The sequence below is a fragment of the Zingiber officinale genome, chromosome 5B (genome assembly GCF_018446385.1).
Source record: "Zingiber officinale cultivar Zhangliang chromosome 5B, Zo_v1.1, whole genome shotgun sequence".
NCBI classification, from domain to species: Eukaryota; Viridiplantae; Streptophyta; class Magnoliopsida; order Zingiberales; family Zingiberaceae; genus Zingiber; species Zingiber officinale.
Window position 1 is genome coordinate 47,373,211 of NC_055995.1, and position 72,089 is coordinate 47,445,299.

A 72,089-nucleotide genomic window follows, 5' to 3' on the forward strand; every position below is an offset into this window, starting at 1 on the left:
TGTACTGGATCAGATATCCATTGGGTTGGACTCCCACAGTCGTCCCTAGGTTTAGATAACCTAGTTAACCCTACTAGATTCGGGACATGCAAACCCGGGTCTAGTTAGGGATGCGCGCACGCCGGGCCCAAACAACATGATTATGTATTTTCACTTATTATGTATTAGATTTCGAAACTCAAAATCAATTATGCTAGTTGAGTTTGTTTCCAGTTACAGATTTAGTTTCAGTTAGTTTAGCCTATATTCAGTTCAGTGTTTATTTGGTTGCTTTGCCATGATTCAGTGCTTATGCCATGCTTATATGTTATGCCTTACGAGTTCAGTATACCATGTCTTAGCAAGTTCAGCGCATATTTTCAAATAGCATGATTTAAAAGCATATTGCATCGAATGCATGATTTTGTGAGGTAGATGGTTTCTTACTAAGCTTTAAGCTTACAGATTCTACTTTTCCTTATACTGCAGATAAAGGTAAAGGAAAGATGGACTAATAGAGGAAGTTGGAGGGCAATGCAAAGATGGTGTGTGTGGCAGGAACCGGAATCAAAGGTCCTTAGGGGACTTAGCAAGTTTAACCAATTAGAACTCTAGCAATTTTTACTTTCATACACTTTCAATTGTTAAATGTGTTTAGTGACTTAAAATGTCATGAACCAGTGAACCTTACTCTAGCTTAAGTCTAAAATTGTTATTACATGTTGTTAGAATAGTTATCATGCATGGGATAGTTGATAGGTGGAGTCTTGGCACAACCCAGGGGCTGAAATCAGAGTTCAGATTCGAAAACAGAACTCTGATCGGTCTCCAGACCGATCAGGGCCTGGCTGTGTCACTGGATCGATCAGCCGACCGATCCAGACAGATACAGTATGCTACTGTATCCTCATGGATCGGTCAGCCGACCGATCCAGAGGCGAACAGAGACATGGGAGGTGAACTGATCGGTCTACCGACCGATCAGGGTGCTCCTGGGTAGACCGATCCAGCTGCGCCCAACGCAGCAGACGCACGGAGGCTCACCGATCGGTCAGTCCGACCGATCGGTGATCCGATCCAGGTGAGTACAGAAGCGAAAGAAGAAGAGAAAGCTTTTGGATCGGTCTGCCGACCGATCCAGAGACTTCTACCATGCCAGTATCAAGCTGGATCGATCCCGTGATCGATCCGACAGCCCAATCGATCTGTGGATCGATTGAAATGCCTGATTACAGCTAGCAGGTCATCCGGGAGGCATAGGTTGTCTCCCCTAGCAAGTGTACAACTCCTAGGTACACCCAGAGCATTAAGTTTTGATCAGTTTAGTAGAAAAATTTTAATTAGCCTAGCTTTCCGCACAGTATAGTTTAGCAATAACTGTAGCGATTCGCCTTACAGCCTAGTACCCAGAAGACGGGTCGTTACATAGTGGTATCAGAGCAATGTTCCATACTTTCTACACACACATCAGCATTGTACCTGCAGCTTCCAAGTAAGAACACCTCTACTTTATTTATGCTTCTTGTTTATTATTACAGTTCATGTTTATATACCTACTGCTTGTTAGTATGTGATAGTTTAAACATGATATCAGTAGTTAGATAACTGTGATAGTGTTAGTTATACCTATGTTCTCTATGTCTTTAGAAATGGCACGAGGGCGCCCAGCTAGAAGGGCACTAGCTACTGAGCCCTAGCAAGAGGCAGGCAGTTCAGTGCCTCCTCCAGACCTTACAACACTAGTGGCTCAGTTACAGCAGCAGCTCGCTGAACAGCAACAGGAGATAGCCACCTTAAAGGCTAATCAGCAGAACACCCCCACAGTCACCCCGGAGCGCCAAGACCAGCACCAGCACCAGCACCAGTAGCCCCAGCAGCTGAGCCAAGAAAGGAAGCCTATCTGATCCAGTGGCAGCGAGTCAAGCCAGAGAACTTCTCAGGCGCTAGTGAACCATGGGATGCACAAGCATGGTTCAAAACACTGGAGAGCACGATGGAGCTTCTGGACTGGCCGGAACACGAGAAGGTGAAGTGTGCCTCCTTCTGCCTGACAGGAGACGCACGCATGTGGTGGGAAAGAATCAGAACGAAGCGCCCAGTAAACCAGATGTTATGGGCTGACTTCGAGAAGGAGTTCTTCGAGGAGTTCTTTCACATACGGGTCACAAACTGCCACTATGACGAGTTCACTGAGTTTCGTCAGGGCAACCTTTCAGTTGAGGAAGCCGTGAAGAAATTCAACAGGTTGGCTCGTCTATGCCCAGAGCTAGTCAGCACAGAGAAGGAATGAATCCGGTTGATGCTCAAGATGTTGAGGCCAGAGATAGCAGTGAACGTGGCTGGTGGCATACATAGGCCACAAACCACAGAGGAGTTAGTGAGCAGTGCCTTGACCACAGAGCATTACCAGAACAGCATGAAGCAGCAGAAGCAAGTCTCCTCAGAGTCCAAGGGCCAAGGAAACTCTCACACTCAAAAACAGCAAGGCCACAGCTCTAACTGGAAAGGGAACTCCAACAGCAAGCGCAAATCAGGGAGTGACTCAAAAGGAGGACCATCTAGCAAGCGACCCAGTTATCCAAAGTGTGCCACTTGTGGGAAATTCCACCCAGGAGTCTGTCGCAAGGGCACACGAGGATGCTTTGAATGTGGACAAGAAGGGCACATGGCCAAGCAGTGCCCGAACAAGACCGGTCTTCCTCAGCCACAGCAGATCCAGTATGCAGGCCAGCCAGCTCAGTTACATCAGATGCAGGCCGCTCTAGAAGGTCCACTTATCAGCCAGGGCCGATTAGAAGCCCCTCCAGCTATGGCGAACGCGAGGATCTACTCACTCACCAGAGAGGACGTAGCAAATGCCTCGACAGTCGTCACAGGTCAGATTAGTATTTTTCAGTATAGTGCTACTGTTCTATTTGATACTGGGGCAACCCATTCATATATAGCCAGGGTGTTCTCCGAGAAATTAGAAATACCCCCAGAGGTACTCAGTGGTCAGTTTCTGACGGCACTACCTTCAGGAGAGGTCATGGCATCCACGCACTGGCTCAGAGCAGTGCCAGTCATTATAGCAGACAGGGAACTCTTCTGTGATCTGATCCTGCTGGAAATGACTGACTACGACGTCATCCTTGGGATGGACTTTCTGATCAAATACGGTGCTTCCATAGAGTGCCGTAAACAGAAAGTCGTATTCCAACCCGAAGCAGAAGCACAGTTCGAGTACATCGGAGAACCAAGGAGAAAAGCCAGAAAATTTCTCTCAGCTATGAAGGCACAGAAGTTGATGGATTCGGGATGTACGGGGTACCTAGCACATGTAGTCAATACCAGCCATGACGAGGACCAACAGCTAGCAGAGGTCCGAGTTGTATGTGACTACCCAGCAGTCTTCCCTGAAGAGTTACCAGGCCTAGCACCAGTCAGGGAGATTGAATTTGAGATAGAGCTCTTCCCCGCCACCAATCCTATTTCCAAAGTGCCCTACCGCATGGCTCCAGCAGAACTAAAGGAACTTCATGAGCAGCTACAGGAGCTACTTGACAAGGGCTTCATACGCCCTAGTCACTCACCATGGGGAGTGCCTGTGCTATTCGTAAAGAAGAAGGATGGAAGCATGCGGCTATGTATAGACTACAGAGCACTGAATCAGGTCACGATCAAGAACAGGTATCCTCTTCCCAGAATAGATGACCTGTTCGACCAGTTAAAGGGAGCAGCAGTGTTCTCAAAAATTGACCTCAGATCAGGATATCACCAAGTCAGAGTCAAGGAGGGTGATATACCGAAGACAGCATTCAGGACCAGATACGGACATTACAAGTTCGTAGTCATGCCTTTTGGCGTGACAAATGCTCCAGCTACATTCATGGATCTCATGAACAGGGTATTCAGGGAGTATTTAGATAAGTTTGTTATTGTGTTTATCGATGACATTCTTATCTACTCAGGAACTCAGGAAGAACACTCAGAGCACCTGAAACTAGTATTGCAGACCCTTCAGCAGAACCAGCTATACACCAAGTTCACGAAATGTGAGTTTTGGCTAAATCAGGTGTCCTTCCTGGGTCACGTCATCTCAAAGGATGGTATTATGGTAGATCCCAGCAAGATAGAAGTAGTAAGTAACTGGAACGCCAGCAAGATCAGGAGCTTTCTGGGATTAACAGGATATTACAGAAAGTTTGTAGAGGACTTCTCCAGGATAGCCTCCCCACTGACAACTCTCACCAGGAAGAACAAGAAATTTCAGTGGACAAAGGACTGCGAGAACAGCTTCAGCGAACTCAAGAGGAGATTGACTAGTGCACCTATTCTGACACTGCCAGAAAATACAGACAGCTTCGATATATATAGTGACGCCTCTAAATTGGGATTAGGAGCAGTGCTGATACAAGATGGCAAGGTAATCGCCTATGCCTCCAGACAACTCAAGGATTATGAGAAGAACTACCCTACTCATGATCTTGAGCTTGCAGCAGTAGTGTTCGCTCTCAAAATTTGGAGACATTACTTGTATGGAGCTCAGTGCAGAGTGTATATAGATCATCAGAGTCTGAAGTACTTCTTCACTCAGAAGGATCTGAATATGCGACAGCGCAGGTGGCTAGAGCTAGTCAAAGATTATGACATAGACATCCTCTACCACCCAGGGAAAGCCAATAGGGTAGCAGATGCACTTAGCAGAAAATCCAGCGCTACCTTATTATCTCTAGCATCCATGTCACCACCCCTACAGAAGGAGATCGCGGATTTTGGTCTCGAACTCTTCGTCGGACAGCTCTCTACTATGACCTTAGAGTCTACCTTGCTTGGTGATATTCAGTCAGCTCACGATCAGGACCCTGAAATTCAGAAAATCAAGCAAGGGCTAACAGAATTAGAAAGTAGAGAATTCAGAGTGTCCGATAGCGGGGTGTTGTATTTTGGTGATAGACTCTGTGTTCCAGATCAGGAGGAGCTACGGAGACAGATTTTAGATGAAGCTCACAGGACTCCCTATGCGATGCATCCAGGCTCCACTAAAATGTATCAAGACCTGAAGAAACGTTTTTGGTGGCCCGGGATGAAGCAAGACATCGCCAGATATGTTAGCATCTGCCTCACCTGTCAGAGGGTCAAGGCAGAACATCAGCCACCAGGAAGAGTTCTGCAGCCTATACAGATTCCAGAATGGAAGTGGGAGGATATCTCGATGGACTTCATAGTGGGGCTACCCAGAACCACGAATGGTTTTGATGCCATCTGGGTAATAGTCGACAGGTTGACTAAATCAGCCCACTTTTTAGCTATCAAGATATCCTACTCCATGGAGAAGCTAGCTCAGTTGTATCTCCAGGAGATCGTCAGACTACATGGAGTCCCACGAACCATCATTTCAGACAGAGACAGCAGATTCACATCACACTTCTGGGAGTGTGTACAGTCAGCATTGGGCACCAAATTGAAATTCAGCACAACCTTCCATCCTTAGACAGATGGTCAGACGGAGCGAGTAAATCAGGTACTCGAGGATATGCTCCGAGCGTGTGCCCTAGACTTCAAGGGAAGTTGGTGCAAATATCTGAGTTTAGCAGAATTTGCATACAACAACAGTTATCAGGCCACTATCGACATGGCGCCTTATGAGGCACTCTATGGGCGGAGGTGCAGATCACCAATCTGTTGGTATGAGAGTGGTGAACAGAAGGAACTAGAGCTTCAGACAGATCTAGTGGCAGATACCACAGCAGCCATACAGCAGATTCGCCAGAGGATAGAGACAGCACAGAGCCGCCAGAAAAGCTATGCTGATACACGACGCAGACCCCTAGAGTTTTCAGTTGGGGATACAGTTTTCCTCAGAGTAGCTCCCATGAAGGGAGTCATGCGTTTTGGGAAGAAGGGCAAGCTAGCTCCCAGATATGTGGGACCATACCTTATCACGAAGAGAATGGGCAAGGTAGCATATGAGCTAGAGCTACCTCAGGAGATGTCAGCCGTCCACAACGTATTTCATGTCTCCATGCTGAAGAAGCATATTCCAGACACCACCCAGGTGATTGAGCCCCAGTTGGTACAGGTCCGTGATGATCTCAGCTATGACAGTCGGCCTATTCAGATAATAGACCGAGCAGTAAAGAAATTACGGAACAAGGAAGTACCATTAGTCAAAGTCACCGGCAAAATCACACAGCAGAGAGGCGACTTGGGAGACAGAGGCCAGCATGAGACAGAATTGTTTTAAGTTCGGGGACGAACTTTTTATAAGGTATGGGGGATTGTAAAGCCCGAAAATTCTCAAAACTGTTTTAGAAATATAGTATGATTTTTCTGGAATTTTTAGATATTTTTCCGGAATTTTCCGAGTAGCGGAAGTAGCAAAAATAATTAAAACCGTAAAATAGCTTAGGCGGGAATCGAACCCGAGACCTATGGTTTACGGGTAAGTTTAGTAACCGGTGAACCCAGCAGGGCCGTGCTGAAAGAAAGAGGCATCAATTATATTTATATTAGAGTTGGGCCTAGTTACCCACTTAATATAAATAAGAACTTAAGTTGGGGTTTGGTTTATTTTCAAGTTGGTTCGGCAATTCCTCCTCACGAAAGCCTCACGCCACTTTCCCTCTCCAAACCCTCAACGCCGAACACCCCTTCTCCTTTTCCTCTCTCGGCGCCCAAGTCCCAAGGGCTCTCGGATCACTTTCCGGCGATGACTCCAACACGAAAGAGGTTCTTCTCCGCGAGAGGAACGCGAAGACGTGATCGGATCGTCGAGAGGATCATCTCCACCGGAACTCTAGCGAATAGAATAGTAAGAAATTACGATCAAGAGGTAAGAAACCCCTCACCTGCAGTATAATAGCTCCGTTTGGATTTTCTATGCATTAGATTAGTAATATGCAGATTTTGTTGACATGTAGGGTGTTTTAACCCTCCTCTCAGATTTAGGGATTTAGTTGAGCACCTTTAGATGGGCCGGACACGCTTACCCTTCAGTTGGGGTTGTAGACGTTGTCGGGTGCCTAAAGGTGACCTCCCTAATAAAGAGGAGAGTTGGGGCACACTAAGTGTTCGACAAAATAACTAGATCAGTAAAAATGCAACTTAGGCATTTTAATAGTACAGTTAAATGCATTAGAAGCGTTTAAAATAGTAAATCAGTTTATTTTAGCTATATGGGACTACGGTCCAATGGGTGGGCTCCCACAGTCGCCTCTAGGTTCAGATAACCTAGCTCTAGGTTCAGATAACCTAGAAACAGCAAGTTAAAACAGTTAGCTATATTCAGTATTTTATTTTCAATGGCACTGTACTGGATCAGATATCCATTGGGTTGGACTCCCACAGTCGTCCCTAGGTTTAGATAACCTAGTTAACCCTACTAGATTCGGGACTTGCAAACCCGGGTCTAGTTAGGGATGCGCGCACAGCAAGTACAGTTGCCGGGCCCAAACAGCATGATTATGTATTTTCACTTATTATGTATTAGATTTCGAAACTCAAAATCAATTATGCTAGTTGAGTTTGTTTCCAGTTACAGATTTAGTTTCAGTTAGTTTAGCCTATATTCAGTTCAGTGTTTATTTGGTTGCTTTGCCATGATTCAGTGCTTATGCCATGCTTATATGTTATGCCTTACGAGTTCAGTATACCATGTCTTAGCAAGTTCAGCGCATATTTTCAAATAGCATGATTTAAAAGCATATTGCATCGAATGCATGATTTTGTGAGGTAGATGGTTTCTTACTAAGCTTTAAGCTTACAGATTCTACTTTTCCTTATACTGCAGATAAAGGTAAAGGAAAGATGGACTAACAGAGGAAGCTGGAGGGCAATGCAAAGATGGTGTGTGTGGCAGGAACCGGAATCAAAGGTCCTTAGGGGACTTAGCAAGTTTAACCAATTAGAACTCTAGCAATTTTTACTTTCATACACTTTCAATTGTTAAATGTGTTTAGTGACTTAAAATGCCATGAACCAGTGAACCTTACTCTAGCTTAAGTCTAAAATTGTTATTACATGTTGTTAGAATAGTTATCATGCATGGGATAGTTGATAGGTGGAGTCTTGGCACAACCCAGGGGCTGAAATCAGAGTTCAGATTCGAAATCAGAACTCTGATCGGTCTCCAGACCGATCAGGGCCTGGCTGTGTCACTGGATCGGTCAGGAACTGATCGGTCTACCGACCGATCAGGGTGCTCCTGGATCGGTCGGTAGACCGATCCAGCTGCGCCCAACGCAGCAGACGCACGGAGGCTCACTGATCGGTCAGTCCGTGTTGGTTGCTACTCAGAAAACCTATAGGTTCCACTGTACAAAAATTTTGTACAAAGGTCTGAACCTTTTCCTAGCTACCATGTGTTCTTTTAAATTAAATTTTGGATCGCCTGCGGAACTTAACACGTTTGATCCAAAACTTAATCTATTTGTTCTTTTAGGTTTTGACTTGGATCTCCTGCGGAACTTAACACGTTCAACCCAAGTCTCCTTAAGTTATTAATTCCATTAAATATTAATTTCCATAAAAGGTTCCCAGTACTGACGTGGCGAGGCACATGGCCTTCTTGGATATGGGAGCAACCACCACCGACTAGACAAAACCTTTAATAGAAAGCTAATATTTAATTTCCTAAAATAACTTTAGGTTAACCAAAGAGAACAATCAAATCACAAGGAAAAGAAAGAAACAAAAGAACACAACTTCGAAAAAACATATTCGAAATTCTAGAACGTAAGCCTCTTGTATTTGATATTATTTCCATAAATAACTAGCATGATGCGGAAATAAAATTTACTAGTTATACCTTGTAGAAAAACCTCTTGATCTTCTACCGTATTCCTCTTCTAACCTCGGACGTTGTGTGGGCAACGATCTTCCGAGACGAGAAACCACCAATCACCTTCTTCTCCTCCTAGCTAGGTTCGGCCAACAAAGAGGAAGCTTCACCAAGGAAGAAAAACAAAATACTAACCAAGCTCCAAGAGATGCTAGCTTTCTCTCCTTCTTCTTCTTCTTCTCCGAGTAGTATCCGGCCACCACAAGAGCTCCAATAGAAGGGTAGGGTTCGGCCACCACAAGAGGAAGAGAGGGAGAGGTTGGCCGGCCACACCAAGGAACAAAAGAGGGAGAGGAATAATAGATGTTGTGTCTTGTGAAGGCACCCTTACCCCTTCTTTTATATTCCTTGGCCTAGGCAAATTAGGAAATTTAATTACAATAAAATTTCCTTAATTTCCTTGACTTGATTTAATTGAGAAAAATTAAATAAAATTTCCCAATTTAATCTCTAATGGCCGGCCACTTCTAGAGAAAATAAATTAGACAAGTTTTAATCAACAAATTAAAACTTCCTAATTTGTTTCCGGAAATTTTAAAATAAAATTTCTCTTTAAAATCTCTTCATGGTTGATAAAGAAATTTCTATAATTTTAATTTTATCAACATGTGGATAATTTTTAAAGAGAAAATAAAATAACTCATCAATCTACAAATAAGGAAAGAGATCTAATCTCTTTCTTTAATCTTTGTAGATCTTTTACAAGAGAGATATTTTAATTTTAATTCTCTTTAAAAATTATTTCCACATAATAAAACTAAAATTAAAATCCTTTTAATTTAATTTGGCCCCACTAGCTTGGGTTCAAGCTAGGGCCACCAATAATATACCTAGGCGGCCTAGCTTGGTTCCCAAGCTAGCTTGGCACCCTTATTAGTGGGTATAGAAGGTGGGTATAGGTGGGTATAAAACTTCTACAAATAAGAGGCTACGATAGGGACCGAGAGGAGGAATTGGTTTTGGTCTCCGATAAAATTAAGCATCCGTGTTCGCCGAACACACAACTAATTTTATCAATGATAATTCATTCCACTAGAGAATTATCATTGAACTACCGCACCAATCCCAAATTACATTTTGGGCTCCTTCTTATTATGAGTGTGTTAGTCTCCGTGTTTAAGATATCAAATGTCCACTAATTAAGTGAGTTACTGACAACTCATTTAATTAATATCTAAGTCCAAGAGTAGTACCACTCAACCTTATTATCATGTCGGACTAAGTCCACCTGCAGGGTTTAACATGATAATCTTTATGAGCTCCTCTTAAGGACATTATCAACCTAGTATCTCTAGGACACAGTTTCCTTCTATAATCAACAACACACACTATAAGTGATACCATTTCCCAACTTATCGGGTTTATTGATTCAACGAACTAAATCTCACCCATTGATAAATTAAAGAAATAAATATCAAATATATGTGCTTGTTATTACATTAGGATTAAGAGCACACACTTCCATAATAATCGAGGTCTTTGTTTCTTTATAAAGTCAGTATAAAAGAAACGACCTCAAATGGTCCTACTCAATACACTCTGAGTGTACTAGTGTAATTATATAGTCAAGATAAACTAATACCTAATTACACTACGACCTTCCAATGGTTTGTTTCTTTCCATCATGGTCGTGAGCTACTGTTTATAATTTATAAGCTACTGATAACATGATCTTCTGTGTGTGACACCACACACCATGTCATCTACAATATAAATTAATTGAACAACTACATGTAGACATTCGACCAATGTGATTCTTATTTCTAGATAAATGTTTATACCAAAAGCTAGGCTTTTAGTATACACTCCAACAGTCCGACCGATCAGTGAGGTCCTGGATCGGTCGGCAGATCGATCCAGGTGCGTACAGAAGCAAAAGAAGAAGAGAAAGCTTTTGGATTGGTCTGCCGACTGATCCAGAGACTTCTACCGTGCCAGTATCAAGCTGGATCGATCCCGTGATCGATCCGACAGCCCAATCGATCTGTGGATTGATTGAAATGCCTGATTACAGCTAGCAGGTCATCCGGGAGGCATAGGTTGTCTCCCCTAGCAAGTGTACAACTCCTAGGTACACCCAGAGCATTAAGTTTTGATCAGTTTAGTAGAAAAATTTTAATTAGCCTAGCTTTCCGCACAGTATAGTTTAGCAATAACTGTAGCGATTCGCCTTACAGCCTAGTACCTAGAAGGCGGGTCGTTACAGGAACCACCCAAATTTCTCATACCAGAATAATCAGGACCAAGGACCAGCAAAACAAAGCTATCAACCTTGGCAACAGAGCTACTCATCTGGACAACAGACTAATCAACAACAGCTGTAACACCCTAAAGTCTCAAGTAATTTTATATAAATTTTTGCATGATTAGAATGGGCTTTATGTGGACTCTTTCAAAAAAAAAATTAATAAGAGAAAATAGAACCAAAAAGAAGCATGGTCAAGGTTTGAACCTTGAACCTTTTAGTAAGTGACAAAGCTTTATGTGCTATGGGAGAACCATTAGCTCCAGAGGTAATGTTGTTAGGAAGGAAAAGGAAATTGTAGTTAAGGGTAGGGAGAGTGAAGGGACACCTTTCTCCCTTCACTTAGAAGGAAAAGTTTATCTTTTCTTTCTCCTTTCACTTAGAATGAAAAGTTCATTTTCCTTTCTCCCTTCATTTAGGGAAAATAAAGTAAGGGAATGAAAAGGTGGTTTTCCCTTTCTCCCTTCATTTAGAATAAATAGAAGTAAGAGAAAGAAAAGTTATTCTTTTTCTTCTTCCTCCTTCTTCCTCCCTCCATCGAAACCTAAGCCTCTTCTCTCCCATTACCGAATTCAAGCTAAAGGTTTCTTCCTAGGAAAACTTCACAAAGAGAAGTCCTTAAAACATACTTCTTCTTACAAGCAAAATAAGGAAAAGGGAGTTCTAGAAGCGAAAAGTCTTCTTCTTCTTCTCCACCAAAGGGTATTTTCTTAGTAAACCAAGCAAGAGGATGTAAGTATTCCCCTCACCTGCAGTACAAGTAGTTTTCTTTGTTGTTGTTTTTTTTATGTTGCTTAAAAACCTAGGAACATACTCTTGAAGTTTCGGCCAAGAAGAAATAAAAGAACTAAGGAAGTTTTAACTCCAATTAGACTTGCTTATGTTTTCTATCATGATACCTAATATGTTATGTGAGGTTATTAAGATGCTATTCATGGTTGATGTTGCTTAAAAACCTAGGATCATGCTCATGAAGTTTCGGCCAAGAAGAAATAAAAGGCTTAGGGAAGTTTTAACTCCAATTAGACTTGCTTATGCTTTCTCTCATGATACCTAATATGTTATGTGATGTTATTAAGATGCTATTCATGGTTGATGTTGCTTAAAAACCTAGGAACTTACTCTTAAAGTTTCGGCCAAGAAGAAATAAAAGGCTTAAGGAAGTTTAAACTCTAATTAGACTTGCTTATGTTTTCTCTCATGATACCTAATATGTTATGTGAGGTTATTAAGATGCTATTCATGATTGATGTTGCTTAAAAACCTACGATCATGCTCATGAAGTTTCGGTCAAGAAGAAATAAAAGGCTTAGGGAAGTTTTGACTCCAATTAGACTTGCTTATGCTTTCTCTCATGATACCTAATATGTTATGTGATGTTATTAAGATGCTATTCATGGTTGATGTTGCTTAAAAACCTAGGATCATGCTCATGAAGTTTCGGCCAAGAAGAAATAAAAGGCTTAGGGAAGTTCAAACTCCAATTAGACTTGCTTATGCTTTCTCTCATGATACCTAATATGTTACGTGATGTTACTAAGATGCTATTCATGGTTAATGTTTCTTAAAAACCTAGGATCATGCTAATGAAGTTTCGGCCAAGAAGAATTAAAAGGCTTAGGGAAGTTCAAACTCCAATTAGACTTGCTTATGCTTTCTCTTCTGATACCTAATATGTTATGTGATGTTATTATGATGCTATTCATGGTTAATGTTGCTCAAAACCGAGGATTAGGTTTTTATAAGTTTCGGCCAGGACTTGAAATTTGGGTTAGAAACTCATTTATGCTTGCTAAAAGTCTCACTTGCTATGCCATGTATTATGTGATATTAGTTTAAAGTTTCATGCTTAAAGTTGTTTAAAAGAAACCTAGATTCATGCTTTATAGGTTTCGGCCAAGACTTGAAATTAGGGTTAGAAACTCATTTATGATTGCTAAAAGTCTCACTTGCTATGCCATGTATTATGTGATATTAGTTTAAAGTTTCATGCTTAAAGTTGATTAAAAGAAACCTAGATTCATGCTTTATAGGTTTCGGCCAAGACTTGGAATTAGGGTTAGAAACTCATTTATGCTTGCTAAAAGTGTCACTTGCTATGCCATGTATTATGTGATATTAGTTTAAAGTTTCATGCTTAAAAGAAACCTAGATTCATGCTTTATAGGTTTCGGCCAGGACTTGAAATTAGGGTTAGAAACTCATTTATGCTTGCTAAAAGTCTCACTTGCTATGCCATGTATTATGTGATATTAGTTTAAAGTTTCATGCTTAAAGTTACTTAAAAGAATCCTAGATTCATGCTTTATAGGTTTCGGCCAAGACTTGAAATTAGGGTTAGAAACTCATTTATGCTTGCTAAAAGTCTCACTTTCTATGCCATGTATTATGTGATATTAGTTTAAAGTTTCATGCTTAAAGTTGATTAAAAGAAACCTAGATTCATGCTTTATAGGTTTCGACCAAGACTTGAAATTAGAGTTAGAAACTCATTTATGCTTGCTAAAAGTCTCACTTGCTATGCCATGTATTATGTGATATTAGTTTAAAGTTTCATGCTTAAAGTTGCTTAAAAGAAACCTAGATTCATGCTTTATAGGTTTCGTCCAAGACTTGAAATTAGGGTTAGAAACTCATTTATGCTTGCTAAAAGTCTCACTTTCTATGCCATGTATTATGTGATATTAGTTTAATGTTTCATGCTTAAAGTTTCTTAAAAGAAACCTAGATTCATGCTTTATAGGTTTCAGCCAAGACTTGAAATTAGGGTTAGAAACTCATTTATGCTTTCTAAAAGTCTCACTTGCTATGCCATGTATTATGTGATATTAGTTTAAAGTTTCATGCCTAAAGTTGCTTAAAAGAAACCTAGATTCATGCCTTGTAAGTTTCGGCCAAGACATGGAATTAGGGTTTGTAGAAAGTTCGAAACCCCAACTATGCATGATAATGACTCTCTATGATATGCTATGTGATATGTGAACCTTATGTCACCATGTTATGCTTATGCAAGGCTTATGTATGATGAAATGCCTAAGAGTTGCTTCCCTATAAGTTGGGATTAAGAGCACTCTTTATGATATGACAAGTAACATGATATGTTATTTTACTTTTGTATGGCTTGTACCGGACCCTAGCAAGGTTCAGGGGATGGGCTCCTACGTTGCCCCTAGGTCGAAGCATAGGCCTAGTTCTCTAGTAGGTTCGGGATTAGCTACCTCGAATTTATTTGGGATGTGCGCAATTCATGTATGTGGTATAATGCCGGGCCCTCATGTTGAGATTTATATTTAAGTACCTATATGATATATGTTTTCAAAAGAACATTTTTGCATATACTTATTTCATGCTATTTGATTATTATGCTTCATGAAAAAGCTCTCTTGTGATATGTCTATGGTGCCTAAATGAACATGCTACTACCTTATGATTATGCTCTCGTATGCTATGTTTATGATTTTCCAAATGAGTATGACACTACTTTATGCTATCATGCAAAATGTTAAATCTATGTGTTGATTAGATGAATATGTCATTACTCTATATCAATTTCATTATGTATGTTTTGGTGAGTAAGAAAGGATCTTACTAAGCCTATGTGCTTATAGTTTTACTTTTCCTTGTACTGCAGAAAAGGGTAAAGAATGGCTAAACTAAAGGAAGCAGCAGGAGGGGCAAAGGATGTGTGTGGTAGTGGCATGGTGGAAGAGATTTGTTTTATGTTTCAAGACTTATGCATGTTCTAAGTTTTGTATGTTAACTTGTTTTTCTACTTGATGCTTTTAATGTTTGCTACTTGACTATCTCTTTTTATTATTTCCATGAATCTTGAACTAATAGGCACTTGGTTTAGTTAAAGAATTGCTAAGAACATTTTTTTTATCATGCTTGAATGTTAAGGTAACTAAACTATGCTTGAATTCTATGTTAGGTTCAATGATTAAATATTAAATTAAGTTACGCACATGAATGCTAAGCATGCTCACATGTTTAATATGTTTACATGATTATATAGTTCTCTATGTATGTTTTAAATTTAAATTCTTCCGCTGCAATGAACGCACATGTATGTATGTTCGCGTAGCGCCGCCCTTGCTATCAGTAGGGGAAGGGCGGGCGTTACAATGGAAACCTTCACAACTGTCCAGAATCGAAAAGATGCTTGAAGAAGCTCTCTCAGAGTAAAAAGAGATGAAGAATGAGATCAAGCAATTCACTCAAAGACTGGAAAATTCCGAAAAACATCAGAAGATGCAAGCCAACCAGATAGCCAAGATAGCCTAGTCTTTCTCAAGAGCACAGGGAACATTTCCAGGAAAGCCCGATATAAACCAGGTAGAACACTGTAACTGTATTGAGCTGAGAAGCGGACGAACTTTGGGAGACCCCCAAATCACTACACAGAAAGGACTTGACTCAGAGGAAGAGCCCTCTCCCCTAATGCCCAATCAGATCTAGAGCACGGGTAGAGAGCAGATCACCAAGAAAGTTGAAGGAACTCTTCAAATTCCCCCACAAAGTCAGACAATTCCTTTCCTCAGAAACTAATAACATCCCAAAAGGATGAAGAGTTCAACCGATTTCTGAAGAAGATTAAGGAAATATGCGTAGAAGTACCATTGATATATACACTACACCTAATGCTAAAGTTCACAAAATTTTTAAAGGGTATTTTATCTAACAGGAGGCAGAAAGGCGACTTCGAGACTGTTACTTATAGCAAATATTCCACTAAAACTTCAAGACCCAACAAATTTTTTCATACCTTGTAAAATTGGTTCTGAACTCATACAGAAAGCTTTCTGCGACTTGGGAGCCACTGTTAGCCTACTTCCGTACTCGTTTGTAAGAAGCTAGGACTCCAGAATATTAAACTGACTACTACGACATTACAATTAGCTGACCATTCATGTAGATAACCAATGGGTATAGTGGAAGACGTGCCAGTAAAAGTAGGCGGATGCATCATCCCCACAGATTTCATTATCCTGGATATAGAGGAGGATCCCAAGATACCAATCATCCTTGGGAGACCATTCCTTGCCATCGCTGGAGCTCTCATGGATGTGAAAAGTCACAAGTTATCCTTGGAGATCGGCAAAGAATGGTTAGAATTTGATTTATCTAATTCTTCTAACTGCGTCTCCTCTTCTCAAGAAAATTCTAGCAAGATGAATATGCACAAAGTTGAGGAATGCAGTTTCCAAGAGAGGTCCCCTCCAACGAGCAATAAGAAGTACATTTGTCCTGTACGAGCGAAACTAAAGGTGCAGACTGGAACATTAACCCTAGGAGGAGACTCATGCTTCCATGGGTTTAGTCCACACTAACTAAAACGGGGTCGAGCTAATGACCTAAAACAAGCGCTTCTTGGGAGGCAACCCAAGGATTTTTCATTTTAGTTCATCATTTTGTTTAGCGTTTTATTTCTCTAGAAAGTTCAAGTCAAGTACTTTTATTATTTATTTATTTTTGGGTATTCATTTTCAGGATGTGCATAGCATCCACGAGCTGGCCGTGAGCGTTTCATGGGCATGGAGGCGTCAGAGGAACCAAAATGGAGAAAGGCGAGCCACCGTGCGCTTAAGGGAGTCAGTCGTGTGACCCCACACGACCGTGAAAAGCCGACAGAGGGACAAAAGCCATTGGTCGCGCAACCTTGCACGATTGTGTGGCCTAGGTAGAGAAGAGAAAGACACCGGCTGTGCCAATTGGCACGACCGTGCAAGAAGGCCAGAGGAGAAGGAGACACAGGCCGTGCCAATTGGTATAGTCATGTGATCAATGCAGAGAAGAAGAAGGAACGAGCCGTGCCAACTGGCACGGCCGTGCGACTTCGGCCGAGGAGAGAAGAGGGGGGGGGGTCGTGCCAATTGGCATGGCCATGCAGAAAATCTTACCTAACCGGCTGTGTCTATAAGACACGGTTGTGCCCTTGCCCGTGTGCGCCGCCCACCCCTCTAAAAAGCCCTAATTCCCACCTCCTTCTCTCCCAAAAGTTTTCTCCTCCTCACTACACCTCATCAAACTCTAATCCCTACCTCTAGAGTTCATCTTTACTTAGATCTACATCTAGATCTAACACTTCTTCAAGCCACAAATCCAGAAAGAGAGAAGCAACTCCCCTATTTTCCTTCCTTCTCCTCCTCTCCCATCCTCAAGATCCATCTCCACAAGAAATTCCTCAAAGCCTTGCACATCATGTCACAAATCTTGAAGAGACTTCGTCAAGGAAGCGGTGGATCTGGCGAAGGAGATGCGTCGGGAGGCAACAAAGGCAAAGGGAAGGCTTCTTCTTTAAAAGGCAAAGGAAAAAGGGTGGCGCGCGATGAAGGTAATGAAAACGAGTTTAATATTATTTTTAGAAATCATGAACATAAAGCTAGATATAATATCCTTATCACTAGAAAATTTATATGCACTAGATATATGGATCCCACTACTTTGGATATGTTAGGAATTATGGATGACGTAGATTGGATGATTAGTTCTTTAGACTAGAATGATATTATGTATGCTCATTCACCGACTTTCCCCCGCCTAGTCCTTGAATTTTTTAGCTCAATTGAGGTTAAATTTTCATCTGAGGATGACTATGTAGGGGTCATAACTTTTAGGATAATGAATAAAGAAGTTCGGTAGACTTTTAGTGATTTTAATAATTATTTTGGTTTAACAATTGGTGGTACCCATAGATTTGATGATGAGATTAAATGGAATGAATTTAGGACGTCAATAACAAGATCAAAGGACCCTTAGGAACCCTCTAGAGCTAAGGCATCCCGCATGTAAAACCTGACATTTAGATACCTTCACCAAGTGATGAGCAAAATGATCTTTAGTCGAGGAGAGAGTAATGGGGTGGTTAGAAAGGTAAAGCTCTATTCTCTTTGGGCGATGTTGAATAAAGTGGATTTTGATTCCGGATTTCATTTCTTACAAAATTTGTTGAGAGAAGCTAAAGCATCTTCAGGGATGATAGTGTTTTGTGGATTGGTCACACAAATAGCATTTAATCTGGGTTGTGAGCTTGATGGGTTAGAGGTAATTCATGGTAATGACAAGATCGACATCGATTCTTGTCTTTCAATGAAAATGATTTGTTGGGATGAGAATGGGTTTGCCTTCCCTAGGAAGAATAGTTTTCCATTATCCCTTCCTTGCCCCGAGCGCAGTTCGGTTCACAACCCCGCGAACTGGGTGATTACTGACTTAATCCCCCAAAATGTAACGACCACCCTTATTACTACTACTACTCTCTAAGGATGACCGTTACTTATCTACTAACTCTACTTAACCGGTGTGATTAAAAACCACATGGAAACCCTACCGAAAAATTTCGACAGAATCTCCCCTGTACCGGTGACCTTATTCAACAATACATGCAATATATATACTCAGCCACATGCGGCTGGAACACATATCAAACATACAAAAGGAATAACATCACCACGCAGTTTAATGAAATCAAATCATGCAAGTAATAAATAGCGGAAACAAAATAAAAACATAGAATTAACTAACAGCGGAAGACTAAATGACTTATCTAATACATTCTTAATAAATGATAATCTTAATAAATTCTTAAACTAAGTCCCAAGGCTTCCATAGTCCTGGCATCACACACCATCCGCGCCACCTTGTCGTCTTCCTTTCTATATCTTTTCCTTTCCTGTATCTGCAGTAAGAGGAAGTGTAGTCTATAAGCAAAATTTGCTTAGTAAGCGCTATCTAACTCACAAAATCACGAATGTGCATGTATACGAAAAGAACTAAAAAACTATATGCTCTAAAAAGAAATAAAGCATAAACATAACTACTCATGTCAAACTAATAGCAAAGAAAAGCTAAGAAATCTACTCATGTAATCCTACTCGCTAATCATGCTACTCATCTAATAGGTAAACATGAAACTACTCATCCACTAGATAAACATGGTAGAATAAAGAGCTAAACTTACTGAATTCTAAACACCTTCTGAATCTTATTCCACTTGTTCAAAGACTTATTCTTTAATACTTTATACTTATGTAAAACTTGCTTTACTTGTTCAAAAACTTATACTTATAATACTTCAAAATAATAATCAACTTCTCTTGGGCCCGGCAACTGTGCTTTTACTTTTGTAACGACACGACCCATTCGGCGGCTCATTTGGCGGCCCATTTGGCGACCCTATGGTCGTCGACCGTCGACCGTCGGCCGAGCCGTTACTACTAGGTTATCTAAACCTAGGGACGACTATGGGAGCCCAGCCCAAGGACAGAGAGTCCAACACAGTGCCACTGATAAAAGTAAAATACTTGTTATCTTTTAATACTTCTATATAATGCCTCGGCATTTTCTTTAGCACCTTATGTGCCAAAATCCCTAAAGTCTTGACTTTGGGATCTTCTTAAGGCCTTGGCATTTTTCTTTCATTTCTTTATCTGTCTTATACTTGTTAATACTTATAAAAGAATTTAATGGAACTCTTATTTTTCCACTAGAATACATGGCTGTTCATGCTTGTTAAAATAACAATGAAAACTAGAAAATTTGCATATCATACAAGCTTAAACTAAATCTAAAACTTGTTGGAATTAAAACCTTAAATCTTGCTACAACAGAGATAAAAGAAAGAGAGCAAAGAATGCATGCTACTCAATAATTTCTAGCTATTCCAAAGCTGTACAGTGTAATCTGGAAGCAAAGAAAACAAAGCAAACTAGCTACTCCTAACTTCTAGCCGTTCTAATGCTGTACAGAAAATCCGAAGCAAGGAAACCATTATAATTCAATACTACTCATGCTATTCTAGTAGTAAGGAAACTACACATAATATAGAGAAACCTAAATCTGTTCTACATGAATACTTATTTCATTCCCTCCTATTTGTGTGTCCTTTACATTACGAAATAGACCACCTAGAATGTTATCTATACTTAACCCATAGTTCTACAGATTATAGGAAGAATTAAAGCATCAAGAAAGTGAAGAAGATGCAGTATGGTATATGATATTGATGTTCCTCTTTCATGTTGCTTTAACAAAACCAAAGAAAGACTCAAGAATCCGAAAACTAGGGAAACAATTCCCCTTGGAACTATAGCATGGCAGGAAACCAATAAGCAAGGAAAAGAAGACTAATTCCCTAACCTATACAACCTTACCTGTAAAATTCCGAAACTTGCAAAGCTCAAATGATCCGAAACAGAGAAAGCAAGGAAACTCATGCAAAGCTTCGGGATAAAGGAGAAAATCAAGGATTAAACGTCGGAGCTATCTTACTGCAGGTGAGTAGCGACTTACCTCTTGTTCCAGGACTTACAGCCAAAGAAGGTGGCTTCTAATACTTCTAGGGCTTGCGGAGGACTCAAGCTCTCGGCAACTCCTTCACCTCCACTTGTTCTCCTCGATAAGGTGATCACGATGGTGAAGAAATCTTCGGAGAACGCCCTCGCCGGCCGCCGGAACGCCCCTTGCTTGCTGCTGCGGTTTCGCCCGACGAGAAACAACGACGCGAGCGTGAGAGAGGAGGGGAAATTTTTGGTTTCGGCTAAAACCTAAGTTCTCCTTTTAATACTCTCATATTTCTGTTAACTAGTACTACTTAAATATATTTCAATATAGATTTAGTTAAGAAAAGTTCGGCTGGTCTGTTGGTGGGCTGCGTTTTGCTTAAAGCCCAACTCGTGGGTTCGAATCCCAGCTGCAACCATTTTATTTCCTATTATTTTACTGTTCCTAACTATTACTTAAATATATATCGCTCCATATATGATTAACAAAACGAGCGTAGCTCGGCTGGTCGGTTGCGTCCGGTTAAAACCTGGTTCGGGTCCGAGGTCTTGGGTTCAAAACCCGGCTTCAACATATATATTTTTTATTATTTTTTTTTAAACTTCTTCCTCTTGGTAAAAATACCAAACGAACTCCAAAAATTCCATAAAAATACTCTAAAAATTTCTAAAAATCTCTAGAATTTTTCTAAAACATTTCTAAATTTTAATAAGGTCTTTTAGAACTCTAAATCATGAAATTTGGGGTGTTACAATTCTCCCTCCCTTATAAAAAGTTCGTCCTCGAACTTAGAATAATTCTGGACATTTCTATCTCATACTGTACTTATGCTCCTAAGTAACTTCCTCATGCTTCTGGTTCTAAATGACTTCTACTAATGATACTTTTTGTTCCTTAGTCTCTTAACTTCTCTATCCTTTCTAAACATACTTATGTATATATGAATATAAGAGAAACAAAACTAAAATTTTCTATATTCTTTCTAAGCATATGTATCAAAACATAGAAAATTATAACATGAATTGTCTTCTTCTCTAAGCACATATAAGCAGGTACTCTATACTGCAAATAATAAAGAAAGCATAAAAGAAAATTAAATACTTTCTTACTTGAAGACGGCAAGGTTGGTGCTGATGTGTGATGCTGGAGAATGGGAACTGCTCTGATACCAACTGTAACGACCACCCTTATTACTACTACTACTCTCTAAAGATGACCGTTACTTATCTACTAACTCTACTTAACCGGTGTGATTAAAAACCACATGGAAACCCTACCGAAAAATTTCGACAGAATCTCCCCTGTACCGGTGACCTTATTCAACAATACATGCAATATATATACTCAGCCACATGCGGCTGGAACACATATCAAACATACAAAAGGAATAACATCACCATGCAGTTTAATTAAATCAAATCATGCAAGTAATAAATAGCGGAAACAAAATAATAACATAGAATTAACTAACAGCGGAAGACTAAATGACTTATCTAATACATTCTTAATAAATGATAATCTTAATAAATTCTTAAACTAAGTCCCAAGGCTTCCATAGTCCTGGCATCACACACCATCCGCGCCACCTTGTCGTCTTCCTTTCTATATCTTTTCCTTTCCTGTATCTGCAGTAAGAGGAGTGTAGTCTATAAGTAAAATTTGCTTAGTAAGCGCTATCTAACTCACAAAATCACGAATGTGCATGTATACGAAAAGAACTAAAAAATTATATGCTCTAAAAAGAAATAAAGCATAAACATAACTACTCATGTCAAACTAATAGCAAAGAAAAGCTAAGAAATCTACTCATGTAATCCTACTCGCTAATCATGCTACTCATCTAATAGGTAAACATGAAACTACTCATCCACTAGATAAACATGGTAGAATAAAGAGCTAAACTTACTGAATTCTAAACACCTTCTGAATCTTATTCCACTTGTTCAAAGACTTATTCTTTAATACTTTATACTTATGTAAAACTTGCTTTACTTGTTCAAAAACTTATACTTATAATACTTCAAAATAATAATCAACTTCTCTTGGTCCCGGCAACTGTGCTTTTACTTTTGTAACGACCCGACCCATTCGGCGGCTCATTTGGCGACCCATTTGGCGACCCTATGGTCGTCGACCGTCGACCGTCGGCCGAGCCGTTACTACTAGGTTATCTAAACCTAGGGACGACTATGGGAGCCCAGCCCAAGGACAGAGAGTCCAACACAATGCCACTGATAAAAGTAAAATACTTGTTATCTTTTAATACTTCTATATAATGCCTCGGCATTTTCTTTAGCACCTTATGTGCCAAAATCCCTAAAGTCTTGACTTTGGGATCTTCTTAAGGCCTTGGCATTTTTCTTTCTTTTCTTTATCTGTCTTATACTTGTTAATACTTATAAAAGAATTTAATGGAACTCTTATTTTTCCACTAGAATACATGGTTGTTCATGCTTGTTAAAATAACAATGAAAACTAGAAAATTTGCATATCATACAAGCTTAAACTAAATCTAAAACTTGTTGGAATTAAAACCTTAAATCTTGCTACAACAGAGATAAAAGAAAGAGAGCAAAGAATGCATGCTACTCAATAATTTCTAGCTATTCCAAAGCTGTACAGTGTAATCTGGAAGCAAAGAAAACAAAGCAAACTAGCTACTCCTAACTTCTAGCCGTTCTAATGCTGTACAGAAAATCCGAAGCAAGGAAACCATTATAATTCAATACTACTCATGCTATTCTAGTAGTAAGGAAACTACACATAATATAGAGAAACCTAAATCTGTTCTACATGAATACTTATTTCATTCCCTCCTATTTGTGTGTCCTTTACATTACGAAATAGACCACCTAGAATGTTATCTATACTTAACCCATAGTTCTACAGATTATAGGAAGAATTAAAGCATCAAGAAAGTGAAGAAGATGCAGTATGGTATATGATATTGATGTTCCTCTTTCATGTTGCTTTAACAAAACCAAAGAAAGACTCAAGAATCCGAAAACTAGGGAAACAATTCCCCTTGGAACTATAGCATGGCAGGAAACCAATAAGCAAGGAAAAGAAGACTAATCCCCTTGGAACTATAGCATGGCAGAGAAAGCAAGGAAACTCATGCAAAGCTTCGGGATAAAGGAGAAAATCAAGTATTAAACGTCGGAGCTATCTTACTGCAGGTGAGTAGCGACTTACCTCTTGTTCCAGGACTTACAGCCAAAGAAGGTGGCTTCTAATACTTCTAGGGCTTGCGGAGGACTCAAGCTCTCGGCAACTCCTTCACCTCCACTTGTTCTCCTCGATAAGGTGATCACGATGGTGAAGAAATCTTCGGAGAACGCCCTCGCCGGCCGCCGGAACGCCCCTTGCTTGCTGCTGCGGTTTCGCCCGACGAGAAACGCCGACGCGAGCGTGAGAGAGGAGGGGATATTTTTGGTTTCGGCTAAAACCTAAGTTCTCCTTTTCATACTCTCATATTTCTGTTAACTAGTACTACTTAAATATATTTCAATATAGATTTAGTTAAGAAAAGTTCGGCTGGTCTGTTGGTGGGCTGCGTTCTGCTTAAAGCCCAACTCGTGGGTTCGAATCCTAGCTGCAACCATTTTATTTCCTATTATTTTACTGTTCCTAACTATTACTTAAATATATATCGCTCCATATATGATTAACAAAACGAGCGTAGCTCGGCTGGTCGGCTGCCTCCGGTTAAAACCTGGTTCGGGTCTGAGGTCTTGGGTTCAAAACCCGGCTTCAACATATATATTTTTTATTATTTTTTTTTAAACTTCTTCCTCTTGGTAAAAATACCAAACGAACTCCAAAAATTTCATAAAAATACTCTAAAAATTTCTAAAAATCTCTAGAATTTATCTAAAACATTTCTAGATTTTAATAAGGTCTTTTAGAACTCTAAATAATGAAATTTGGGGTGTTACACAAAATATTCCCTCCATTATAGAAGAAACTGAGTACCACCAAGAATCCTCGTCATCAAGATTCCCGCAACCTTCCGGATATCCGGAACCTCCTAGGCACTCCTTTGCCTATGGTACAGGACCTTCTAGATTTGATTTTTCTAACTTCCGTGCCTCCTTAGACTCCCTTCATGAGAAGCAAAATACCCAACAACGATTGTTGGAGGGTCATTTCAAGTTATCTGATGGCCAGTTTAGGGAGGTACAGGATCATTTTCAGTTTACTAGAGATTTCCATAGACAAGTGTCAGGGTTCGTTCAAGACTATGAGGTTGACCAGGAAAGAATGATGAATTTTATGGATGATATGATATTACTAGACAACAAGTAGATGCCCTTTATCAATATCATCAACTCATTGGCAATCTTCCTAGTATGTCTAGATTTCCCTCCGGTACACATCGAAGACCCCCTTATCCCCCACCCCCGCCACCGTATTGATTTCATCAGGGCGATGAAAAGTTTAAGTATGGGGGGTGATGTGTCTGCACAACTTGAGCCAAGTCGAGTTTTTATTTTCTTTTTGCATATTTTATTAGTCTATTTTGTTTATTCACATTTTATTAGTTTCATATTTCTATTTGCATCTCATTTGCACTTTCCTACTTTTGAAAAAAATAAAAAATAAAAAAATAGTTTTGAGGCATATTTGAGAACATCAAACCTTCTACTCTTTCTGCTACTTGTCCGATAGCAAAATGACTAGCATTTTCTTAGTTCATGTGTTGTCAAGATAGTGTTAGTATGTTTGGTGTATCTCCTTTCTCTATCTTTAAAAGCATGAAATAAGCTAAGTATTGTATGGAGTTTGGTATAATTCTTGGCCTAATCGTAAGGATCTTATTTTCACTACACTTAAGTACTTAAGCTTGAATAGTAGAAATATTTTTGAAATAGTTATGATTCATCCAAATTGTTTAGTACTTTTGTTTCCATGGTAATTTCTTATTTACATTTTGGTTACTGGATGACCTGGGATTATGGAAGCTCATTTGGAAAAATCTAAATCCCAACATATGCATCTCACATTTGTGATTAGTGCTACACCTATATAGCACTAAAAAAAATTGAATAAGGGATAAAGAAATATTTATCGTGAGTGGAAACTAACAATTCACCCCTTTGAGACCGAGTTAGGTTACTGAGAAATGAATGTTATGTTTCTCTTGATTCCGAGTAGTATCCTTTGAGACCTTGTGTAAATTAAGGAAAATGAACCAACTGTGTGGCAGATAAGTGTCTATCACCGGGAACATTAGGAACTCAATTGTATGATGACTTAACTAAGACAGAGAATTGAAACTTGAAGAGTTTGAGTTATGTATTGCACCGAGCACTAAGAACTTATGATTAGGCCATACTTAGGTTACTCCACAATCGTGCTTATCAATGAAACTAGTTGATAGAGTTAGACGAATGCACTAGGGATTATGAAACATTGCAGGAGCTCATGAACATAGTTTATAGCGTTTTCCTTGAGGACAAGCAAAGGTTCAAGTCAGGGGGTGTGTTGTGCGTAAATATTATGATCGTTTATGCATGTTTTAATGCACATTCATTTGATTTATACGTATATATTATTTTCATGATCGTCTCTTTTATCATAGACTCATCATGAATATTCTTTTGTTTGGATATCTACTCTTTGTTTTGTTTTGTGTTGACAGGGATAATTTTCGGAGCAAAAATAGTGATTGTCCAAGCATCGAAACGAGGCAGAGAACACGGTTGTGCAACCTCGCATGGCTGTGTGGCCAAACAGAAGAAGAGCAGTGTATGGCCGTGCAACTCTTACATGGCTGTGCGGCCAAATAAAGATGGATCCTTGAATGGTCGTGCAATCTTGCACTGTCGTGCCCCCCACAACCGCAGCCAAGCAATGCACGGTCGTGCAATCCTGCACGGCCGTGTCCCAGGAGCCGAGCCCCAGATTCACACGGCCGTGCTAATTGGCACGACCGTGTAGCACGGCCAGAGACAAAAGAAGACACGGTCATGCCATATTGGCACGACCGTGCAGCGCGACGCCATGGCCTAGCCTAGAAGAAGGATTTTAACCCTTCTCCTTGTGGGGAGCGAGCCGTCAAAGGGAAAATCACCTTGGTGTCGTTCCATGTCGTCCAGGACCTCCGCACAGCGATCCTTCATCACCACATCAATTCTAGAAAAGGATTGGATCCAAAGATCACTCGTCATCGTTGGATAAGCGCCCTTTCTCATTCTCTCTTCTTGTTTGAGAATTGTATGCTTAATTACATTATGTCTTTAGATTTTTCTCCGGCATCTATGGAGTAGATTCCTTATTTTAGGATTAGGGAGTAGTTGTGGATTGGTTTTGATGTAAGACTCACATTTATGCCTTTATTCATTGGATGATTTCGCTTGCTTTGTTTCAACTACTATGCATGAGACTTGTTGCGTATTAATTGATTATGTAGGGATTGCTAATCTCGTAGAGAGAGTATCTTAGATCGTATACCTGAAGGACCCTAGTAAAAGGGGTAACTCGTTCACAGACATCTAGGGTATTTCTTTGAAAGGAGAGACAACTTCTCCACATGGAAGTAAGAGACCAAACCAAGCTCTTATTTCTATCCTTAATTACACCAATTAGAGTTACGTTCTTGTGATCTACCGAGGCGCCCTAGTGACAGGGGTTAACCGTAATAGGATTTCACAAGGATCTTCTCTATTTAGTACTTAAGGATAGTTGCTTTAGCTTCCGGCGAATGCATGTTGATGAATAATGAGTAAAGGATAGAATGTGATACATTAATACCACCACAATGAAACCGAACTCCTAGAACTCTTCACAGACCAAGTTAATTACTCTCTCTTCACTAGTTCTCATTTCCTTTTCCCAATCTCTTTTCTTTAGAAAACTTACAACAATCGGTAGTTTAGCTAATCCTAAGTGAACCATTGCTAGTGCTTATAGCCAGTCCTCGTGGGATGAATAATCTTTATTACTAACGATGAATCCGTGCACTTGCGGAATCGTAACAGAGATCGAGTGCACGCATCAAAGGTATAACTCCCTACATCATGTAGAAACTTAGTATATGGTTTCATTTCGCATGGATCTTCTGAAAGGAACTTGTTTTTCCACTGTACTTTCTGTGTGTTTAGCGCAACATTTCCTTATAGTGCCTTGCATTTAAGTGTCGGGAAGACCAACTATTGATGCGAGGGGAGGGGCTGAGTGGTGCAAATTGAAGCTCTACTTCTCCTTTGATTTTCACCACCCCAAATATCAACTAGGGTAAGGGCCGATTTCCATTTAAAGGATTTAATATTAAATAAGTTAAATCGTATATCATGGTCTCATATTTGTTACTAAGTAATATTAAACAAATTAAATCCTATCTTGGTTTCATATTTGTTACCAAGTAATATTAAATAAATCAAATCATTTTATGGTCTCATATTTGTTGCCAAATAATAAATCAAATCATATCATGATCTCATATTTGTTACCATGTAATATTAAATAAATTAAAACCTATCATGATCTCATATTTGTTACCATGTAATATTAAATAAACTAAATCCTATCATGGTGTTTTCCATGACCGAATGGTATTTGCTAGACATGTACATATTCTTATATATATATATATATATATATATATTGTCACGCCCCAGAGGAGTCCTTGCCAGACAAGAATCCGACAGCATCTCCCCTGTACGGGTGACAATCTGAAGCATTACTACATACAAAATATACATCAGCCACATACGGCTGGAATATATATACACAACCACGCAGTTTAATAAGCCTACCCGGCTGGAGGAAACACACCACAACGTAAACGCAGCGGAAGACACAAACAACACGAAAAACAAGACCAACAATGACACTAAAAAATGCCTGCAACCACCAGACTAGACACCAAAAATTCACATCGACTCATTGAAATGCAAAATACACAAAATCAACATACCATCCAAACAATAATAAAGCAAAACAGAAAACTATCCTCGAGTGTGACGTGGGACTGGCAGCCGACATCTCTCCAAGCATCCATAAATCATCTAACGCTACCTGGCGAAAGAAAACCAATTTGCGAGGTGGTGAGTATTGGAACTCAGCGGGTATAGGAAAGATAGTGCATGAACATAACATACCACTAGAAAGTGAGCCAAGAGTATACAGTCTCATAAAAGAAATAGCAGATACTACAATAGAACCAAAATGAATGCTCATACCTGAAACCATATCCTAGGCTAGGTATAGTAGGTCAGAACTGATACTAATCTGCTACAATATTGCTCATAACTACAGAGATAATAAGCAAGGTATATACAAATTTCCAATGACTAAACATTTACAATGAGAATATATCTCGACACAAGTACGCATATCAGCATATGTGAACAACAGCAGTAAGTAAGCAATATCAGCATATATAAACAAAAGCAGCCAAAGTAAATATAATAACAACAGCGTATGCACGGATGACCACTCCCGCCCACCTCCCTGCACCATGACCCCTGTATGGTCGAGAGGCCGGGTTAGTGACAGACTGTACACCACTCCAGCTACCACTCACACAAGTGGCCGAGGGGACAGTTGCATAGTAGCTAACTAGCTATATCTGCGATGGGGTCCCTGCTGCTCGTACTCCAGCTACCACTCACACGAGTGGCCGAGTGCGGCACGACAGGACAAGCGGCATCAACTCCAGCTACTACTCTCTCGAATGGCCGAGGATGCGACCCTTTTTTAACGACTCTCTCAACCGCAAGGGAGAATTGGTCGTTGACATGCATGCCATGACATGATGCGCCAAATGCAACAATCATAATACAAATATAAACAAAATTAGGTATGCTACATGAAGCCAGCCTGCCCATTATAGTACGTAATAAACAACAGTCAAAGCATACAAACATGGTATCTAGTATGTGCTTCTAATCATGGACAACAACAAGAGACTGTATAGATATGGAAACGAATATCTCAAAGATCACGTGGAAGTATCAAGCGCAGGAAAAATAAGAGTGGAGTCAAGGTAAACAGTCCTTAACCAAAATAATTCATGCACCAAGGTCAAAGTACTAAAAGAAAACAAAGCAAGAAGTACCCGCCTCAAAAATAGAGATTGTATCCGAAAGATCTCACGTCGAGACACTTATCCCGAATCCAAGTCCTGCAAATCATATATGTTGTACAATTTAGCTAATAGATAAACAACAAGTGGTTAGACCTAAAGATCCAAACCCTAGAAAAACCCTATTCAAACCTATCATTAATTATCCTCAATTAATGATTAGCTTCTACAACTCTTATTCATAAATCCGTAACTACAATCTATTCAATTCTACCAACAAGGAACCCTACGAATCCAACACATCACCACTAATCACAATATTAATCTAATGTTTTCAATTCTATCATGTAGTCCTCTAAATCAATAAATCACAAATGAACCAAACCTCAACCGAAAATAATAAAAAAAATCGAATCTCATCCCTAATCCATCTAACAACATCGTCCACTAATCAACGCTAATCAAATCTTATATAAACACAAATCAATTTGAGAACTCACCGAAGTATAAAGCTTCAACTAATACTTCACAACTGGAGAAAACCACTATTGATAAGATAACATCTCTGTCCCTCCTAATTAGACACACAAAAATAAACCAAATCAATTGCCAGCCATCCTACCCATCTGATAACCCAATTAACACACTAATTCATCACCAACCAATCTCTCATCCATAAAGAATCACAACCACACTAGATAAAGCATTCCAACTCATTTTAGTTTAAGTTAATTTGCAACAATTTCGACTCACCTGAATCTTAGATGTTTCCTGATTGATTCACTAGACCTTGCTGCCAGAAGGGATGGCTTGATGGAGCCTTGATCTCCAGCGGTGGTAGCTCTTCGGCGATGGTAGAAGGCTTAGCAGTAATCGGTGGCTTGATAGCCGAGAGGAGCTCGCTAGGGTTGGTTGTTCGCAAGGGCCACTGTTCCAAAATGGCGGCTTCAGGCAGAGATGCCCGGAGAAGGCTCAATGCTAGGGCACGCGTGGCGGCGAGCTTCTGATGTCCGCGATGAAAAGGAAGAAGAAGCTCGACCGGCGGTGGCTCGGGTGTCGTCGGCGCCGCGATGAAGGGGAGGGGTCGACGTGAGCTCGGGGAACAGGAAGAGAAGTTCGGCTGTCAGCGTCAGGATGATCGGGTGGCTGGGGATGGTGGAGAGTCGGAGGGAGGGAAGGAGGTCGGCGTTGGAAGGGGATCGGGAGGTGTCAGGTGGCAAATTAGGGCAGGAGGAATTTTTATAACAAATACTTAGGTTTAGTGAAATTAAACCCTAAGTTGATTTCTTAATCAACTCCTACTTCTGGGTATTCCTAACAGGCGTTTATCGGCCCCATTAGTGCATCCCCTCTAAATACATCATACAAGCTCTAATTAAATCCCAGAAAATTTCTAAAAATTCCTAAAAATTCCAATAAAATTATTTGTCAAATAATCGTATTTTTAATTATTATTTTGTTGCCGTATTTTACATATATATATATATATATATATATATATATATATATATATATATATATACTAATTCTTATAAAATTTATATCCATCGTCTTTTAAAATTTTATACCTACTAAATCAAATAAATAACTAATTTCAACAATTTACTTAATATATTCCAAATTTTAATTAAATTTAAATTGATCTAATAACTCTTCTTAAATAAGTAGTTTTAGACACAACAAATATGCACTATATTTTTATACCCACTGAGTGGTTATTCTTGCTACCCTTTACTTTTTTTTTAACTTCCAAGTTAGCAGATAGAGGATGTGTTGTGTTTCTTAGAGGTCCTGGCTGCCGGTCCCACTCGAGTTTGGATTTCTGTTCAAGTTATTTTTTTTATATTCCATTGTCATTGTTCTTTATTTTCTTTCCTTCATTCAATCGATGAGGTTTTGTTATAATAGTATAATTATTATCTTGCATAATATGTCCACACGTACATGCATACATTTACGCATTATCATTTATATTTTACTGGTATTATATTGCATTGGTGATTGGTTTGGCTTAAATTGGTTTGATATCGATTATTTCCTATATTGTCACTAGGGGGTACCATCCAATTTAGTGGACAAGTATACCCTCAGGGTGTGACAAGTTCTCCACACTAGCCATCGACGCAAGAGCCATGTTCACCTTTAGCACACATGCGTCGCCCTCTCATGTCCAATTTGGCAAATAAGTATACCCTCAGGGCATGACAATTCCTCCATGCTAGCCAACGACACAGGTGTTGTGTTCACCTCTGGCACACATGTGTCTCCCTCTCACATCTACGACGCACACCGTAGCCACTATCTGCCCTTCCCCCTTCATGTGTGGGAGAAATCACGGTGGCCATACTACCGGCCATCTACCTTCACTCTAGCCAGCGTCATCTCCTTTCTTTCATGTACAACAAGGTGTTGCAAGGCTTCTTTGGAGACGACACCTTTCTGCGGTCCTTTGGAAGGATTGTCAGGCCATGTTTGTCCATCATTAGATCATTTGATGACCTCAGCGACATCATCGTTGCGGGTGCCCTGCTATTAGGTGCTATATTTAATGTAATCTATTAACATACCATATGATTTGAGTGTTGGATCTAAACTTAATGCTGATTTGGGATATTTAATTGCGTAGGCAACAACCCCTCCTAGCTCCAGCTACTAATTTCTGGTAGCCAACTACTTTGGCCGTGGATCAATAGCTGTGTATTTATATTTGGATGAGTTTGATTTGTGTATGAATTTAAATATAAATTAGAAATAGTATGTTTAGGGATTAACTAATCTAATTTAGTTGTAAAATGGTTTGTGCTAAATGTTGGGGTAAACCAAATTTGATTATGGGAATAGATTAACAGATTCATTGGATAGATTAATTAGTTGATGATGGGAAGATGTGTTTAGTATTAGATTTCATTTCCTGCATTAGATTTGTTAGTTAGAATGATGTTGTGATTAATTGTATCACTAAATTAAGGTTCAGGTTAATTAGGTGGATCTCCTAATTGAGTGAAGGACTTAATTAAGTGAGTAAACATATGGATCAATTAATGAATAGATTAGGAATGTTGTTATAATTAAAACCCTAACCTAATTAAAGGGAATAGGCATATCTATTTAGATTTGGGATTTAATTTAGCTAGTTGATGTATGATATAATTAGCTAAACTATACGATTGGTTACAGGATTTGGATTTGAGATGAGAATCTCGATGTGGAAATTGTTTGACATGATCAACAAATAATAGGTGGGTCTTCTTCCTTGTCCTCTTTAGTTCATTGAACTTAGTGCATGGTTGTTTTTAATTGATGGATTGCTTTACCTTAAATCTACTAGTATTTATCCATGCTTGATACTTATGTGCTTGACCTTAGAGATGATCTAGTTATTTCATATTCAGTATTGACTTTAGATATCTATACTCTATAGAGTATACACATGTAGAGTATATACTATAGGAGATATCTTGTTGACTGAGTTAACATGCTGATTATGCATATGACATTGAGTGTTATAGGAGATATCTTGTATACATATTTGGTATGTGTTATAGGAGTTACCATATTGACTGTCCATTTTCATCTTGTGTGTACATACGTGTCGAGAGTGTACTCTTGGAGGAAACTGTTGGTGCAATCGACCTAGGTTTTGATGTGTGTGTCAAAGAGTTTAAGTTAGGCTTTCATATGTATTTGATATGTGTTTGAGTCATGCAGGACTTGGAGTGACCAAGTTCGGGAAGCTCATCCAAGGGCTCGGATCGTTGAGTCGGTGAAGGATGGTGTGGAAGACATCCAAGGGACCGCGCGGACGAGGAGCAATGGAGTGGAGCCGAAGGAAGTGGACTTCAAGGCAGCGTGAAAGATGGCACGGAGAGGAGCCGCGGGCTCGGGTGCATCTGAGGGACGAAGGCCGAGGAAGAGGACTTCAAAGGCGACTCCGGAAAGGATGAGAGGAGTGAATGTACTGGGACCAGTCGACTGGTCATGATACCAGTCGACTGATCCAGCTTCACAGAATGCACAGAAGCATTCTGTGCTTATCGACTAAGGGGACCAGTCGACTGGTCCTAAGACCAGTCGACTGGTACATGACCGTTGGCAGAAAACGGGCTCTAAAGAGAGCCGTTGGTATTGCCTAACGGCTAGCACCAGTCGACTGGTGCATGGACCAGTCGACTGGTGTCAGGGTTTGAGTTGATTGGTGATCAACTCTTTCCTCTTATTTAAGGGGAGCTTTGGGGCATTGAAGGGGTTACTGATACTCATTGTAAACCTTCTGAATCTTGCCCAAAGCTTCCAAGCCAACTCTCTTCCTTCTAACCCTAAGTTTCATCTTGTAAAGAGGAAGAGAACTTTGTGAGAGGTTTGCTCCACCGAGAAGGAGAAGCTTTAGCCGGAGATTGCCGGGGACTGATCCACCAAAGGATCAAGGGCTCGTCCACCTCAAGGACACGTCGTGGAGTAGGACCAAGCAATCTCCGAACCACGTTACATCGAGCGTGTTAGCGTTTGTATTCTCGTTTGTGTTTCTTTGTTTTTAGTTTCTATATTTCCGCTTGCGCAAACTAACATATTGTAGAGAAGAAATCGATTTGGGGGTGACCTAGCTATCCAACCCCCCTTCTAGCCGGCCACCGATTCTCCAACAATTGGTATCAGAGCGAGGTTGCCCTTCAACGGACTAATCGCCAAGAAGAGCATTTCATCAAATGGCCGGGTCAAACATTCATCCACCCAAATTCGAAGGCGACTTCTCTTGGTGGAAGAAGAGAATGGAGGTATTTTTCAATACCGATTTTGACATCTTGCTAATCATGAGAAATGGGTTTGAAGAGCCAAAGGATGAACGCAATGAGACAATCGACATAACAAGATGGACCAAGAAGCAAAGAGAAGAACATGTAGCGAATTCTAAAGCCATACATCATCTACAAAATGTCCTTCCCCAACAAGAACTAACGAGGGTTGGAACCTACTCAAGCGCTAAGGAGTTATGGGAAAAGCTAGTGGAGCTTCATGAAGGGACATCGGAAGCGAAATTGGCAAGAAGAGATCTCCTTCGAACTCAACTCAACAATATCAAGCTTGAGAAAGGAGAAAAGGTATCAATTTTACATTGTAGAATTAAGGAGATTATTAATGGACTAACAAGTGTAGGTGAGACACTTTCAAATCGAGACGTGATTACGAAAGCCCTAAATGCTTTTCCAAGATCCACAACTTGGAGTTCCATTGTAGATACATATTACATATCAAAGGACCTAGAGAAATCCTCTCTAGATGAACTCTTCTCAACAATGGAGCTTCATGAAACAAGAGTTGAGGGATTGGATGGAGAAGCTCATAGATCAAGAGGAGTAGCCCTTGTGGCAAACAAGGGAAAAGGGAAGAAGAAAGCTCTATCTCCATCATCTTCCGATTCCGAGGAGTCAAGTGCCTCAATGGATAGTGACCAAGAGGCGTATATGGTAAGGAAGATGAGAAAAGCATTTAAATCTTTTTCTACTAACAAATCTCATGCTAAGAAAAGCTCAAGAAGTAAAAGTAGAACAAGGAGGGTAATTTGCTACAATTGCCAAGGAGAAGGACACATAAGAGATGATTGTCCTCTCTTGAAGAAGAAGGAAGGGAAGAAGAAGGAGGAAAGAAGACAAAAGAAAAGGGAAGAAGGCTCAAAACCTAAAAGCAACATGGGATGATCCTTCATCATCGGAGGAAGAAGAGCATCACATAGTCAATTTTGCTCTAATGGGGATTGATGATGTAGCCTCCACCTCATCCGAGCAAGAAGAAGGAAGGAGCTCAAGTGAAGATGAAGAGGAGAGCTCAAGTGAAGGGGGAGGTCAAACTTCGGATTCGGACTTCTCGGTAAGTGAGGTACATAATCTTCCTCCCCATATCTTAGTTAAAATTATTTCAAGCACAAATGATGACTTGTTCAAGGCAAAAAGGAAAAACAAGTCTTTGAAACATGACATTTGCATGCTTAAAGAAAAATTAGAATCCATGCCTATTAGGGATGATGATTTGCATGCTTCCTCTACAAGTTCAAATGATTCATGTTTAGAAGAGGAAAATAGGAAATTAAGGGAAAAGGTAGAATACCTTACCGATGCCCTTAGAAAATTTGAAATTGGCTCAAATACCTTAAATATGATCATTGGGAGCCAAAGGGCAAGTTTTAAGAAAAATGGGATAGGATACAATGAATCAAATAATGAAAAGACCTACCATTGTTTACTTGCTAGGGGGCAATCCAAGATAAAGACCATAGATAGGAAATGGATCCCCAAAGAGCACTTGGTCAACCCAATTAGAAAGAATTTCTATTGGGTGCCAAAATCAATCCTCAAGGGTTAGAGGATTTTATGGCAAGTCAACCATGGAAGTTCAATAATTCAAATTTTTCCTATATGGTTGACTTGAGACCTTAAGGGGGAGGGCTTAGCCTTGATAGAGATTTATGATCAAGAGGGCTAAGTAGAGGTTACCTTTATCTCACAATAATTATTTTCTAACCATGAATGTGAGATATTAGGATGATACAAATAATTCACTTATGCTTATGGCATTTTGATGAGTTATGAAGTGTATCAATGTTTAGTGATCATAGGCCAACTATGGGGAAAGCAAATGTTTAATTAATGGACATCTTGCCCAAAGATCATAGTTGGATATTTTAAATGTTTTGAAAACAATTCTATGTTTTATTTACTATGGTATAGCTATATTAAAACATATGATTGAAAAATTGAGCTTGAAATTGATACAAACTTGATTAATTTTTAAAGTGTTGAGTTTTTATCAAAACTTCAAAAATATGATGAATTTTCATGAAAACATATTTTTCTTAGTTAAAGAATATTATAAGAAATATGTGTCCAAAATTTCATGATTTTTCAAATTTTCTGGAATTTTTTATGGATTTCTGAAGTTGGCTGCCGTAGGCTGAAATTGATGTTCAGTTTGTGCCAGTCGACTGGTGCAGATACCAGTCGACTGGTACCAGCCTTTCAGCGTTCTGTTGGTCTTTAAAATCAAATTTTCGGTTCAAATTTGGTTGGAACTGATACCATAGTATGTGTACGTGTCTGGTACAATATTTTTGATGGTGTCAAAGGGGGAGAAATGGGTAGGTTTAAGTTAGAAATCTACTTGGGTGCAAATCTTTGAAAATTAAGATTAAGAGCATGTGTTAAGGGGGAGCTTGGATTTTATGCTTCATATTTACATATTGCTTGTACTTTTCAAAGTTGTTATTGGTGCCTAACTTAAACATATTGCCACACATTAAAAAGGGGGAGATTGTTGGTGCAATCGACCTAGGTTTTGATGTGTGTGTCAAAGAGTTTAAGTTAGGCTTTCATATGTATTTTATATGTGTTTGAGTCATGCAGGACTTGGAGTGACCAAGTTCGGGAAGCTCATCCAAGGGCTCGGATCGTTGAGTCGGTGAAGGATGGTGTGGAAGACATCCAAGGGACCGCGCGGACGAGGAGCAATGGAGTGGAGCCGAAGGAAGTGGACTTCAAGGCAGCGTGAAAGATGGCATGGAGAGGAGCCACGAGCTCGGGTGCATCGGAGGGACGAAGGCCGAGGAAGAGGACTTCAAAGGCGACTCCGGAAAGGATGAGAGGAGTGAATGTACTGGGACCAGTCGACTGGTCATGATACCAGTCGACTGATCCCGCTTCACAGAATGCACAGAAGCATTCTGTGCTTATCGACTAAGGGGACCAGTCGACTGGTCCTAAGACCAGTCGACTGGTACATGACCGTTGGCAGAAAACGAGCTCTAAAGAGAGCCGTTGGTATTGCCTAACGGCTAGCACCAGTCGACTGGTGCATGGACCAGTCGACTGGTGTCAGGGTTTGAGTTGATTGGTGATCAACTCTTTCCTCTTATTTAAGGGGAGCTTTGGGGCATTGAAGGGGTTACTGATACTCATTGTAAACCTTCTGAATCTTGCCCAAAGCTTCCAAGCCAACTCTCTTCCTTCTAACCCTAAGTTTCATCTTGTAAAGAGGAAGAGAACTTTGTGAGAGGTTTGCTCCACCGAGAAGGAGAAGCTTTAGCCGGAGATTGCCGGGGACTGATCCACCAAAGGATCAAGGGCTCGTCCACCTCAAGGACACGTCGTGGAGTAGGAGCAAGCAATCTCCGAACCACGTTACATCGAGCGTGTTAGCGTTTGTATTCTCGTTTGTGTTTCTTTGTTTTTAGTTTCTATATTTCCGCTTGCGCAAACTAACATATTGTAGAGAAGAAATCGATTTGGGGGTGACCTAGCTATCCAACCCCCCTTCTAGCCGGCCACCGATTCTCCAACAGAAACATGTTGACTATACCTATGTTGTATGTGCACACATGTTTGGTGTATACTAGAGGAGGAATCATTTTGATCATACCGATGTTTAGTGAGTACACGTGTCTGGTGTGATTATTGGAGATATCATGATGATTCTACCTATGTTGTAGGGTGCATATGTGTCAGATGTGTACTATATGTCTTACTACTTATTGTATTTGTTGTTGAGTAGACACCTATTGGGTTTATTCATAGTTATAGCTTGTGTTGTAGGGCTATTGCATTGATCACCATGCATGATGTTTAGTGGACACTTATTGGATCTATCCATACCTATAGATTCAAGTGATAGGTGGGTTGTGTACTGGATGTATTATGTTGAATGGGTTGTTACATTGATGATGATTTCATTGGTATCATGATTAATTACATCATGTTCATCATTGCACTATATGCATGTTAATAACTATTGTCTCCCTTGTGGTGTGAGAGAGTTGTAAGTCTTTTTTAGCTGCTTATTTGTCCACTCAGGAGGAGTGGTAGCTTAGAGTGGAGCTTGTCCTATCGTTCCCACTCGACCACTATATATAGTGGTAGCTAGACTCGCATAGTCAGTGACCTTCTTGTTATATAGCTAGATAGCTACTCTTCATCTTGCCCAACTTAGCCACATTGATATAGTGGTAGCTAGGAGACGCGAGCAGTTGTCACAGTCCTACCCACTCAGCCACATTGATTTAGTGGTAGCTTTGAGTGGTGTCTAGGATTGACTCATACATGTACAATGCATATAATGCATGGTGCATCTTTTAGAGATATATCTGCATTTGCTTGTGATTGCTGCATCTGATTAAGATATGATTGTTGCACATGGATGTCATGCTTCATACATGTTCATTTATCATACATGTATATAATAGTTTATATTGCTTAGGTGTTAAGAGCAGACTTGTTGCTGATCTCTAGTGAGTTTACTGATCATTATACTATGTGTGTTAGATCTAAATTGGGTATGTTTATTCATTATGTTAGTTATAAATATGTGCATCTATTATGTCATAAATGATTATGTTCTTATTTCCTTATTGAGACTATATACTTTGATCTCTATATTTTATATTGACCATGCACAATCATGTCTAATATTGCAACGACCACACCTCCCTACTACTACTCTCTAGAGGTGGACGCTACTTAACTACTAACTCTACTTAACCGGTATGATCGAAACCACGAGGAGTCTCTACCGAAAAATTTCAGCAACATCTCCCCTGTACCGGTGACCATAAACTGAGATACATATATAGTATACATCAGCCACAGGTGGCTGGAACATATATCAAATACCCACGCAATTAAATAAGTGTCAAACACCAAAATATACCTACTTACTAAACAGAACTCATCTTAACATGCAATCTAAAACAAGAATAAACTCGAATGACATGGAGTATAAAATACAATCTCAAATGTCTAAATACAAAATATCTAAATAAAATCTTTAACTAAATCCGAAGGCTTCTATAGTCCAGGCATCACACATCCATCCGCACCTCCTTATCGCCTTCCTTTATCTGCAGTAAGAGGAAATGCAAACTATAAGTGAATGCTTAGTAAGCGCTATCTAACTCACAAAACTCGAATATGCATGTAACTGGAAGAAATCTAAAACAAAATGCTCAGAAAGAAATACTACTCATGCTCATCTAATAGAAACAGAAACATACTGAAAAGCAAATCTATACAATCATGCTAGCATAAAGAACTAACTTGCTGAATTTTAAACTTATATGTAGCTTATTTCTTTTGTTTAAAATCTTATACTTTAATACTTCAAAATAATAATCAACTTTCTTCTTTGGCCCAGGCATAGTACCATCTTATGCGCGTTCCCTAATAGGTTGGGGTAGCGAGCCACCAATCCTAAAAGAGCATACCTCAGTCTACCAGGGCCAAGACCTCGGAATTGGACACCTGGATTTGTTTAACGACAACCTCGGAAGTCGGGTACTAGCCTCTTAAATAAAGTAAAATACTTGTTATCTTTTATTACTTCTAATATATAATGCCTCGGCATTTTCTTCAAGCACCTTGTGTGCCAAAATCCCTAAAGTCTTAACTTTGGGATCTACTTAAGGTCTTGGCCCTTTTCTTTCTTTTCTTTATTTTTCTTATACTTTTCTTAAACTCAAAATACTGTAATACTTAACATGATCTGCACTATGATACTTAACAAAACTGCACTATTAATATATAAAAGAATTCAAGCTTGGTACGGTGACAAAACAAATCAAACCGCATGCTAGAATAAAGAGGCTTAAATCTGTAATTCTGAACAATAAAAAATCTATAAATCTAATTAAGCTACTAGAGATCTAATTGGATCTGCTCATGTATAACTAATAGCAAGGAAAAATCAAACTAAGGTTCTACACAACGAAACTAAACTGTATGCTCCAATTTACACCATTTCATGCTCTAATAATTTAACAAAAAGATCTATAACTGATATGCAAAGGAAATCTAAAATCTGAAATGCTAAAAATAAACTGCGATACAAAGCTGTGATACTTAAAAATGCTATCTATACCAACTGTGATACCCCACGACATGCTCACCCAACCATGCAGCAGTGTATACCCATTGCAACTTGAGAGAAATTGGCTACTAGAAACCAACAGCAAGAGTGTTCATGCTCAGTAATTCGACACCAAAACTGAACCCGTTTAAAGACATCATATTATCTATTCTACAGCAGAACCTATCAAGATTCTGTGTCATTTAAAGTTAAGTTATAACCATAAATACTCTAAACATCGCTTATCTAATGATTTGCATTCTTAAACTCATCTCCTACAAGCTGCTACACTCCCAATCAAATGAAATGCAGCCACCCATTGCTGTACAGAAGGAAAAACCCGAAAGCCAAATCCTGAAGAACCCAAAGAACACAAAGCAATGTGTACAATTGCAAATAGTATAGAATTTTCTACTGGAACCCAACAAAAAGTAACAATACTGCTTCAGGTTTAGTACCACGGCAAGGAGCAAAAGAAAACCAATTTACCAAAACCTACATGCTCAACATACTAATCCCTCTCATGTTCTTTCTTTGAAACCCACGGCAGCAAACCCTAAACCAACAATCTTCACAGAAAAATTTGAAAACAATGTTGGTTGCTACTCGGAAAACCTAGAGGTTCCACTGTACAAAAATTTTGTACAAAGGTCTGAACCTTTTCCTAGCTACCATGTGTTCTTTTAAATTAAATTTTGGATCGCCTGCGGAACTTAACACGTTTGATCCAAAACTTAATCTATTTGTTCTATTAGGTTTTGACTTGGATCTCCTGCGGAACTTAACACGTTTGACCCAAGTCACCTTAAGTTATTAATTCCATTAAATATTAATTTTCATAATTGGTTCCCAGTACTGACGTGGCGAGGCACATGGCCTTCTTGGATATGGCAGCAACCACCACCGACTAGACAAAACTTTTTATGGAAAGCTAATATTTAATTTCCTAAAATAACTTTAGGTTAACTGAAAGGAACAATCAAATCACAAGGAAAAGAAAAAACAAAAAAAACACAACATCGAAAAACATATTCGAAATCCTAGAATCATAAGCCTCTTGTATTTGGTATTATTTCCAAAAATAACTAGTATGATGCGGAAAGAAAAATTACTAGTTATACCTTTTAGAAAGACTTCTTGATCTTCTACCGTATTCCTCTTCTAACCTCGGACGTTGTGTGGGCAACGATCTTCCGAGATGAGAAACCACCAAACACCTTCTTCTCCTCCTAGTTAGGTTCGGCCAAAACAAAAAAGCTTCACCAAGGAAGAAGAAAAAAACACCAACCAAGCTCCAAGGGATGCAAGCTTTCTCTCCTTCTTCTTCTTCTTCTCCAAGTAGTATCCGGCCACCACAAGAGCTCCAAGCCAAGAGAAAGGTTAGGCCACCACAAAGAAGAAGAGGGGAAGAGAGGTTGGCCGGCCACACCAAGGAATAAGAGATGGAGATAAATAATAGAGGTTGTAACTCATGAAGGCACCCCAACCCCCTCTTTTATATTCCTTAGCCTTGGTAAATTAGGAAATTTAATTACAATAAAATTTCCTTAATTTTCTAGACATGATTTAATTGAGAAAAATAAAATAAAATTTCCCAATTAAACTTATAATGGCCGGCCACATCATAGAGAGAAAAAATTAGACAAGTTTCAATCAACAAATTAAAACTTCCTAATTTGTTTCCGGAAATTAAAATTTCTCTTCAAAAATCCTTTCATGGTTGATAAAAAGAAATTTCTATAATTTTAATTTTTAACATGTGAATAATTTTCAAAGAGAAAATAAAATATCTTCCAATCTACAAATAAAAATATCTTCTAATCTTCCAATCTTTTGTAGATCCTTTTAAGAGAGATATTTTTATTTTAATTCTCTTTAATAAATTATATCTTCCACATAATAAAAATTAAAATTAAAATTCTTTTTAATTTTATTATGGCCGGCCCTCTCTAGCTTGGGTTCAAGCTAGGGCCGGCCACCCATAAACCAAGCTTAGGCCGACCCTAGCTTGATTCCCAAGCTAGCTTGGCCAGCCCCCTTTAGGTGGGTATAGAAGGTGGGTATAGGTGGGTATAGTACTCTATAAATAAGAGGCTACGATAGGGACTGAGAGGAGGAATTGATTTTGGTCTCTTGATAAAATTAAGCATCCCGTGTTCGCCCCGAACACACAACTTAATTTTATCAATAATAATTCATTCCACTAGAGAACTATCATTGAACTACCGCACCAATCCCAAATTACATTTTTTGGGCTCCTTCTTATTATGAGTGTGTTAGTCTCCTTGTGTTTAAGATATCGAATGTCCACTAATTAAGTGAGTTACTGACAACTCATTTAATTAATATCTTAGTCCAAGAGTAGTACCACTCAACCTTATCGTCATGTCGGACTAAGTCCACCTACAGGGTTTAACATGACAATCCTTATGAGCTCCTCTTGGGGACATTATCATCCTAGTATCTCTAGGACACAGTTTCCTTCTATAATCAACAACACACACTATAAGTAATATCATTTCCCAACTTATCGAGCTTATTGATTTATCGAACTAAATCTCACCCATTGATAAATTATAGAAATAAATATTAAATATATGTGCTTGTTATTATATTAGGATTAAGAGCACACACTTCCATAATAACTGAGGTATTTATTCCTTTATAAAGTCAGTATAAAAGAAACAACCTCAAATGGTCCTACTCAATACACTCTAAGTGTACTAGTGTAATTATATAGTCAAGATAAACTAATTCCTAATTACACTACGACCTTCCGATGGTTTGTTCCTTTACATTTTGGTCGTGAGCTACTGTTATAATTTATAAGGTACTGATAACATCATCTTCTGTATGTAGCACCACATACTATGTTATCTACAATATAAATTAATTGAACAACTACAACTAAATGTAGACAATTTGACCAAATGTGATTCTTTATTCAAAATAAATATTTACAAAAGCTTAGGGTTTCAGTATACATTCCAACAATCTCCCACTTATACTAATGACTAAGCTGCCATATCTTCTACCATACATCTGATTCCCATTCCCTCCACATGCCGATCGAAAGCTTTCGCCGGAAGGGCCTTAGTGAAAGGATTTGCCAGGTTATCCGCTGATGCAATCTTGGCGATGACAACTTCTCCTCGCTTCACGATATCACGTATCAGGTGGTACTTGCGCTCTATATGTTTACTTGCCTTATGAGCTCGTGGTTCCTTCGAGTTTGCAACTGCACCGCTATTATCACAATAAATTGTGATGATTTTGGGCAAACCAGGAATCACATCTAAGTCCATTAGAAAGTTCCTGAGCCATACTGCTTCTTTAGCTGCCTCAAAGGCTGCTACATACTCAGCTTCCATGGTTGAGTCCGAAACGCATTTCTGCTTAACACTCCTCCATGAAATGGCTCCACCTCCTAAAGTAAACACATAGCCTGATGTAGACTTACTGTTGTCCCTATCTGATTGGAAATCTGAATGCGTGTAACCCACAGGGAGCAAATCGTCTGCTTGGTAAACTAGCATATAATCTCTAATCCTTCTCAGGTACTTTAATATATGCTTTACCGCAGTCTAATGTCCTTGTCCAGGGTTACTCTGATATCTGCTGACCATGCCCACGGCAAAACAAATATCAGGTCTCGTACATAGCATTGCATACATTAAGCTTCCTACAGCCGAAGCATAAGGAATTGCTTTCATGTCCTCTATCTCCTTTGATGTCTTCGGAGACATCTCTTTAGATAGAGCTACTCCATGCCTAAAAGGTAAGAAACCTTTCTTGGAATCCTGCATGCTAAAACGAGCAAGGATTGTATCTATATATGAAGCTTGGGACAGACACAACATTCTTTTCTTACGATCCCTTAAAACTTTGATCTCAAGAATGTGTGCACAATTTCCTAAGTCCTTCATATCAAATTGTTTGGACAACCATACCCTTATGTCTGATAATACCTTGACATTGTTTCCAATTAACAAAATATCATCTACGTATAGTACAAGAAATACCACCACGTTTCCGTTACACTTCTTGTATACACAAGACTCATCCGGACACTGAATAAATTCATATGACTGGATTACTTCATTAAACCGGATGTTCCAAGACCTTGAAGCTTGCTTCAGTCCATAAATGGACCGATTTAGCTTGCACACTAGATGCTCTTTGCCTTTTTCAATGTATCCTTCTGGTTGCTTCATATGGATGTTCTCTTCAAGACTTCCATTAAGGAAAGCTGTCTTGACATCCATTTGCCAAATCTCATAATCCATATGAGCAGCAATGGATAAGAGTATCCGGATAGACTTAAGCATGGCTACCGGTGAAAAAGTCTCCTCATAATCGATTCCCTCTTTCTGAGTATACCCTTTCGCAACAAGCCTAGCTTTGAAGGTTTCTACCTTCCCGTCTGTCCCTCTTTTCCTTTTGTAGATCCACTTGCATCCAACGGCTTTTACACCATCAGGTGGTTCTACGAGCTCCCGGACCTTATTAGAGTACATAGACTCTATTTCAGAATTCATTGCCTTTTGCCAAGATGCTGCATCTATATCTTGGAGTGCTTCGTCATATGTTTGGGGATCAGGTTCATGTTTACCCAGGATCAAGTCCGAAGACTCTCCCAAAAACATGAATCTTTCAGGCTGCCTTACAACCCTCCCACTACGACGAGGCACAGTCTGTGGTTGTGCATCATGTGTGACACGTGTTGCAGTCTCTTGTGGTACTTCATCTTGTACTGTTGGTACTGAAGTAGACGTGTCCTCTCTATGTTCTTCTAAAACAACTTTGCTACTGGGCTTGTGATCCATTATATAGTCTTCTTCTAAAAACTGGGCATTGGTGCTAACAATGACCTTCTGGTCTTTTGGACTATAAAATAAACCACCTTTCATTCCTTTGGGATACCCCACAAATACGTGAACTTCTGTATGAGATTCTAACTTATCAGCATCTGGTTTTGAGCACATGTGCTGGATTACCCCAAATCCGAATATGTCTTAGACTGGGCTTTCGCCCATTCCACAATTCTGTGGGAGTAGAAGAAACAGATTTAGAAGGTACTAAGTTCAGAATATACACTGCTGTTTCCAGAGCGTATCCCCAAAACAAATTTGGTAATTCCGAATAACTCATCATCGATCTAACCATCTCCATAAGAGTTCTATTCCTTCGTTCTGCCACACCATTCTGTTGGGGTGTACCAGGTGCGGACAGTTGGGATTGAATCCCGGCCTCTGATAAGTAATTCCTAAACTTTCCTAAGAGGTATTCGTCACCACGATCAGATCGTAGTGTCTTGATACTTTTACCTAGTCGTTTCTCCACATCAGCCTTGTACTCTTTGAACTTATCAAAGCACTCGGACTTGCGGTGCATTAGGTAAATATATCCGTATCTTGAATAATCGTCTATGAAAGAGATAAAATATTCAAAACCTCCTCTTGCCTGGATAGACATAGGACCACACAAATCAGAGTGAACCAATCCTAACACTTCTTTGGCTCTATACCCCTTGGCCTTAAAAGGCCTCTTGGTCATTTTACCTTCCAAGCAAGATTCACAAGTTGGAAATTTTCCAACTCTAATGAACCCAAAAGTCCATCGGCCATAAGCCTCTGAATCCTACTTAAGTTAATATGACCAAGCCTTAGATGCCAAAGATATGCTTGGTTCATTTCTGAAGGTTCTTTTCTTTTATTAGAGTTAGAAGATGAGTTATAAATTTCCATGTTTTGCTTTGTGGGAGAATTTGGATTTAAAGTATACAAATTGCCAACTAATGTACCAAAACAGATAATCACTTTATTTCTCTTAATAATTACATCATTACTAAAAGAAACTGAATATCCATCCAAAAATAGTTTAGAAACTGAAATTAAATTCTTTCTAAAATTGGGTACATAAAGACAATTTCTTAAAACCAAATTTCTATTTCTATTAAAAGATAAGTAGACGTCTCCCACTGCAACAGCCGCCACCTTAGTAGCATTGCCCATGTAGATGGTAATCTCTCCTTCAAATAGTCGTCGGGTTTCCTGGAACCCCTACAAGGAATTCCAGACATGATCAGTGGCTCCCGTATCTACACACCAGGTGCTGGTAGATAACACCGCTAAACATGTTTCAACAACTAGAGCATGAGATATACCTTTGTTGTTCTGATTCCTACGAGGATAGTCCGCCTTCCAATGCCCTGACTGCTTGCAGATGAAGCACTTGCCCTTCGGCTTCTTCATTCCAGCTTTAGGTCCCGTACTCTGAGATTTATTCATTTTCTTTGCTGAACCAACTTGTTTCTTCTTCTTCTTTCCTTTCGGTTTAGAAGTAGAACCATTTTCAGCATAGTGAATATGAGAATTGTGACGAACCAAACCTTCTGCTGCCTGAAGTTCTGTCAGTAGTTCCGCCAATGAATATACCCTTTTGTTCATATTGTAATTCAGGCGGAATTGCTCAAAACTTCTAGGCAGTGTTTGGAGGATCATATTGATCTGGGTTTCCCCATCAATTTCTCCTCCAAGGATCTGTATTTCGTTGAGATAAGCCATCATCTTTAGGATATGATCCCTCATAGGAGTACCCTCTTGCATGGTGGCTGTCATTATCTTTCTCATGGCTTCTTGTCTAGAAGCCCGATCCTGATGACCAAAGAATTCCTTGAGATTGTTCATAATATCATAAGCTGTTGGTAAATCTTGATGCTGATGTTGCAATACATTTGACATTGAAGCCAAAATGTAACACCGCGCCATCTCATCTGCCTTTACCCATCTCTTATGATATTCAATCTCCTCTTGGGTAGATTCACCAGTGGGTGCATCAGGACAAGGTTCAGTCAGTACAAACTTATAGCTTTCAGCAGTAAGAACAATGTCCAGGTTCCTTTTCCAATCTATGTAGTTAGGTCCAATAAGTCTATTCTGTTGTAGTATGATGGACAGTGGGTTGAAAGTCATCCTAAGAATCACAAATAACTTTTGGTCAGAACTCTAAATTTAGAATAATATTGATTCCTCAAACAATACTATTTTAAATTAACCAACACCTTAAAACACCGCGAATGTTGTATGCCATGATAGTATGGACGTATACAAATTCAGCATTTGTAAAAGGAGGGTTTAACCCATTAATTTTACTATCTTGTCAACCTAACTTTTTGACAAATAAAATTAATAGTTGGTATCCTTTGGTCACACGAATAATAGCAGTGACTCTGATGGGGAGGATACTATTAGATGTGCCTAAGTGTATACCACTACTTGACACTAAGTCCATCAATAAGATTGTGCACCTTCCGATGGGGAAGATCACACGCTCTTAATTAACTTCCTATAGTCATCCAAAATGGAAGTTTGTTCTAGTGATCCACAAACAAGCTCATCCGATATGGAGGAAGGCACTCAGAGCCAACGCGTAAGCTTGTTTGCATCACTTACAAACCAGTAATGGAGACCGTGGAATTTATTTAAAATCCCTTTCCCACTTAGTTATTTATAAATGAGGAATTTTTAACTATGCTAGCCTACTAGACATGTATACTAACATGCACACACAGCACAAAAGCAATAAATAGAAAATCTAATTTTCAACTATTATGGCTTTTATCTATGGTTGTCCTCCGTGTGTTGTCATCCCAAGCTGCTGCCATATTTGGCCACCGCCACTGGGTCTAGCTGTCGCATCCATCTTGCTCCTTGTTCCGCTGCGCCTCTAGTCCTTAGAAGGTTCCACGCTTTGCAAGATTCGATCCACGACATAAATAGAATTTTACAATTTTGATCCTATATTCCATAAAAGGAATGTACATGTATCTAGATCAAAAATAAAATCCTAATAAAACTAAATACAGCTCCTGCTGTATTTTATAATACAATCATGCACACACATATAAATGCCCTTGACATGTCCAAGGGTCCAATCACACATATAAAACTATAAGCCATAATAGTTGGATCCTGCATCCACAAAGTTAGCACATCCTACTATTATCCTGCCTAAATTATGTATGACATGTGCATAATTAAACTAATACCAAATACACAGAGGCAAAATCCTAGCTCTGATACCAATTGTTGGTTGCTACTCGGAAAACCTAGAGGTTCCACTGTACAAAAATTTTGTACAAAGGTCTGAACCTTTTCCTAGCTACCATGTGTTCTTTTAAATTAAATTTTGGACCGCCTGCGGAACTTAACACGTTTGATCCAAAACTTAATCTATTTGTTCTTTTAGGTTTTGACTTGGATCTCCTGCGGAACTTAACACGTTTGACCCAAGTCACCTTAAGTTATTAATTCCATTAAATATTAATTTTCATAATTGGTTCCCAGTACTGACGTGGCGAGGCACATGGCCTTCTTGGATATAGCAGCAACCACCACCGACTAGACAAAACCTTTTATGGAAAGCTAATATTTAATTTCCTAAAATAACTTTAGGTTAACCGAAAGGAACAATCAAATCACAAGGAAAAGAAAAAACAAAAAAAAACACAACATCGAAAAACATATTCGAAATCCTAGAATCATAAGCCTCTTGTATTTGGTATTATTTCCAAAAATAACTAGTATGATGCGGAAAAAAAAATTACTAGTTATACCTTTTAGAAAGACCTCTTGATCTTCTACCGTATTCCTCTTCTAACCTCGGACGTTGTGTGGGCAACGATCTTCCGAGATGAGAAACCACCAAACACCTTCTTCTCCTACTAGCTAGGTTCGGCCACAACAAGAAAGCTTCACCAAGGAAGAAGAAAAAAACACCAACCAAGCTCCAAGGGATGCAAGCTTTCTCTCCTTCTTTTTCTTCTTCTCCAAGTAGTATCCGGCCACCACAAGAGCTCCAAGCCAAGAGAAAGGTTCGGCCACCACAAAGAAGAAGAGGGGAAGAGAGGTTGGCCGACCACACCAAGGAATAAGAGAGGGAGAAAAATAATAGAGGTTGTAACTCATGAAGGCACCCCAACCCCCTCTTTTATATTCCTTAGTCTTGGTAAATTAGGAAATTTAATTACAATAAAATTTCCTTAATTTTCTAGACATGATTTAATTGAGAAAAATAAAATAAAATTTCCCAATTAAACTTATAATGGCTGGCCACATCATAGAGAGAAAAAATTAGACAAGTTTCAATCAACAAATTAAAACTTCCTAATTTATTTCCGGAAATTAAAATTTCTCTTCAAAAATCCCTTCATGGTTGATAAAAAGAAATTTCTATAATTTTAATTTTTAACATGTGAATAATTTTCAAAGAGAAAATAAAATATCTTCCAATCTACAAATAAGGAAAGAGATCTAATCTCTTTCTTTAATCTTTTGTAGATCCTTTTAAGAGAGATATTTTTATTTTAATACTCTTTAATAAATTATATCTTCCACATAATAAAAATTAAAATTAAAATTCTTTTTAATTTTATTATGGTCGGCTTTCTCTAGCTTGGGTTCAAGCTAGGGCCGGCCACCCATAAACCAAGCTTAGGCTGGCCCTAGCTTGATTCCCAAGCTAGCTTGGCCGACCCCCTTTAGGTGGGTATAGAAGGTGGGTATAGTACTCTATAAATAAGAGGCTACGATAGGGACCGAGAGGAGGAATTGGTTTTGGTCTCCTGATAAAATTAAGCATCCCGTGTTCGCCCCGAACACACAACTTAATTTTATTAATAATAATTCATTCCACTAGAGAACTATCATTGAACTACCGCACCAATCCCAAATTATATTTTTTGGGCTCCTTCTTATTATGAGTGTGTTAGTCTCCCTGTGTTTAAGATATCGAATGTCCACTAATTAAGTGAGTTACTGACAACTCATTTAATTAATATCTTAGTCCAAGAGTAGTACCACTCAACCTTATCGTCATGTCGGACTAAGTCCACCTGCAGGGTTTAACATGACAATCCTTATGAGCTCCTCTTGGGGACATTATCAACCTAGTATCTCTAGGACATAATTTCCTTCTATAATTAACAACACACACTATAAGTAATATCATTTCCCAACTTATCGAGCTTATAGAACTAAATCTCACCCATTGATAAATTAAAGAAATAAATATTAAATATATGTGCTTGTTCTTATATTAGGATTAAGAGCACACACTTCCATAATAACTAAGGTATTTATTCCTTTATAAAGTCAGTATAAAAGAAATAACCTCAAATGGTCCTACTCAATACACTCTAAGTGTACTAGTGTAATTATATAGTCAAGATAAACTAATTCCTAATTACACTACGACCTTCCAATGGTTTGTTCCTTTCCATTTTGGTCGTGAGCTACTGTTTATAATTTATAAGGTACTGATAACATCATCTTTTGTATGTAGCACCACATACTATGTTATCTACAATATAAATTAATTGAACAACTACAACTAAATATAGACAATTTGACCAAATGTGATTCTTTATTCAAAATAAATGTTTACAAAAGCTTAGGCTTTCAGTATACATTCCAACAAACAAGAGGAATAAGAATCCGGAACTACTCTACTGCAGGTGATTAACAACTTACCTTTGCGTTTTTGGGCTTACAACCGGAAAGAAAACTCTTGGGTTTGCGGAAACTGCGAGCTTCGGCCCCTTCTTTGTGCTCACGGTTTCCCCTTGACGAGTGGATCGTGATGGTGGTGACAACCGCTCGGAGATCCCCCTTGGCCGGTCGCCGGAGAGAAACCTAGCCACGGCTCATTTTCCGCCCGAGCTCTGCCGTCGCGAGCGAGAGAGAAGAAGAGAGGGGAAAGGGTTTTCGGTCCGCCCAAATCCAATATCAACTTATCCCTTTTATAATCCAATATTCTGTTAACTATCTTAAATAAATCCGCTACCTTTTCTAAATCGATCCTTCCGCTTGGATCACCTGGCAAGCCGCGTTTTGACCAGGTCAGAGGTCGCGGGTTCGATTCCTCAACCGAACCCTTTTTTTCCATTTATTTTCTATTTCCTATTAACTATTACTTAAATAAATTTCATTCCCCTTTTAATCAGCAACGCTCGCTGGAACACTTGGTCTGCCGGATTCGCTTAAGAGTTGGCTCGGCCGGAGGTCACAGGTTCGAATCTCGGCTTGGATATTTTTTTGTCGAAACTTCTTTCATTTAGTAAAAATACCAAACGACCCCCGAAAATTGTATAAAAATACTCTAAAAATTTCTAAAAATCTCTAGAATATTTCTATAGCATTTTCAAATATTTTTAACCACTATTAGAACTCGTAGTGAGGAATTTTAGGTCGTTACAAATATCCACTGAGTAATCCGGACTCACCACTCTATTTGTGCATTTTCTTTTTCCTCAAGTAGTAGGTAGATGAATGTGGAGTAGCTTGGAGTATCCTATCTGTCAGCCCCACATCATATCTAAGGATGGTACATCTTTACTTTATGATTTTCTTGAATTTCCTTAGATTTCTTTAAGGATTCGATATTGTAATAATTTTATCTTGGTCTTGGTGAAGCCTTATGCTAGTCTTTGTCATTTTTGATTTTTGTTGTGTGAAGTCTAGCTAGCTAGCAGTCTGTCGCTTTTGGTTTATTGGTTTTCCTTATGTCTTCCATTGTATTTTATTTGTTTCTAGCTGTGTGGACTTTATACTGCGTGGTTGTGTATATTCCATCCATGTGGGTTAAGTTCATTATTTTTGTATAACCATGTGGCTATGAATTCAAGTTTCATATGTTGTCATAAGGGGGAAGTTATTGTCTGTTTGTGTAACACCCATAGAGTACTTAGCAAGATTTTAGATATTGTTTTTTTATCATGAATAAAAAATAGGCCTTATGTGTAAATTTGCAAAAATAATAAAATAAAATAGAACCAAAAAGAGATGATCAGGGTTTGAACCTTGGATCTCTTACTAGATATATGTATGTGTTAACCAATAGACCAAGAGAAGTTATTGTTAAAGAGAGAGGTGACAATATAGTTAAGAGTAAGAAAAGAGCTTTTTCATTGAGAAGGAGAAGTTAGAGTTGCCCTCTTCCTCTCAAAAGAAAAGAGGATTCTTGCTTCCTCTTTTCATTAAGGAGAAGTTAAAGAAAGGAGAAGGAAAAGTACATTTTCCCTTCCTCCTCTCATGATGAATAAAAGGGGAAATTAAAGAAGGAAATTCATTTTCTCCTCTTCCTCCTTCCCCCTCCTCCTCACCGTGACCAAGAGCCTCTCCTCACCTCTCCTTGCCGAAATCCAAAAACAAAGGAGGACACCTCTCTAGGAAGGCTCCACAAGCAAGATTTTCTCCCTAAGTAAATCAAACAAGGGTGTAAGTATTCCCTCACCTGTGGTACAAGTCGCTTACGATATTTTCGAAAGATTAGAACACTTGAAAAATAAAAAGGGAGAAGAAACCATGCTCAAGGATCTTATTATGTTAGGATATGAATTTAGTTAAAGATTTATGTTGGATGTTGTTTAAGCTTGATCTTCTTCTTAATATGTTTATTGACCTTCTTCTTAATAAGGTTCGGCCATGATGAAATTTTAGGGTTCATGAAGCTCCAAACCTAATTTAGTATGCTCATAGACTTCTTTATGATATGTTATGGAATTAGCTAAGTATTCATGTTTATATGTTGTTTAGAAGTTCATTTCTTGCTTGAGGAAGTTTCGGCCATGATGAGGTTTTAGGGTTCATGAAGCTCAAAACCTAAATTAGCATGCTCATAGACTTCTTATGATATGTTATGAAATTGGCTAGGTATTCATGTTATATGTTGCTTAGAAGTTTATTTCTTGGTTTATGAAGTTTCTGCCATGATAGAGTTTTAGGGTTTCATAAAGCTCAAAACCTAATCTAGCATGTTCATAGACTTCTTTATGATATGTTATGAAATTAGCTAGGTATTCATGTTCATATGTTGCTTAGAAGTTTACTTCTTGTTGTATGATGTTTCGGCCATGATGGAGTTTTAGGGTTTCATGAAACTCAAAACCTAATTTAGTATGCTCATAGACTTCTTTATGATATGTTATGGAATTAGCTAAGTATTCATGTTTATATGTTGTTTAGAAGTTTATTTCTTGCTTGATGAAGTTTCGGCCATGATGAGGTTTTACGGTTCATGAAGCTCAAAACCTAAATTAGCATGCTCATAGACTTCTTATGATATGTTATGAAATTGGCTAGGTATTCATGTTATATGTTGCTTAGAAGTTTATTTCTTGGTTTATGAAGTTTCGGCCATGATAGAGTTTTAGGGTTTCATAAAGCTCAAAACCTAATCTAGCATACTCATAGACTTCTTTATGATATGTTATGAAATTAGCTAGGTATTCATGTTCATATGTTGCTTAGAAGTTTACTTCTTGTTGTATGATGTTTCGGCCATGATGGAGTTTTAGGGTTTCATGAAACTCAAAACCTAATTTAATATGCTCATAGACTCCTTTATGATATGTTATGAAATTAGCTAGGTATCCATGTTTATATGTTGCTTAGAAGTTTATTTCTTTCTTGATGAAGTTTCGGCCATGATGAGGTTTTAGGGTTCATGAAGCTCAAAACCTAAATTAGTATGCTCATAAACTTCTTATGATATGTTATGAAATTGGCTAGGTATTCATGTTGTATGTTGCTTAGAAGTTATTTCCCTTCTTATGAACTCTCGGCCATAACTATAATCTAGGGTTCAAGAAAGTTTAAACTTAACTTAGCAAGCTCATGGATTCCCTTATGATATGATATGAAGGTAGCTTGGTATTTTCTATGCTTATGTAGAACTTAGTTTCATGCTTTTAAAGGTTTGGCCACAATTAAGTTAAAAGGCCTAGGAAGCTTGGAACCTACTACTTATGCTCATGATATTCTTTATAGTTTATGACATGAATTTGATTTAAGGTTCACATGCTGATATGTCTTTGTAACCTAAAACCAAGCATGGTGACTCTCGGCCACCATATGAAACTAGGGTTAGAGACCCAATTATGACTTTGCTAGGTGTCTCACATACTAGAATACGAACTAGGAGATGCTAGTAAATGTTTTCCATGTATGATTATGGTTGCCTACGATGATTTAGATACTTAATTAAGGATGCTCATGAATTATGCATGATGAGGACTCTTATGATATGTTTTATGCTTAAGTATGCATGATTTATGACAAGACAAGTAACATGTCTATTTATGTATGTTTAAGAATTATGCATGAAATGATTCTTATGATGACAATGTACCCAAGCATGTATGATTTCAAATATGTGGCATGTTCATTTATGTAAGCTCATGAACCAAGCATGATAATGGTTTTATATGATGGCTATGTGCCCAAGAATGTATGCCTTATGATATGATAAGAAAATGGCAAAGAGTTGCTTCCCTTAAGTTGGGATTAAGAGCACTCTTCATGCTAAGACAAGAATATGACATCTATGATGATATGATATGACAAGTTATGATGATATGATATGCATGACATGTACTTTACTTTGTATGGATTGTACCAAGGGTGGGCTCCATAAGCGCCCCTAGACCGACGGACTATGAACGGGTCTAGTAAAAAGGGATGGGCTCCTCAGTACGCCCCTAGGCCGACGGACTATGAACGGGTCTAGATCCCTAGTAGGTTCGGGGCTAGCTATCCTGTCCTAGGGATTGCGCGCATTTATGTATGTATGTGGTACAAGCCGGGCCCTCATGATGATGATATTATGTTTAAATATTAAAAGATATGTTTAAAGGCATCTTGCACTCAACATGGCATATGTTTTAAAAAGGACATTTTGCATAATGCACCCATTCACATATGACATGTTTCTTTTATGATTCTTATGACTTGATAATATGTTATGTTTCTTATGATTCCCCTCACATGATCCCTTTATTTATGATATGTTAGAATCATGGTTTATAATGATATGTTATGATAAGGAACTATGCTCATATTACATATTGTTAGATGATTATGTCTTCATTGATGATATGCTTATATGATTATGCTTTGAGATACGGTTTTTGTGAGTAGGAAAGGATCTTACTGAGCCTGTGTGCTCATAGCTTACTTCCTTGTACCACAGATAATGGCAAGGGATGGATGACTTAAGGGAGCTGCAGGAGAGGCAAGGAGGTGTGTGTCGCAGTGGCTCGGCTAAGACAAATAAGACCTGTTATGATATTTTGTTATGTTTGACATGAACCATTTGTATTTATGTTACATTCTAGTATAACTTCATGACATTTCCGCTGCTTTATGTTACTAGAAAGAAATTTTAAATATGCATGTATCCTGGAATAGTTAAGTAAGTAAGTAGCTCCGTCCCTTTTACTAGTAGGGAGGGCGAGTGTTACAGTTTGTCAGGCAGGGACTCCCTCAGGGCGTGATAATTTATTGGTATCAAAGCCAGAAATTTATGAGTCTTATTTTATGTGTTTCAGTTTTCATGATTTATTTTCTTAATATAACTTTTCGAGTTTTGGGATTAGGCAGCGGTAGGACATCTCCAAGCTATAGGAGATAAGTTTGTATAACTATTATCATACACTTCTATTGGTGTTTATTTTATTGTTTGTATTATGTATGACATGTATTGGGTCATCTACTATTCAGGTCTATCAAATCCTACTGAAGATTAGGATTACCATCCCAAGGGATTCTTCCTACCATACCACTAGTAGTACTAGCTCTTGCAACTACCAGTTGGGCGAGAGATAGAGTCACATACTCTTGTTGGCTCGGTTAGTAGAGGACCAATTTATCCTATTTCATAGGGTTTCCAAACTTTGAGTTACTTGTACAAGGTTAGATAACCTAGAAGGTACTTTTGAGTACATGACTTATATAGATGTAGAAAGGACTAAATTAGCTATATACCATGTGGAAAAGTGTAGAGCTAACTACTTAACACTTTCGAGATTCATCACTTACTTTGTGGAAAACACTAAAGATGATTTTTGGAAAACAAAGAATCACTTGGTGATTATTTCGAGGTGTTTTAAAAGAGAGTACTTCTCTACCTCCTTTGGTAGCATAATATTTTATAAGGTGACGGTTAGTCAACTCACCTAACTCTTTTCAATGGGAGATAGTGTGTAACACCCGACCTTCTAACCTTACCTTACATAGGGAGGAGGTTACTCTTTCTCTTCTAATATTTTATTTTTATATATTATCTACTACTCAGTTCAGAGATCTACTCTCAACTTGTTTCAACTGATAGGACATGATTTAGAGTCAAACGGAGTTGGGAGGGAGTCTGGAGCTTCTAGAGAGTCTGGGTCATGTGACCCTAATCGACAGTGTAGCCATACCCGTGAAGGAGCAAGGCAAGGCCGTGTGGTGATGCCCGGCCATGTGGCCTTACCCAAGAAGGAATATGACATGGTCGTCTGGTGATGACCAGCCCTGTAACCTTACCCAAGAAGGAACATGGCATGGCCGTGTGGTGATGACCGATCGTGTAGCCTTACCCGAGAAGGAACATGACATGGTCGTGTAGTGATGACCGGTCGTGTAGCCTTGCCAAGGCCAAAACTTGGCACGGCCGTGTGTGCCACACGATCGTGTAAGGCATTCCTTGCTGGCGCAAGGCACGATCATGTGACAGTCACACGGCCGTGGCACTTTAGCTGAGAGGAAGGGGCCCAAGGTCATGTGAACCTACACAGCCGTGTCATCTTGGCTGAGAGGAAGAGGTTCGAGGCCGTGTGAACCCACACGGCCGTGTCACCTTGGCCTAGAGGAAGGGGCCCGAGGGCGTGTGAACCCACACGGCCATGTCACGGGCCATGTGTGTAACGACCCGCCTCCTACTGACTAGCCTGTAAGGACGATCGCTACATTATGCTGTGCTAAATTACTATTGCGGAAATTTGGATTGATTAAAATTTTACTAAACTAATTACTGTAAACTGAACTTAATATTCTAGGTGTACCTAGGAGTCGTGCACATGCTAGGGGAGATATTCTATGCATTTCGGATGTCCTGCTAGCTGTAATCAGGCATTTCAATCGATCCATGGATCGATTGGGCTGTCGGATCGATCCCGTGATCGACCCAGCTTGATACTGGCACGGAAGAAGGCTCTGGATCGGTCGGCTGACCGATCCAGAAGCTGTATCGCTTCTGTACGCGGCTGGATCGGTCTACCGACCCATCCAGGAGTACACTGATCGCTTTCTGGATCGTCACTGATCGGTCACCAGACCGATCAGGACTTCCCTGGATCGGTCCGGTGACCGATCCATACTCTGATCAGAGCTTTCTGATTTCCCTTCTCCGGAATTCAGAAACTCCTAATCGATTCCAGACATTCCAATCGTCCTGAAACTCTGATTTCAGCACTCTGGCGTGCCAAAACCTCACACAACAATTCTAAAATCAATTGGAATATATTCTAGCAACTATTAACCAGCATTCTAACATAATTACTAACAAACTAAATAAATCTCCCATGGTTTAAACATTCTAAGGTCTAAAAATGCATGAAAGAAGAAATACTAAGAATTCAACTATTTAAGCTTGCTAAAACCCCTGAGGATCTTTTATTCCAGTTCCTGCCACACACACCATCTTTGCATTGAACTCCAGCTTCCTCTGCTAGTCCATTTTCCCTTTACCTTTATCTGTAATATAAGGAAAGTAGAATCTGTAAGCTTAAAGATTAGTAAGAAACCAACTACCTCACTAAAACATGCAACGATGCAAACATGCTTTTAAAGAATGCTATTTGAAAACATGTACTGGCATGGCATACTATGGTTGCAAGCATAAACTGAAATAACTGAACATGTAAGCTGAAACATGGCATAACAAGCTAATCACATAGAACAATAATAGAGAACTAAGCTAACTGAAGCTAACCTAAAGCTGAAATCAAACTCAACTAACATAACTGATTTTATGAGTTTTGAAAACTAATAGCATAGTAGATCAAAATAATAATCATGTGCTGTTGGGCCCGACACTGTACTTACTGTGTGCTCATCCCTGAATACCCTGTTCATGAGGTCCATTAAAGTAGCTGGAGCATTTGTCACGCCAAAGGGCATGACTACGAACTCATAATGTCCGTATCTGGTCCTGAATGCTGTCTTGGGTATATCCCCTTCTTTAACCTTCACCTGATGATAACCTGATCTGAGGTCTATTTTAGAGAACACTGCTGCTCCCTTTAGCTGATCGAACAGGTCATCTATTCTGGGAAGAGGATACCTGTTCTTGATGGTGACTTGGTTCAACGCTCGGTAGTCTATACACAGGCGCATGCTTCCATCCTTCTTCTTCACGAACAATACAGGCGCTCCCCATGGTGAGTGACTAGGGCGTATGAAGCCTTTGTCAAGCAGCTCCTGTAGTTGTTAATGAAGTTCCTTCAGTTCTGCTGGAGCCATGCGGTAAGGCGCTTTGGAGATAGGATTTGTACCGGGAATGAGCTCTATCTCAAATTCGATCTCCCTGTCTGGTGCTAAGCCTGGTAGATCTTCAGGGAAGACTGCTGGGTAGTCACATACGACTCGGACCTCTGCTAGCTGTTGGTCCTTGTCCTGACTGGTACTGACTACGTGTGCTAAAAATCCCGTACACCCTGACTCCATTAGTCTCTGTTCCTTCATAGCTGAGAGAAACCTCTTAGCCTTTCTCTTGGGTTCTCCGATGAACTCGAACTGTGCTTCTGCTTCAGGTTGGAATATGACTTTCCGCTTACGGCACTCGATGGAGGCACCGTATCTGATCAAGAAGTCCATTCCAAAAATGATGTCATAGTCAGTCATATTTAGCACGATCAGATCACAGAAGAGTCCTCTGTCTGCTATAATGACTGATACTACTCTGAGCCAGTGCGTAGATGCCATAATTTCTCCCGAAGGTAATGTCGTCAGAAACTGACTACTGAGTACCTCTGGAGGTATTGCTAACTTGTTTACGAATGCCCTGGCTATATAAGAATGGGTTGCCCCAGTATCGAATAAGACAGTTGCTATTTGCTGAAAAATACTAATCTGACCTGTAACAACTGTCAAGGCATTTGCTACCTCCTCTCTGGTGAGTGAGTAGATCCTCGCATTGGTCATAGCTGGAGGGGCTTCTAATCTGCCCTGGCTGATGTGTGGAACATCTAGAGCGGCCTGCATCTGATGCAACTGTGCTGGCTGGCCTCCGTACTGAATCGGCTGTGGCTGAGGAAGACTGGTCTTGTTTGGGCACTGCTTAGCCATGTGCCCTTCTTGTCCACATTCAAAGCATCCTCGTGTGCCCTTACGACAAACTCCAGGATGGAATTTCCCACAAGTAGCACACTTTGGATAACTGGGCTGGCTAGTCCTCCTTTGGGTAACTCCGGTTTGCGCTTATGGGGTTCCTTTCGATTAGAGCCATGAGAGCCGTGGCCTGCCGCTCGGGTACCGAGCCTCCTTGACCCTTAGGTTCGAGAGGATTTGCTTCTGCTGCTTGATACTAAGGGCGCTGCTGACTAGTTCTTCGGTGGTTTGCGGCCTGTAGATGCCGCCAGCCACGTTCATTGCTATTTCCGGCCTCAGCATCTTGAGCATCAACCGGACTCGTTCTTTTTCTGTGCTGACTAGTTCTGGGCATAGACGAGCCAACCTGTTGAATTTCTTCACGGCTTCCTCCACTGAAAGGTTGCCCTGACGATACTCTGTGAACTCGTCGTAGTGGCAGTTCGTGACCCGCATGTGAAAGAATTCCTCAAAGAACTCCTTCTCGAAGTCAGCCCATAACATCTGGTTCACTGGGCGCTTCGCTCTGATTCTCTCCCACCACATGCGTGCATCCCCTGTCAGGCAAAAGGAGGCACACTTCACCTTCTCGTGTTCTGGCCAGTCCAGAAGCTCCATCGTACTCTCTAGTGTTTTGAACTAGGCTTGTGCATCCCATGGTTCACTAGTGCCTGAGAAGTTCTCTGGCTTGACTCTCTGCCACTGGATCAGATAAGCTTCTCTCCTTGCCTCTACTGCTGGGGCTGCTAGTGCTGGTGCTGCAGGCTGGACTGGTGGAACCTCTAAGACCACTGGAGTCGTCAGATTTGGTTCCGGGGTGACTGTGGGGGTATTCTGCTGACTAGCCTTTAAGGTGGCTATTTCCTGTTGTTGTTCAGCTAGCTGCTGCTGTAACTGAGTCACTAGTGCTGTAAGGTCTGGGGGAGACACTGAACTGCCTGCCTCATGCTGGGGCTCAGTAGCTGGTGCTCTTCTAGCTGGGCGTCCTCGTGCCATTTCTAAAGTCATAGAGGATAGGACATGCATAACTAATACAATTATAATTGTATAACTATTGCTATCATGTTATCTACTATCACATACTAACATGCATCAGTTATCTATAAACATGAACTATAACAAGAAAGAAAGAAACATAAATAAAGTAGAGGTATTCTTACTTGGAAGCTGCAGGTTCAATACTGATGTGTGTGTAGGAAGTATGGAACACTGCTCTGATACCACTCTGTAACGACCCGCCTCCTACTGACTAGGCTATAAGGCCGATCGCTACATTATGCTGTGCTAAATTACTATTGTGGAAATCTGGATTGATTAAAATTTTACTAAACTAATTACTGTAAACTGAACTTAATATTCTAGGTGTACCTAGGAGTCGTAAACATGCTAGGGGAGATATTCTATGCCTTTCGGATGTCCTGCTAGCTGTAATCAGGCATTTCAATCGATCCATGGATCGATTGGGCAGTCGGATCGATCCCGTGATCGACCCAGCTTGATACTGGCATGGAAGAAGGCTCTGGATCGGTCGGCTGACCGATCTAGAAGCTGTATCGCTTCTGTACGCGGCTGGATCGGTCTACCGACCCATCCAGGAGTACACTGATCGGTCGGTAGACCGATCCAGTAGCTTACTGATCGGTCGGCTGACCGATCAGTGAATCTCGGTACTCACTGTTCGCCTCTGGATCGGTCGGCTGACCGATCCATAAACTCTCTGTTCGCGCTTAGATCGGTCAGCTGACCGATCCAGCGGCACAACTCGACATTTCGACTCTGATTTCAGCACTCCGGCGTGCCAAAACCTCACACAACAATTCTAAAATCAATTGGAATATATTCTAGCAACTATTAACCAGCATTCTAACATAATTACTAACAAACTAAATAAATCTCTCATGGTTTAAACATTCTAAGGTCTAAAAATGCATGAAAGAAGAAATACTAAGAATTCAACTATTTAAGCTTGCTAAAACCCCTGAGGATCTTTTATTCCAGTTCCTGCCACACACACCATCTTTGCATTGAACTCCAGCTTCCTCTGCTAGTCCATTTTCCCTTTACCTTTATCTGCAGTATAAGGAAAGTAGAATCTGTAAGCTTAAAGCTTAGTAAGAAACCAACTACCTCACTAAAACATGTAACGATACAAACATGCTTTTAAAGAATGCTATTTGAAAACATGTACTGGCATGGCATACTATGGTTGCAAGCATAAACTGAAATAACTGAACATGTAAGCTGAAACATGGCATAGCAAGCTAATCACATAGAACAATAATAGAGAACTAAGCTAACTGAAGCTAACCTGAAGCTGAAATCAAACTCAACTAACATAACTGATTTTATGAGTTTTGAAAACTAATAGCATAGTAGATCAAAATAATAATCATGTGCTGTTGGGCCTGACAACTATACTTACTGTGCGCACATCCCTAACTAAACCCGGGTTTGCAAGTCCCGAATTTAGTAGGGTTTACTAGGTTATCTGAACCTAGGGACGACTGTGGGAGTCCAACCCAATTGATATCTAATCCGGTATAGTACCAACTGAAAAGTAAAATACTGAATATAGCTAAACTATTCTAAATTGCTGTTTCTAGGTTATCTGAACCTAGAGCTAGGTTGTCTGAACCCAGAGGCGACTGTGGGAGCCCACCCATTGGACCGTAGTCCCATATAAGCTAGAATAAACTGATTTACTGATTTAGATGCTTCTAATGCATTCAACTGAGCTGTTAAAATGCCTAATTTGCATTTTTACTTAACTAGCTATTTTATCGAACACTTAGTGTGCCCCAACTCTCCTCTCTATTAGGGAGACCACTTCTAGGCACCCGACAACGTCTAGAAACCCCCACTGAAGAGGGATTACATGTCCGGCCCATCTAGAAGTGCTCACTAAATCCCTAAACCTGCGAGGAGGGTCAATTTCACGCTATGCGTTGATAAAAATCTGCATATAGCTAAACTAATGCGTAGAAAACCCAAACGGAGCTACTTATACTGCAGGTGAGGGGTTTCTTACCTCCTGTTGGTAATTTCTTACGATTCTAAGCGCTAGTTTCCGGTCGAGAAGGTCCCTTTGTCGATCTTCTCGCGTCTACGTGTTCCTCTCGCGGAGGGGAGCGTCCTCGTATCCTTGATGTTGCTGGAAGATGCTCCTATGGCCCTTGGCTTGGTGCACCGAGAGAAGGAGGAGGAAAGGAGAGGGGCGGCGTGAGGCTAGGGTAAGGAGAGGGAGTTGCCGAACCAAAGAAATAACCCAAACCCCTTTTAAGTTTATATTTATATTAAGTGGGTATTTTGGCCCGACTCTAATATAAATTAAATTGTTTCCCTTTCCTTTCAGCACGGCCCTGCTGGGTTCGCCGGTTACTAAGGCTAACTAAAAGTTATCGGATCCGAGAGGTTCCGGGTTTGATTCCCGCCTAAGCTATTTTGCGGTTCTAATTATTTTTGCTGCTTCCGCTACTCGGAAAATTCCGGAAAAATATCTAAAAATTCTAGAAAAATCATAGAATATTTATAATGTAGTTTCGAGAATTTTCGGGCGTTACAGTGTGGGTGTCACACCCTGCTCTACTAAAGGGGTTTTTCTTCCCTTTGCCCTCATCCTTGGGTTAGGGTTCTCTTCCATTGCTTGAAGAGGGGTCCTCTCCTTTTGCGGAGACCCTAGATCTTCCCTCTTTACCAATCTAATTACTGCCACACTGATAAATTCATCATAAAGTATTAGATAAGAAAATATATCAGCACCAAGATCTAACACCTTCCATGCATTAGCAAGTTCCAAGATCTTCTTCCACTGTTCCATCACACACACACACACAAAACACCGCTCCTGTTGCCTCCTCTTACTCGAGCTTTCCTTAACCTTTATCTGCAGAATAAGGAAATGCAAATCTATAAGCAGATACTTAGTAAGTACCATCTACTCACAAAACAAGCATTAAAAAGGGAACATGCTTTTCAAAACTGCTTGGGGAAAACACAAAACTTGCACTTGACAATAATTAACGCTAAAATGCATAATTCGGAAATATGTACATGACATGCATTATTAAAAATGTTTGTCATATAAAACATCAACTTAAAAGCATGCTAGTAATGTAAACATGTAATGGAAACATAAGTCTTGCCATACTATAGAATTCATCAATGCTACACTTTATAACTCCATTTCTCAAAATTAGGAAGGCTTCCACTAAGACAAACAACGAGTTTTGAAAACTTTATATTACATAATTAGTGAAAATAATAATAAACTTGCTTGGGCCCGTCATTGTACCACTTTGCGCGCATCCTTAATAAGATCTGAGGTAGCTAATCCCGAACCTATTAAGGTACTGCTAGGCGATCTAAGGACTAGGGGTAATGTAGGAGCCCACCCATGGACCTTGTGTCCAGTACATGCCACTTTAAAGTAAACTACTTTCTTTTAAACATTGCTTTCTTATACTTTCACATACTTGGTATTTTAACAAGCACCTTATGTGCGCTTAATCTCCTTACACTTATAGGGAAGCACTTTAGGGCACTTGAATATGCTTCATAGCCCCAAAACTAAATGGGAAGTGAATCAAGATACTCCAAACATGCTCTTACTCCCAAAACTTTGGAGAGCCTCTTACAATCATAACATGTATCTTCTTTAACATGCAAAAAATAAATCACAACATGTATCTTCTTTAACATGCATAAAACATATCACAATATGCATCATCGAAGCAACTCATACTGCAGGTGAGTAGTACTTACATCCTTTCAATATATCTTACTATTATAGGGTGTAGGAAAGACAATCCTCTCTTGTATACCTTAATGTCCAAGTCACCCTTCATGCGCCTACTAATCCTTGTGAAAACTCTCCTCTTAGATTCTCCTCTTGAAGAACTTAGAAACTTAGAACCCTAAGGTTCTTGGCCAAAAACTAAAAAGAAAGGGGAAGAGGAAATTTCGGCTAGGGAGGAGAAGAGGAAATGAAAAGTTAGGTTTTGGTCTCTTCCATTCCCTTTTATACTAAGTGGAAGTTGAAGCATCTCTTCACACATAATCTACATATAATGAATAGTTTCTTATTTCCAATGTGATGCTTTACCTGTTAGTTAGAGCCCTAGAGCCAATCATTTGATGATTGTATGGACTCATTGTATCATATTCTTGTATATTAATAAAGGCATTTGTTTGGTTATTATACTTATTTGTATTAGTGCCAAATAGACTAAGTATAATAGCGTCCTTGAGTAGAAGGTTCATACCTATATCAATCGATTAGTTGAATCGATAGTGAGATGATATATGGAACACTACTCTAAATCATTCCTAGTCGAGTATTAACATTCAGGGACAATGTTAATGCAATAAGACTAGCATGCAGGTCAGCTCAATGACTTGATCTCACAAGTCATGGATATAGATATATCAAGCTAACACATGGGTATACATTGGAGAATGTATACTGAATGACCCGCCATGAGAAAGTATCATGGATCGTTAAATGAGTGTCATATACTTTCTCATGTGGCTATTAGTATGACTATTAGTCCTTAGACCTGAAGTCACCATGGATCCCTACATAAGGAGTTATGTACTTTGGTTTCGTCAAACGTCACCCGTAACTGGGTGGACTATAAAGGCGATTACTGGGTATGTAACGAATTATGCAGAGGGATGTGAGTGATGTAGATGGGATTTATCCCTCCTATATGACGGGAGAGACATCAGTATTCCTGATAGAGTGAGACCACGAAGTGCATGGCCATGCCCAAATGAGTCAATATAAGATATTGAGCTCATTTGATTTAGTGAGTCTACTTGGAGTTCAGGATTTAGATTGTTCAGAGGATGACACGGTCTATGCCTCACATTGATCAATCTAGATGTCTAGGATAGAAGGACACTTCTCATATATTGTGAGGAGTCACAATTAATAGTCACAAGGTGATGTCGGATCTCGACATTCTTGTAACTTGGGTAGCAATGATGTATTGCTAGATGCCGCTCATTGCTTATGTTTCTAAAGGAGTTTAGAAACATTGCCAAAGTTACAAGAACCTATTGGGTCACACACAAAGAACAAGTGGATGGAGATTAGGTTCATATGATGAACCAATTGGATTAGGTTCATATGATGCACCAAAGATTGGATTCAAATTAGACTTATTGAGTTAGACTCAATTAGATTCAATTGTTGAATGAGTCTAATTTAAATTTGATTCATTGAGTCAATTTATATTATTGAATTGAGATTCATTAAATTGAAATTGACTTGAATCAAAGGTTGGATTTAACTCAACAAGGAAGAAATTGGTCAATTTTGACTTGACCAAATGGAAGTTGAAACATCAAGTTTGACTTGATGTATTGCCACATCATAAGGATGACTCATCCTTGCCACATCACCTCCACCTCATGAGGCATGCCACCTCATGGGGGTTACACCCTCCCCTTGGCTTTAATGTGGTTGGCCACATTAATGAGGGGGTTACATTGTGTGGCCGGCCACACTAATGTGAGGAGGGGTTTTGATTTTGTGGAATAATGTGTGCATTCATTCCATCTTCTTCTTTGGTCTTTTCCTCTTTGTTTTGCTGCGGTTGCCGTGAACTTCCAAGAGAGGAGAAGGTGGTTGAGTGAATTCCAAGAGCAAAGGAAGAGTGAAGGTCACAAAGGAGGGATACTACTTCTTGAGTGTATGAGTTTCTTTTGTACTCTCTCTTTTTCTTCCTTTCCAATCCCATCCGAGAGCTCTAGAAAGTGCTAGCACACTTGGGGCTCTCTTCTCCATCCTTGAGTGCTAGAGAGCACTCCTTGTTCGTGTGGATATCACTAGAGAAGTATCTACCTTGATACTTTGGAGATTCGACACGTACCTTGGACGAGCGGGAATTTTGCGAGGGCACGCTTCAAAGGTAAAAGCTCTCAACACATAGATCTAGGAGTAGATCTAAAGTTTTGAAACTCGTACTTGTATTTCATTCATTTTCCCTTGCACGGATCTACGGCTTTGGGGCTTTCGGGGTTTCCGCGACGCGAAAAAGCGGTTTTCGCGGCCCGAAAAACCCAACATTACCACCACCCTAATGGCTACTTAAACCAATCTTAGATCAATGGTCTAGGGTTTAAATCCTAGCTCAGGTCATTTATGTATATATTTTTATTTATTTTCTCTTCTTCTATTTCTTTTTGCTCTTTTGGAGGAGAGGAAATTTACAGGTGTTACAATCCCCCATACCTTATAAAAAGTTCATCCTTGAACTTAGAACAATTGTGGATACTTCTGTCTCATATCATCCTCGCATTCCCAAGTTACCTCTTCATACTGTTGACTTTGCCACAACACTTTCACTAACGGTATCTCTTTGTTCCTCAGCTTCTTAACTTCTCAATCTATCTGTATAGGTCGACTTTCATAACTGAGATTCCTTTGAACTTGTATCAGCTGTGACTCAATCACTTGGTTTACATCGGGAACATGCTTCTTCAGCATTGAGACATGGAATATATTATGGATGACTGATATTTCCTGAGGTAGTTCAAGCTCATAAGCTACCTTGCCAACCCTTCTAGTGATTAGGTATGACCCCACATAACGTGGACTCAACTTTCCTTTCTTTCCAAACCTCATCACTCCTTTCATAGGAGCTACTTTGAGAAACACTGAGTCCCCAACCTCAAATTCCAGCGGTCTACGGTGCACATCCGCATAGCTCTTCTGCCAGCTCTGAGCAGTTGCTATTCTCTGGCGAATGTTCTGAATGGCTTTGGTGGTGTCCTCGATAAGATCTATCTAGAGTCCCATTTATTTCTTTTCACCACCTTCATACCAACATATAGGAGATCTACATCTCCTCCCATATAGAGCCTTGTAAGGTGCCATTCTGATAGTAGCTTGATAGCTATTATTGTATATGAATTCTACTAAGCATAGGTATCGACACCAGCTCTCTTTGAAATCTAAGGCACAAGCCCGTAGAATATCCTCCAGAACTTGATTTACTTGTTATATTTGCCTGACAGTTTGAGGATGAAATACAGTGTTAAACCGTAGCTTAGTGCCAAGAGCTCTCTGAACACACTCCCAGAAGTGTGAAGTAAAGCAACCATCTCTATCAAAAATTATGATTTTGGGAACTCCATGTAATCTGATAACCTCTTTAACATACATTTGCGCGAGCTGTTCAATAGAGTAGGATATTCTAATAGCTAGAAAATGAGCAGACTTGGTAAATCTGTCCACTATTACCTAGATAACATCGTAACCATTCGTACTTTTGGGTAGTCCTACTATGAAGTCCATAGATATATCCTCCCACTTCTACTCTGGGATCTGGATAGGCTGCAGAACTCTGCCCAGTCTCTGATGTTCTGCTTTAACTCATTGACATGTTAGGCAGGTACTGACATATCTTGTAATGTCTCTTTTCATTCCTAACCACTAGAAGCGTTCCTTTACATCTTGGTACATCTTGGTGGAACCAGGATGCATAGCATAGGGTGTTCCATGGGCTTTATCTAAAATTTTCTGTCGCAGTTCTTCTTGGTTAGGGACACAGAGACGATCACCATAATATAGTATCCCACCATCTGATATTCAGAACTCTCCATTTTCTCCTTCCTGTATTCCCTTCTTGATTTTCTGAATATTAGGATCTTCATCCTTCCCTTTCTGTATATCTTCAAGTAGGGTTGACACTAATGTTAAAGTGGAGAGCTGCCCAGTAATAATTTCAAGCCCAAAATTTACTGTTTCTTTCTATAGGGATGGGACATAGCAGATAAGGACAATAAAGCTGCGCAAGATTTCCTACTTAGTGCATCTTCCACTTTGTTCGCCTTCCCCAGATGGAAGAGGATTTCATAGTATGGTCTTTTGAGCAGTTTAAGTCATCTCCGCTGTCTCATGTTCAGGTCTTTCTAAGTGAAGAAATACCTAAGACTCTGGTGACCTGTGTAAATCTTGGACTGTGCTCCGTATAAGTAATGCCTCCAAATTTTGAGAGCGAAGACTACCACTGCTAACTCAAGGTCATGAGTAGGATAGTTCTTCTCATAATCCTTGAGTTTTCTCGAGGCATAGGCAATGACTTTGCTATTCTGCATCAGGACAACCCCGAGTCCCAATTTAGAAGCATCACTGTAAATATCAAAGCTTTTACTATTCTTTAGAAGAGTTAGGATTGGAGCATTGGTCAGTCTCCTTTTTAGTTCAGTGAAACTCTTCTAACAATCCTCTGTTCACTCAAATTTTCTGTTCTTTCTGGTAAGAACTGTCAATGGGGAAGCGATCCTTGAGAAGTTCTCTAAAAATTTCCTGTAGTAGCCTGCTAACCCAAGGAAACTCCTGATTTCACTGGCATTCTTGGGTCTATTCCAGTTACTCACAACTTCTATTTTTGTCGGGTCCACCATAACCCCATCCTTGGAAATAATGTGACCTAGGAAGGACACATGATAGGGCCAGAACTCGCATTTGGAGAACTTTGCGTACAACTGGCTTTGTTGAAGAATCTGTAATACTGTCCTCAAATGTTCAGCATGTTCTTCCTGTGTTCTAGAGTATATAAGGATATCGTCTATGAAGATGATTACAAATTTTCCAAATATGTTTTGAATACTCTGTTCATCAGATCCATAAACATAGCAGGAGCGTTCGTCACTCCAAAAGACATAACTACAAACTCGTAGTGCCCATACCTCGTTCGGAATGTCATCTTCAGTACATCATCCGCTTTCACTTTCACTTGATGATATCTGAACCACAAGTCTATCTTGGAAAAGACTGTTGCTCCCTTTAACTGATCAAATAGATCATCAATTCTCGGCCGGGGATACCTATTCTTGATTGTTACTTTGTTTAGCGCTCGATAGTCCACACAGATTCGCATGGACCCGTCCTTCTTCTTTATGAACAACACCGGAGCTCCCCATGGTGAGTGACTAGGGAGAATAAAACCCTTATTGAGTAACTCCTGTAGTTGTCCCTGAAGTTCTTTCAATTCTTCCGGAGCCATATGGTAGGGTGCCTTTGAGATTGGATGGGTACCAGGGATGAGTTCAATCTCAAATTCAATTTCCCTATCCGGAGCTAAGCCTGGCAACTCATCCGGAAACACTTCTGGGTAGTCAGTCACATATGACTCTAACTCCTCTAGCTTTTGGTCTCTTTCTTGCTGGATATTAAACACATGAGCTAGAAACGCGTCACATCCATCGGCTAACATTTTCTGAGCTTTCATGGACGATAAGAATTTCTGGGTTCTCTTCTTTGATTCTCCGATGAACTCAAACTTAGATTCTGCCTCGGGTTGGAACAAGACTCTTCGCTAACGGTACTCGATGGAAGCACCATACTTGATCAGAAAGTCCATCCCAAAAATAACATCATAATCAAACATGTTCAGCATTATCATATCACTGTACAGTTCTCTATCTTAAATTTTGACTGGTACAGCATGTAGCCAGTGTGTAGATGTCATTATCTCTCCCGAGGGTAGCGTCATCAAGAATTATCCACGTAGGGCCTCCGGGGGTATACCTATTCTTTTAGCAAATGCTATGGAGACAAACGAATGAGTTGCCTCAGTATCAAATAGCACAGTTTCATATTAACTAAAAATGCATATCTGACCTGTGACAACAGTGGAGGCGTTTGCTACCTCCTCTCTGGTAAGGGAGAAAACTCGAGCATTTGTAGAACTTGGCAGAGCCTCCGGTCTGCCTTGGCTAATATGAGGACCCTCCAATGCGGTCTGCATCTGGTGTAGCTGTGCCTACTTGCCTCCATATTGAACAGGTTGTGCTGGAGGTAGGTTGATCTTGGTCGGGCAATACTTGGCCATATGTCCCTCTTGACCACACGTATAACAGCCACTAGTACCCTTACGACAGATTCCAGGATGCATCTTTCCACACGTGGGGCACGTAGCATACTTTGGTTGATTGTTTACGGATCCTCCCTTTTTATTACTCCACTGCTTTCTCTTGGAGCTTCCCTTCCAGGTTGAACCATGGCTCTGGGGTTTATGAGTGTCAGAACTCCCTTGACTTTTATTCTCAATCAGTACTGGCTTCTACTGCTTGATATTGTTTAGGTAATGCTCCGTGATCAGGGCACTACTAATTAGCTCTTCTGCAGTCTGCGGTCTATTAATTCCGCTAGCTAAATTCATAGCTATCTCTGGCCTCATCATCTTTAGCATTAGCCATACCCTTTCTCGTTCTGTGCTGACTCACTGGGGCATAGGCAAGACAGCTTATTAAAATTCTTCACAGCTTCATCAACTGATAAACTTCCTTGTCGGAATTCCGTGAACTCATCGTAATGTTTGTTCGTGACTCGCATATGAAAGAACTCTTTGAAGAACTCAGTCTCGAAGTCAGACCAGGTCATTTGATTCACTATTCTTTTCTACTTTGACCTATTCCCACCACATTCTTGCATCACCAGTGAGGTAGAAGGAAGCACACTTTACCTTTTCTACCTCCGGCCAATCCAGTAGCTCCATTATGCTCTCCAGAGTATTGAACCATGCCTGAGCATCCCATGGTTCGTTGGTGCCAGATAAATTCTCTAGTTTTAGTTTCTACCACTGGATAAGGTATGCTTCCTGCCTCACTACCCTTGCCGGGGCTGCAGGTGTAACTGCTAGAACCTCGGCCACAATTGGTGCCACCACATTGGCTTCCGGTGGGACTACAGAAGAAGTTCGCTGGTTAGCAGTCAGGGTGGCTATAACCTGCAGCTATTCTGCCAATTGTCTCTGCAGCTGAGTTACTACTACTAAAAGGTTGGGCGGTGGTGCAGACTCATTTGTCTCTGATTGAGGTTCATTAACTCTCGGCTGTCTAGTCGGCTGTCGTCTGACTATCTACATATTCATAACCCAACCAGTGAGACATACGTCAGTCCATCATCATTCTTACTTACTGCCCTTAATACTTTCATGTATAAGCATGCTTAATCTCAACAAACAGTTTTTACTAATCATAACAGAGATAAAATGCATAAAAGTTGTGAGAAGGTACTTTCTTACTTGGAAGCTGCAGGATCAATGCCTGATGTGTGTGTGGCAGAAGGGTGGAACTTGCTCTGATACCAAACTATAACGCCCGACCTTCTAACCTTACCTTACAAAGGGCGGAGGTTACTCATTCTCTTCTAATATTTTATTTTTATATATTATCTACTGCTCAGTTCAGATATCTACTCTGAACTTGTTTCGACTGATAGGACGTGATTTGGAGTCAAATGGAGTTGGGAGGGAGTCTGGAGCTTCTAGAGAGTCTGGATTGTGTGGCCTTGACCGACCGTGTAGCCCTACCCGTGAAGGAGCAAGGCAAGGTCGTTTGGTGATGCCCGGTCATGTGGCCTTACTCGAGAAGGAACATGACATGGTCGTGTGGTGATGACCGACCATGTAACCTTATCCGAGAAGGAACGTGGCATGGTCGTGTAGTGATGACCGGCCATGTAGCCTTGTTGAGGCCAAAATTTGGCACGGTTGTGTGTGCCACACGACCGTGTAAGGCATTCCTTGCTGGCACAGGGCACGACCGTGTGACGGTCACACGACCGTGTGATGGTCACACGGCCGTGGCACTTTGGCCGAGAGGAAGGGGTCCAAGGTCGTGTGAACCCACACGGTCGTGTCACCT

The 72,089-nt window shown here is 39.8% G+C and overlaps 1 long non-coding RNA gene across 2 annotated transcripts; it reads right to left on the reverse strand.

Moving 5' to 3' along the window:
• Positions 1 to 28,022: 28,022 nt before the first annotated feature.
• On the reverse strand, positions 28,023 to 30,413 carry LOC121984390. 2 transcript variants are annotated; one of them, XR_006112877.1, is made up of 3 exons: positions 30,112 to 30,413; positions 29,859 to 29,932; positions 29,395 to 29,457 (listed from the first exon to the last, which is right to left on the reverse strand). It is a non-coding gene; the product is annotated as an uncharacterized LOC121984390 (long non-coding RNA). The 2 variants fall into 2 exon arrangements; XR_006112878.1 differs by lacking the exons at positions 29,395 to 29,457; positions 29,859 to 29,932 and adding an exon at positions 28,023 to 28,349.
• Between the last annotated feature and the right edge of the window lie 41,676 nt (positions 30,414 to 72,089).